The sequence below is a fragment of the Mustela lutreola genome, chromosome 3 (assembly GCF_030435805.1).
Source record: "Mustela lutreola isolate mMusLut2 chromosome 3, mMusLut2.pri, whole genome shotgun sequence".
NCBI lineage: Eukaryota > Metazoa > Chordata > Mammalia > Carnivora > Mustelidae > Mustela > Mustela lutreola.
This window is the reverse complement of record NC_081292.1, coordinates 206,172,178-206,244,266: the sequence shown is the minus strand read 5'-3', so window position 1 is coordinate 206,244,266 and position 72,089 is coordinate 206,172,178.

Below are 72,089 nucleotides of genomic sequence, written 5' to 3'. Positions count from 1 at the left end.
TGGCCCGTTGAGTGACAGTTGTAGGTGCAGGTGCCAAGAAAAGGTCATGAAACTGCTGAAACTGAATTCATCAAGACAACAGGAGGAATACCTTCACCAAAGACGAGGGTCCAAATGAAACTCTAGTTCTTGGTCTGCGGTACTCCTGAGACCCAAATGCTTTTATAACCCAAGCTTCCTGACCTTGCAGGAGTTGCCTCTGGGAGCCGACTCTGTTGTGATACTGACAACAGTTTTATAAGAAGCACATGGAGGAGTATCATTCCTGGTCCATGAAGAGCTATGGTGTCTGCGTTAAGGAATCAGGCTCAGGAGGGCTACCAGTAGCCAAATAAGAGACACAGACTGAGTCCCAGAGGTTTGGTCCTCAGGAGCCCGTCCACCAGCAGCATCACCACGGTATGCTCTCACTAGCAGCGTGGAAGTGCAACCTCTCTTTTGAAGGACCAAGGTTTTTTTGTTTGTTTTTACTGGTTTTGTAGTTCTAGGTCTTCTCTGCTAAGGAGTAATGGTGGTAAAACCTCAGCTTTGGGAACTGTTAGCAGCTGGGGCAGAGGTGATGGATTTCTCCAACTTTTGCTGGCTAGGCCGGAATCGCTGAGAAAGTTCTCTGGGTAATGTACCTTTTTTAGAATATTTTTTCCTCTTTCATTTTCTCCTTTCCTCCCCCACTTCCTCCCTTCTTCCTTTTGGTTCGTGATTTTCTTTGCCTTAAAAAAAAGTCCTCCTAGAGGCCGTGTAATAATTCGATTGTAATGTTTTCATAAATTTGTAACTCTTGTTGCCGATATTTGATCTTTCAACATACAACATTATTTCATGTTTAAAACTTTAAATAATATATTAACAGTGTACTAATGCTTTATCAGCTAACTTATTTCAGTCAATATGTGTTTTTCCTGACATTCCTCAGTGTAAATGTGATTAGATGTAGTGCAGTCATTTTAACTGCCATACTATGTGACTTTCCTACATTATTGGATTGTACTCTTACTGGATTGTATGTCTGTATGACTTTACTATGTTTTTTTTTTTTTTTTGGACAATTTCCTGACCTAGAAACAACAGAATGATTTATTTATTTATTTTTCTCATTATGATAAACGATGCCACTATAAACTTTTTTTTTCTTCACACATTTCCTAATACTCAGTGTTAGGGAGTTTCTCCAAGGGAGATGTGTAGAAATGGAAGTGCTTTGCCGAAGGTAGGGAGTCTTCAAATTTCTAGACATGACTGAACTACTTTTTAATGTGATCTTAGTAATTTTATTTATTTAGTATTTATTTAAAAGATTTTATTTATTTACTTGACAGAAATAGACAGGACAAGTGAGCACAAGCAGGGGGAGCAGGGGAGGGAGAAGCAGGCTCGTCGCTGAGCAGGGAGCCCAATGCAGGGCTCCATGTCAGGACCCCAGGATCGTGACTGAGCCAAAGGCAGACACTCAACCCACTGAACCACCCAGGCACCCGATCTTAGTAATTTGAACTCCCATTTTTTACAAAAAATGTTAAACCATAAATACTGCTAATTTCAGATACCTTAATTGTTTTTAGACTTAGAAATATTTTCTAGTGGTCATTAGTCATTGTTTTCTAGGTTGTCTGTTCATGTCCTTTACTCTTTTTCTAAAATCAGGTTTTGACTTTTTAAAATTTATTCTAAATGTATTTTAGATAGATAAGTAGATGGATAGATGGATAGATGGATAGGTAGAATATATACATTTCAATGCCCCTAACAATGATCCATATCTTCCAATATTCACACTCTTGGGTAGTTTTCTATACTGAATTATCAGATTAGAGCTGATCCTAATTACAAGAGGTTGTTTTGTTTTGTTTTGTTTTAGCTTTCGTATCTCTTGGAGTATACCTCTCGGAGCACACTTTTTGGAGCTCCAACCTGCCATGCAAGACTTTGAACTACACTGAACTGTCATGCTGGAAACAGCATGTAGAGTCTGCATGGAGAGATCCTAAAATTACATCAAGAAAGATGCCCATGGATCACAGAGCAAAATCAAGTCATCCCTGTCAAGTACTCTGCACACTGCAAATTAGTGAACACAATGAATCATTTTTGTTGCCTTAAATCATTTTGTTTTGGGGTGGTTGTGTTGAACGGCGATGTGTAAAGCAAACTGCTTCTCTCTCTTCCTTTCATCTGTTATCTGTGTAGCCGTTCACCTACATAAATTCAGGTATCCTCCATGTTGTAGATGCTAATCTTTTATTATTTGTATGATTGCAAACTTCTTCAATATCATTTTTTCACCTTTTATTTTTCTAAGACTCACATCATGTTGTTATTTTAGATAAATTTGTTATTCTTATCCTTAATGGCTTTTACTTTTCCTGTTTTTTTTTTTTTTTAAATTTTTAATTTATTTTTTATTTTTTAAAATTCCAGTATAAGGGCACCTGGATGGCTCAGACAGTTAAGTGTCTGCCTTTGGCTCAAGTCATGATCCCAGGGTCCTGTGATCAAGCCCCACATGCTCAGTGGGGAACGTGCTTCTCCCTCTGCCTGCTGCTCCCCCTACTTGTCTCTGATAAATAAATAAAATAAAATAAAATAAAATAAAATAAAATAAAATGAATGTTCCAGTGCAGTTAACATACAGTGTTACAATGGCTTCAGAAGCACAATGTATTCAAGCATTCTGTACATCACTCAGGGCTCATCTGGTCGGGGTACTCTTCATCCCCTCACCCGTTTCATCATCTCAGCACCCCGCTCCGGTAACCATCATCTTCTTCTCTATAATTAAGAATTTGTTTCTTGGTTTGTTCCTTCCCTCGCCTTCCCCCGCTTTCTCATTTCTTTCTTAAATTCTGCATATGAGTGAAATCATATGATATTTTCTTCCTCGGACTGGATTATTTCAGGTAGTAGTATTCTCTCTGGATCCATCCGTGTTGTTGTAAATGACAAGATTTCATTCTTTTTATGGCTGAATCATATTCTATTACAAATTCCATAATTCATGTTCTATACATTCTATGCGTGTGTGTGTCTGTACATGTGTCTGTACACACACACACACACACACACACACACCACATCTTCTTTATCCATTTATCAATGGACACTTGGGCTCTGTCCATATTTGACTATTGTAAATAATGCTGCAAAAGACATAGAGGTGCATGTATGCCTTTGGATTCATGTTTTTTGTATTTTGGGGGTAAATAATAGTGTGATTACTGGAGTGTAAAATAGTTGTATTTTTAACTTTAAAAAATCTTATGTATTTATTTATGAGAGAGAGCAAGAGAGAGAGAAAAGGGAGGGAACAAGCAGGGGAGCAACAGGTAAAGGGAGAAGCAGGCGCCGCGCTGCGCAAGGAGCCCAGTGCGGGATTCCGTCCCAGGATCCCAGGATCATCCAGGACCTGAGCCAAAGGCAGATTCCTAAGTAACTGAACCCTCCATGTGTACCAGTATTTTTAACTTTTGGGGGAACCTCCATACTATTTTCCACAGTGGCTGCACCATTTTGCACTCCCACCAACAGTATAGGAGAGTTTCTATTTCTTCACATCTTCACCAATACTTGTTCTCTGTGTTTTTGATTTTAGCCATTCTGACAGGTGTGAGTGATATATCAGTGTTATTTTGATTTGTATTTCCCTGATGACGAGTGAAGTTGAGCATCTCTTCATATGTCTGTCAGCCATCTGTATGTCTTCTCTGGACAATCATGTCTTCTGTCCATTTTTAATCGGATTATTTGTTTTTTGAGTGTTGAGTTATATAAGTTCTTTATATATTTTGGATCCTAACCCTTTATCAGATACATCATTTACAAATGGCTTCTCCTATTTTGTGCTTTGCTTTTTAGTTTTGTTGATTGTTTCCTTTGCTGTGCAGAAGTTTTTATTTTGATGTAATACAATAGTTCACTTTTGCTTTTGTTTCCCTTGCTTCAGGAGACATACCTAGAAATAAGTTCCTATGTCTGATGTCAGAGAACTTACTGCCTGTGCTCTTTTCCAGGATTTTCATGTTTTCCTGTCTCACATTCAGGTCCTTCATCCATTGTGAACTTATCTTCACGTATTGTGCAAGCCAGTGGTCCAGTTTCCTTCTTTTGCATGGAGCTGTCCATTTCTCCCAAAACGATTTGTTGAAGAAGCTTTTCCCCATTGCATATTCTTGCCTCCTTTGTCAGGGAGTAATTGACCATATAAACGTTTGTTTATTTCTGGGCTTTCTAATCTGTTCCTTTGATCTATGTGCCTATTTTTAGGCAAACTATACTGTTTTGATTACTATGCTTTGTAGAATGACTTGAAATCTGGATTTTTTTAGAAGGTGTAGATGCAACAATCTAATTTTCCTCTTTTTCATACAGATAACTAATTTGTCAGTATGTTCATGAATTAATCAATGTTTTTCCCATGTATTATATCATGACCTTTTCTACTGCTACACACATTACATCTAACACTGTTTCTGAATTCCTTGTTTTGTCTGATTGGTTTCTCAAACCACACTGTTGTAAATGTCTTAAGCATTCTGTTAATAGAATCCTTATATCTGGTAATTATCTTCTTAGTTCTTAGTTCTATTAGTTATCTTCCTATATGTTTCTTTTCTTGACTACTTACATAAGCTCCTTTGTTTGTATTGTGAAATTGGACAGTCAGCATCTATAAAACAATAACTGGATTTTTATTAGAATTCCAGTAAACTTATAAATTAATGATGGAGATGGATTACATCAGATGCTGTGTTTTCCAACTTATAAAGATCCTTTGTTTACATGGATCTTGACAACAGAGAATTTTGAAAATACCAAGTTTGGGGGGAAGATTTTCTTTTTTTTCTTGGAGTGGGGGTTTACAGGTTAGACTGAATGACCATCAGGGACAGGTACCATAGAAGGCATCCCAGCATTGAGTGGAAAGTTGAACTACATAACCTTCAAAATCTCTTCTAATTTTAAAGTTCTAGGTAGTAAAACCAGTTATGCAAACTAATGTTTGAATGTTATTTCTGGGCCTTTCTAACTGAAAAGTTTGGGGAAATTGTTGAACTTTCCTAAGCAACTAATTTTTATTATCTGTGAATCGAAGTTGGTCATACTTACTTCAAAGTATGGTTGGAAGGATTAACCAAATATTTGACATAGTATCTCTTTCTCAGCTGATCAAAAATTTAGTTCCCTTTTCTATCTCTGTAATAGTTTGCAGTGTCCTCAGAGATAAAACTGCTCTTTGTAAAGTTATAATGATCACAAAATGATTAGTGTTCAGCTTAAATCATTGTGATGGACAATCAGAACCAGATCTCAAATATTGCTTTAAAATACATATACTTCCTGAAAGAATTAGATTAGTTCAAATTATTGCATAGTCATTCTTTTTGAAGTTGAGGGAACTTATTTCTAAGAATTCCATTTTGGACAACTCTTATAGAGCTCTTGCTAGAAACTTCTGCTATGAAAATTTTATGGGTTTAAAATATGACCTATGGTAAAAGTCTGGAGTGGTTGTTCATTTTTCTATATTCAGCATTATTCTCTATTAATGTATTTATAGTTAGAAGCCAGCAAAACAAATAACTTTACAAGACACCATAATAAACAGTATGAGTCTTTGGCTAAATCCCTGCTTTAAGTACATCAAACTTTTCACCTTTGCCGGAGCCATCTTCTTTACCCTTTTCCTCACACTCTTTTTTTTTTCTCTGTAGCCTTATCTATGTATCTATCTCCTATTTTTTGAGGAAAAGGAGAAAGATTAGTATTCTTACACCAAAATTGCAACACATTCCCCACCCCTCTTCCCCTGTGCAGGTTCCTTTGTTACATTCAATAGTGATTAATGGACGGAGTATTACTGGTAGACGGTCATTTTGCACACATTTTCTGTCATTTCCTTTTCATTCCTAAATTCTCACCTCTTCCTTTTCTTTCTACAACCTCTTTCATTTTTCCTCTAAAAGTTACTTTTTATAAATATCTTATTTATTTATTTGACAGAGAGAGAGAGAGAGAGAGCACAAGCAGAAGGAGAAGCAGGCAGAGGGAGAAGCAGGCTCCTGACTAAGCAAGGGGGGGGGGTTGATGTGAGGCTCCACCCCGGGACCCTGGGACCATGACCTGAGCTGAAGGCAGATGCTTAATGACTGAGCCACCCAGGCGCCCCTAAAAGTTACTTTCTATCCCCAAATTACGTCTCCCTTTGTTCAGACAGGCAGAACCCCTCTCCCCCCTCAAAAAAGCAAGAATGACATAAGTCCCAATTGCAGTTATGTCGGATTTATAGGGAAAACAAATCAGACTTGGTCCTTTTACAGATGAGCTCACACTCTTCCATTTTCCCCATTGGAAATAAAAAGAAAAGTCAGGGAAGAAATCCAAATCAGAACCTTTATCTCAATGCCAATAATTTAATTCCAACTTTCCTGTTTCTCCAAAGAATGTCTTCCTCTAAACTTCTCACCATTGCTCTGGGCTCAGAAAACAAAAAAATACACAGAACTAGAAACTCACGAAAAAAAGAACAAAGCTAGGTAGTTTAAACCCTTGACACTGGACAAACGGCTCTCAAAATGTTGAGTTTACGTTCATCCTTCCGTTTTTTATCTCAAATAAAAATAAGGTAAGAGTCATGCCACTTCATGGTACAGAAAAGGTATATAAACTATATAACGATCCCCAATGGCTTCTTATTAAATTTAGAATAGACTCCAAATTCCTTACTATGAACTGAAGACCCTCCAGGTGTAACTGGACGTTTCCCGTTACTTTTCCTGTTATGCTTTTCACATCCAACACAAAAGCTTCTTTTGTTTTCTTGAACAGATGCTGCCCTGTTCCCACCTCAAGGCTGTCACTTCTACTTAGAGCAAAATACCCTCCACATCCCTGGATTTTCATGAGGCTGGCTCCCACATGTATCAGCCCCTTATATGGCCTTGTTATCTGAAAGTTCACTGCCACCAGGCACTGCCACGTTATCCCTTTGTAATTCCTTCAGAATATGTATTGCTACTTTAAAAAATTTAACTTTTTACTTATTTTCCATCTAACTCAGTGGAATTTAAGTTCCATAACAGCAGGATGCTTTTTTTTTTTTTTTTTTTTTTTTTTTGACTTGCAACTAGGTGAGTTCTGTCATTGTATAGGTTCTTGGTAGATATTTTTGGGTACACAACTTACTGAAGATCAGCCTTCACTACAAAGGTGGTATTTATAAAACACACTAATAAATATGATTTCTTGTAGCCAAGTTATCTACTCTAACCTCATATAGGTTTGCTTTAACAATCTGTTCTTCCAGAAGAGATATATTCAGCTATCAGAAATGTGGTGAAATGGAAGAAATTACAGGATCAACTTATTAATTCGATTTTTATTGACTAGATGAGGATGTAGTATTTATTTTTTCCTTATAATTTTCTGTTGTTCGTTTATAGACAGGTAAGGGAAAAGCTTGGCATTATAACAATAATTAAGGCATCATCCGGGGGAGCAGAAGAGGAAAGGGAAAGCTAGAGAAAAATGGAAGCATGGATTCATGATGATGGGGTGATAAGAAAGCTCGTTCTGCCTACCCTAACCGATGGACTTTTACCCCAACTCCTGGTATGTTCCATCAATGCCACTTTCACATTCAATGTCTACATTCTCGAGCTGGTGCTTTGCTAAGGCTTGACTCCCAGGTCAGTGCTTCCTGTTGCCTTCTTAGTATCAAAGGACTGGGCTTCTTCCTCCTTCTGGTGGAAATTTAGGGATTTTGTGGTAAAAATTACAGATCTATACTAACTTACTCATAGGAGATGCTTAAGGCAAGGTGTCTTGTTCCCGGGTTCTTCCACTTAGGGTCACATTTTTAAAAAGTGACCTTCAGCAGATTGTGTTCTGCTGTGACTTATAGACAGATGAATGTCTCTAACGGTGGGAATAAAAAGACAGCTAGAAGGAAGAATTGTTTGTTTGTTTGTTTGTTTGTTTTTTAATCCTAGTGGGATTGGTAAATTAGCATATTTGGAGGCTCCTGGAACCATATGGCTTTCCTTTCAAATGATCTGCTATAGGATGTTTATTTAGTTATCCAGTAATCTACGACCGCCAATCTATCCACTCTTTCTGTGTGTTGTGTAGGAGAAGGGGAAAGTCACTAAGCCTGAGTAGAATCACCCTTTACGTTATGGACCGAGCCATACAAGTCCAGTAACAGTCCTTTATGTTTATCTATTATTTTTTTCCTTCTGTCTTACCTTTGGCTTTCCAGTAGTCACAGTTCAGTAGCCACTTGGTTATCTTGAATCTTTGTTACATACTTTCAAATGGGGAATCTAAACAACTAATATTAGCTCAATTATATCTGATTTTAGTAGGGATATCAAGTTCTTGGAGGTTCCAGAGAATGTTGGCTATCATCCGAGTTTCCCAGTAGATCAACATTTCTAGCATTATCTGATTGTTAGAAAACACTGGGATAGGCAGGGAATCTTGCATATATCACATATAACTTTGTTTTGGTGGTATGACTCTAGGGAAATGGTAAATCCATTAACATTTATAGAGTCTAATGTTGATCTAAAGTTGCATTTTATCACGAAGAAATGAAATTTCTAGTCCCATCTATTTTTAATATATACTGCATACAAATTGGTTATGTAGGCATATAAGTGAAAGCATAAATGCCTAGTCAAAGAGTACTTATGTTCCCTGCAGTATTTTAAAGAAAAGATTTAGAAGATGGGTTTGAAAGAGAGCTTTCAGACTTGTAAGGCAGCTTAGTAGAAAACCTTGTTGGAAGAAAGGGCACAGTGCGTGTGGAAATGAGCAAGCCAGTTAGCCTGGAGAAGCCCGGAGCAGGTAGAGCAGGGAGGGACCTGGCTGGGAAGAGCTAGGGGGAGGGGTGCTGGGGGGACGGGAGGGGGGAGCCTATAAATATGACAGATAGAGATCCTTGAAGACCAGTGTGTGAAGAAAATGTCGTTTGTCCTGCCTGGGGCAGGAGAAGGCCCACAACCTGAAACAGGTCATTTGGTTAACAGGACTCCAGAGAAAGCCCAAGTCAACCTTCTGAGTGCCAAGCAGACGAAGCTAATTAAAAATATATCATTTAGTAACAAGTGGGCTCGCAACAGCAAATACAAAGGAAACCAAGTTATACATAATTGAATATGTAGTTTTATCTACCAGTCTGCTTACTCCTAAAAAGAATGATGTAGTTACATGCAAGATGCAGTGAAAATACTGAATATAAATCGGTATTAAAAATTGATGCGTCTGGTATATACAGAGGTTAACTTTTTTTCCCCTCTGTAACAAGGAAGAATGTCTGTGCATCTCACATGCAGCCCAGCTTACTTTTCCCAGACAACTGCAAACCCGACCGTTCCAAGGTGCTTGATTTCCAGCTCATCGATCCTAATTATTTCTCTTCCCCACTCAGGGTTAAATATACTTTAATGGATCTTAAATCTGCCCGACAAAGAGGCTGACTTAGAGACTCATCTTACCCATGACATACAATTATTAATTAATGAGGGTCAGCTGCGTAAGGGGATTGCAGCTGATACGTTTAATAAGGGTGAGCACTGGGGGCTGAATTATGCACTGTAGAACAGGAAAGAGTACATTTTATTAGAATCATCAAAATTTCCTGTTTCCAGACTAATTAGATTAACTCTTTCTGTAGTTTAAATAAATTGTGTTTATGTCTTTCAGGTTACTGCAATTTTCTTCTGGCAAATAAAATGCCTGTGTCTTTTCATTAAGAGCAATAAGCTTCCTTCCTACAACAGTTAAATTTTCTTCTGGCATCACACTTTTTCCTATCGGGTGGGGTCAAGTAGAGTGTGCATTGTTCATCTTTGAGGCTTTAGTCAGTGTTGGCAGCCCACTGTGGCTGAGTCTAACACACAGAGAGAAGCCTCTACGGGCTCCCAGTCCCCTTTCCCAACTGAAGAAGAATGCTTTGGACAGGAGTGACAATTAGCTTAAACCTGCATTTTCCCTTTTGGGACATTCTTTCCATCTGAACGTACTCAAGTTATCTAATATTATCTAAGACTTTATTTGAGAATGTTCATCTCATGGGAGTATTCTTTTGAAGTTTGAGATCTTATTAAAACAAAGGATGTCTGATGACCTTAGCTTCAACCAACTGAACATATCACAGACCAGATGTGCAGAATCTCTCAGAAAAAAGATCTGTTTGAAAAACAAAACAAAACGAAAATCACAATGCTTCAAGCTGAATATATTGATTCGTTTCCACTAGGGATACCGCATTTGTTGGAATGCATTCTTAATATAAATTTACAACATTGGCCTCCTGTCCAACTACTCACTAGCCAGATACACTGATTAAGATCTCACACTTGCTTTCCCTTTAGAGGTAACTAGAGTAACCCAGATTTACCTAGCCTCTCCTGAATCCTTTGGTTTCCAGCCAACAAAGGAATGGAGACAGGGAGCACCTTTACAGACCACATATTCATTGACCCTATGGTGTTTTGTTAATTTATTGTCCATTAAAATGTAAAATCATAAAGGCCAGAAATTTTCTCCTTCATTCGTTTTGTATGGCAGCTTCTTCATATGCTGTGCATGTTAGAAAAATTTAAAAATTACTTGTCGCTAATTTCTTTTTTTTTTAAAGATTTTTATTCATTTATTTATTTGACACAGAGAGATCATGAGTAGGCAGAGCGGCAGGCAGAGAGAGAGGGGAAAGCAGGCTCCCCGCTGAGCAGCGAGCCCCATGGGGGGCTGGATCCCAGGACCCTGAGATCATGACCTGAGCCAAACCCACTGAGCCACCCAGGCGCCCCTTGTTGCTAATCTCATATAAAATGAAGAAACATCAGTAAATTTCCTGCCCAAAGAACTATGCCCCTATAAGTTAAAATAAATTTTAGTATGTTAAGGAAACGTTTAACACCTTATGTTTAATAGGATTGTCATTTTTGTTGGCTTCTAGAATTCACTCTTTTTCAGTTTAATTACTTGAAAATCTCATCTGTGACAGCTCTGTCCTCCTGCCCTTTGGCCCATTATTCCAAATAATGGAGTAACGTTCCAGATAACGTTTTTCTGTGAGGCCTGCTCCCTTATCAACTGTTGCCAGTTGCCCCGTGCATGGCTCCTGTTTCCTCTCCTCCACGCCGACAGCTGGCAGGGCCACTCTCTGTCCCTTAGGCAGGGGCGGAATCTTCCCGTGACTGGGCCACTGCACGCTTGTCTTCCTTAGCGCTCTCCACGCATTCGCTCTTCCGGCTCGCTCTCTTCCTTTTCAACAGAGGGACCCAGATGTCCGCTTTCTTTCTTTCTTTCTTTCTTTCTTTCCTTTTAAGATTTATTTATTTATTTTAGAGAAAGAGAGAAAGAACATGAGTGGAGAGAGAGAGAGAGACAGAGATCTCAAGCAGACTCTGCGTCGAGCGCGGAGCCTGACCGTAGGCTCCATCTCATGGCCCTGAGACCATGACCTGAGCTGACATCAAGAGTCAGACTGCACGACCCAGGTGCCCCCAGATGTCTGATTTATTAATAATACAATCGCAATGGGTGTGACTTGAAATTGAGTTAGAGAATTGTTCCCAGTTTGAAATCTAAAAACCTACCATCCTGAAATCACTGTGTAAGTTCATGTCATTAGTTACCAATCGGTTTGAAGATTTTGAGTTACATAATACACACTTGTGAGGTACAAGGTTCTTTTTTGCCAAGCATACATTTTATTCATAGCATTTTGAAAAGAGCTCAGGCAGACTTATTTACTAAATAAAGATCGTAATTAGAAATGTGGACTATGAAAACCATAAGATACTTTTAAAAATAATCTCAAAAATCTGTGACTGCTCAGTCCTAGATAAACAGCCTTCTTCAAAGTACCTTTATTTTTTCTCTCTTCTCCCAGATGGTTTGATGTCAAGAGCCAACGTTCACATACTTCGCTGATTCAGCATCAAAGTTTCAGGATTCCACGTCTGTAGCTTTCACACAAGTTAACCTTAATGCCGTTCCGCTGATTAGAGTAAATGTCAAATGCAAATTATTTTTTGGACACTCTACAAAATGGAATACAAAGTTGGTGCTAGTTCTTTAGAAAACCAGATATATTTCTGCAAGGCTGGCCCATGACTCATTGGTGAAATTTGGTGTAGTTTTAACTTCTCTCTTTTCATGACTTTCTCTGGTTTACTCTCATCATAACCCGAGTCTAGTCCATGGAACTCGTAAGCTATTTCCTGGGTGGAAGACAACTTTCTCTTGACGGAGTCTGGGTATATCTAGGGCAGACTCCCTCCGCTCATGCCCTGAGTTACATCTCCACATACATCGATTTGAAGACTGATTTCCAGAAACCAACGTAAAGCCAGAGCCCTTAATTTCTCTACTTTGCATTCTCAGATACTGGAGAGAGAATGTAGCTTCTGGGCGGGAATAAAAGGCAGCCCCTATTTCAGTGCAGTGTTTGAGTTTGGAACCAGAGATGATCTTATTTCATAATCAGTTAACTCAGCATTTGTTCCTTTCTGCATTTGGACATTATGCAATTTCATAGTTTTCCTCTCCATATAAGTGATACTATGTGTAAAGCCTGACTCTGTTTTAGAGTAACACACAGAGCCTGCTTCAGTGTTTTTGCATATAGGGGGCATTTAAAAAAAAAAAAAAAGCAAAAATAAAACAAAACCTCCTTTGGTTGTTATCAATGAATAACAACAATGATGTATTAACTTTCTCAGAAAACGTGTGCTTTTTAAAAGAGGTTTGTCCCATCTAACCACAAACAAATGGCTTTGGTGAGTATTTCAGACATCCTGCAGGTTTCTTGAAGAGATAGCTTTAGACAAAGGGTGATTTGGTTCATCTCAATTCACAGAACAGAGAGGTAAGTGTTTTTAAAATTAAGAATGCTAATAAGCTATGTTTAAGCAAATGGGCATTTAACTTTAGGAGCAAACTTATTTGAAAAAGGTAAAGAATATACACATAACACAATATTTGTATCAATGTGGACATATTATCTGAATAATTAATTCTAACAATTACTTAATTCCTAGTATGAGAAGTTATGTTACTCTCTATGCTCCCCTTAACTTTGTTTTTATATACATCAGGTCTTTAGTCAGTAAGTCCTAGAGTATTACTGAAATCTCTTGGAAAAATATCTACACTTATTGCTTAATTATTGCTGTGCTGATTGTGGTAGGTGTGAAGAAATTACACGGGAGAGCAGGAGAAACTTATCACCCTAATCCTAAGGGGCCTTCATAAAAATGCTTCTGTCTTTGCTCATGTTAATTAGATGTGTTGGTAGAATTAACTGAGGCAAAATGCTACACATAATTTTCCTTAGTTCTTTCATTTTTTTTTTCTTTTTTTTGCTCAAACATAGCAAGACAATTTGGCTACTGGGCATATATGATTGAAGATTTTTAGATACATCACCTGGTACACGAATGTGCTATGGGCCAATGGGTTTAAGCAACAGGTTGGTTATTTATGACAACGTGTATCAATTACTCACAACACGCTGAGCCCGAGCATTGTCGGGTTGTTAGTAACATGGTACCTTGTGCAATTCTTTGACTTATCTTAGTTGACCCCGTTAATAGGATTTCGGTGGTCAAAAACATTCATTAGTTCAGAAGGTGTTTCTTGAGTTCCTACCACGTGGCTGACACTTTTCTAGGTACTATAAGTACAGGAGTGTCCAAGCTTAAGGCAAGCAAAAGGAAAGCAAGAACACAGAAGGGCCAGAAAGAGGGACTTAAGTGAGCTATAGTATATTCACCAGAATACTCTCTTAATATGGGATCCTTTTACACAATCTAGATATTGACACTAACACACAAATATGAAACACCTCACACTTAAAAAATATGCTAAACATAACTCACGTTACATGTAGGTCATTGAATTAGCTGACAGTGTAAATGTGTAAGACATGGCACATTGTTTTGGGAAAGGAGTAAGCACATTACATTCTCATCAGTGTAACTGTGCTTTGAATTAGAAATCGTAATAAGTGTAAAATCCTAGTAAATTATAAATTAAACAATGTGAGTTAAGCTGTTATAGAAATTCATACAAGCTGTTCCTAGCTTCGTAAATCACTACTTTGGAATTATGAATGGAATGACTGAATCGTGCATATTGATTTAAAATCTGGACCTTTTTTTGTAAGTTTGATTTCAACATATAAGTTAAAGATCATGAAAGATAAAAAGCTGTTTGCTAAAAATAAGAAACTTCTTTAAGCAGTGTCTGTGAGGTCAGGATTGCTCCTGGTGCAAAAACCCTTTCCCTAGGGATTCCTGGGTGTCCCCTCACCCCTGGCCCCAGACATGCTCTGTCTCATGCAATATCTATTTGCTTGATCTGGAAATGCCTAATTAGCACTTGTTTCCCATCTTTTCAATGACAACAACAGGGCACGTGCGCAAGAGCGCGCACACACACAAAACATCTTTTATTCTGAAGATACCTAGAGTTTCACTTACATTGCTCATTGAAACAATTTCAACTCTATTTCCTCGACACCACCTATTTTCATAGATATTGAAATTATCATATATGAAAAAGGAAAGGGACATAAAGAAAGACACAAGGTGACAGAGATACAGAGAAAGAGGAAGTGTGCACAATTACAAGAATTTTGAAGAAAGTGCTCATGGACTCATTCAACATTCTGTACTACCTGGAGGTCAGGTGAGTAGGAGACCCAACGATGGCTTAACTGTGAGTTCTCCCTACTCTGCTCCTGCGGGGAAGATGGCCTGGCCCGGTAGTGCCCCCTGTCAGATAGATCAAGGGCAGTTCCCACTTACCTCTAACAAGTTTCAGTTCACTTGCCAACTGGCAGAATTATTCAAACAAATCAACGATATCCTCCCATAGGAACCATGGGCAGTGGCCTTTCGATATCGCAAAGCCTGCCTTCCACAGCCTCTGGTTTTTCACTCTGTTTCCACGTGCCTCTCTGTGGCTCTGTATGGCACATGGTGTCCTCCTCTCCTGGTCTGTGCGGGTCTGAACTTCTGCTCTCAGTCTATTCTGCCTGCTCCTGCATGTGCTTTGTGCAGCCCCATAACTCCACAGTGAGAATCCCTCCTTCACTTGTGGAGTGAACAGATAAATACGAATAATGAAACATGACTGTACCGTGATATACATAAGAATTTTATATATGATAAAAAATGTCTCTAAAAACCTGGGCATGTATATTTGGAAATAATCCACTTAATTTTTTAAGATTTTATTTATTCACTTGACAGAGAGAGCACAAGCAGGGGATGCAGCAGGCAGAGACCGAGGAAGAAACAGACTCCCCGCTGAGCCGGGAGTCTGATATGGGACTCAATTCCAGGACTCTTGAGATTATGAACTGAGCCAAAAGCAGATGCTTAGCCAACTGAACCACGCAGATGCCCTAAAAATCCACTTAAATTCTTAAATCACACACAAAACATATTTAAGGATTACATAAGGGAAAAAGACAAGTATAACATTAGCAGAAAATAGTTGCAAATACTTTTAAATTTCTTAACAGGAAAGATTTTTAAAGTGGGTGTGACGAGAGAAAAAAAGATGCAATTTAAACATTTTTATATATCAAAAAACATCAAAAAAGCAAAATGATAGAAGCAATAAAAGAGAAAACATCACTTAAATTTTCATGTATCAGAATCATTATAAAAGGAATAAATTAGTTAAACATTGGAAAATTTTGGAAACTATTTAACAGCATATGATAGGTAGATATAAAGATCGCTTGTGAATCAATAAGAGAAAGATAAATGACATATAGGCAAAGCAGATTGTCGATATGTAAATCACAATAAAAGAAATATAATTATTTCATAAATATATAACTTTCTGTTTCATGAGTAATTAAGTCTACATTTTCTCTAACATGAAGATTTCATTCTGCCTGCCTGATTAGCAATGATCTTAAATGTGAATATATTCATTACTAGTGAGTCTAATGAGATAGATCATTTCCTAGTGAGAGTTTGTTGCCAAATCATTATAAAAAATATTTTTATATATTAGAGTTAAATATGTTCACACCTTTTGATTGATTAATAAGAAACAAGAACAGAAATTACATAGAGATGGTTCTCACAGTGTAATTTATGACAATGAAACAATGGAAACAGTCTCATTTGCAACAACAAGGAACTGTCTGACACCACATTGAGAAACATACAAATGATGGAAAACCATGAAGCCAATTAAGTTATGTTTCATGAGTAATTGTGTAATGTAGTGACAGGTTATGATATGTTGTAAAAATAAATCCATAAATAATCTTCCTATAAACAACATATTTTGCTATGATGGTAAAATATAATCCTAGATGGAACATTTTAAGAAATTATCAAAATTCTGACAGTTGTCTTTAGATGTTACATTTGAGATGCTTTTCATTACAGTAAATGTTTTGCATGTTGTAGTTTCTCCAGTGAACATGTGCCATTATTATAAAAAAATCAATTTGATAGCGAATATCTTCCTTTGAAATTAGGAAAAAAAATATAGGTTTGGGTCAAATGCTTCAGTAATTATCAAGTGATGGAAGAGGCGAGATATGACATTTACTTTGCCAAGATAAATTCATTTGTTACATAAGAACTGTGCGAAAGAAGTCAGTGAGCATAAACTATTCCAGGAACTTTCTAAGTAAAGATAAATGGATTTTTTTGGATTGTTTTCTTAACTTGTCCTTTGCTTTTTGTCTTCCTTTGTTTTTGTTTTAATTTTTGAACTCTAAGGAGTTGAGTAAGTTTCTAGGCTATGCTAAGGAGCCCATAGTAGAGAAGGAATTTAAGGTATTTCATAAAACATGACTTTGAAAGAGGCAGAAGAATGCTGTTCAGAACAAATGCTCAAGTCTAGGTTAAACTGAAGTGGAAAAATGATTTTTTTTTTCTTTAAGAAAAGGACAAAAGATGGGGTTCCAGGGTGGTTCAGTTTGTTCAGCATCCAACTCTTGATTTTCGTTCAGGTCATGATTTCAGATTTTGAGATTGAACCCCACATCGTGCTCTGTCCCAGCATGGAGTCTGCTTAAGATTCTCTCTCTCCTTCTGGCCCTCCCCGACTACCCTCCCCCTCCACATGTTCTTTCTTTCTCAAAAAAAAAAAAAAAAAAAAAAAAAAAGGACAAAGACAGGGGATGACAAATGAACGAGGATAGAGCTGAAATTTTATTTGGAGAGTAAGGATGAATGAACTGTGAATGAAGCCCTCTGCTTACTGGCAAAGCCTTCACCCTTGTTATTGTAGGCCACCATCCGTGAGTGAGTGAGGTCGGGGTGGGTGAGAGCCTACGATGGGGCTAGGATTTGAACAGGTGCTGCTGGGAATGGAATGAGAGCTGCTTCCTGGCTCCCGAAGGGGTAGCTGGGCAGTTCTGAAGACCCACCTGACCCTGGAATGAATGAACACAAAGGTGCCTTGGGATCAATTTTTTCATCAGCACTAGCTCTAAAAATGATTAAAATGCATACAGATGGTGTTTTTAGGGTTTGAGGATTTTTAAAATTTTAAGGGCTGATAAATTTGAGGGAGTTGGTGAGAATTCATTTAAAATGATACATTTGAGATAAGGCTAGGTACATAGAAAAGTAAATCTAAAAGGAATTCAATAACCTGGATATTGGAAAAGGCATCCGAGGGATGGGGACCACGAAACAAATGAAGAATCCTTGGGAGAGCGTGAGAGTGAGTACACGCAGGATCCAGCAGAGGGGGTCTTGTAGTTCTTCCTTTATCACGAGTTGCCTAAGGAAGCAGAACCAGAACCCGCTGTCTTTTGGACGCTAGCACATTTACCCAAATCTGATCTCCTGCCTTAGATCATCTCTGAGTTTCTGTGAATGACTTTAGAATGATCTAAAAATATAATTTTATCATGGCAAAGGCCAGGTTTGGATTTCGATGCCAAATTTGTATCCATAAGGAAGAACTTTTCACTAATATACTAATTAAAATACTATTTAAGGCTCTAGTTCCACAATAAACAATTTCTTAATGCAAAACCCAAGTCTTGTGGAGAGGATGAGAAAATACAGCTTGAGTCTGGGCATCCGCTAGAAAATCTGACTCCGCAGTTCTGATCCCAGTAAATTCTTACATATTGTTTCCTGCTGATATTGGTACTAGTAAACAATTCTAAAATAATTAGTCCCAATTAACCCAAATCATTACTGTTAGTATGGAAATCAGGATGCAAAGTACGCACACTTACTTTGAGACACCTGAATGGGGATGTTCAGAATGGTGTAGGTATGCGGGTATTTGTACTGGTGTGCATTTCTTTCGTAGAGATGTTGTTGATATTTGCTTAAACTATTATTCACTCTGACTGTCAAACCAATATTTCTTGAGTGTTAGCGACTCCATTGACACTGTGACTAGTTAAAGCAAATTCCATTTCACTTTATTTGTTTAATCTGAGGCTGCATATAACTGAGTATTGAGATTAATAACTCACTTATTTATGATCTTTATAACTTAGAAATAATGTTTATATTGGATTCCTATGTGACAACCCTTTAAGTAACTTCAACCAATTTGAAATTGGGGAGCTCAACAAAACACACTGCGTATGTAACGAATCACGGTGTAGAATGAATCACAGTGCAGGATGAAAGGTTGCTTTTCTTTCTTTCACTCTTTCTTCCTTTTCCTTCTTTCCATCCGTCCATCCTTCCTTCCTTCCGTCCTTTCTTTTTTCATGGAGGCCCCATGCCCAGCATGGAGCCCAATGTGGGGCCTGAACTTGAACATACCCCCCTGAGATCAGGACCTGAGATGAGCTGAGTGGAGATCAAGTTGGCACTTAACCAACTGTGACATCCCCTGAAAACTAATTTTAAAACTTTTTAAAAAAGTTTTACTTTGGGGTGCCTGGGTGACTCAGTGTGTTAAAGCCTCTGACTTCTGCTCAGGTCATGATCCCGCGGTCCTGGGATCGAGTTCGGCAGGGAGCCTGCTTCCTCCTCTCTCTCTGCCTGCCTCTCTGCCTACTTGTGATCTCTGCCTGTCAAATAAATCAATAAAATCTTAAAAAAAAAAAAAAAGTTTTACTTTGATTTCTATAAAACTTTAGAAAAACTCATTTCATAGCCCAAGGTAATACTTAATAAAAATGTGTTCCTGTGTTCCCTGTGGTTTCCTTCCTCACATCTGGAGCCTCTTTCCTTAGTCCCCAGATCTTATTAGAAAGGTTGCTTCCCTGCCTATGCTTCCCTCCTGTCCACGTGCTTCTACCCAGTCTTTTCATTAAGCTCCGTAAGGTATGCTCTTACAACTGACGACGTTTTCTTTGGATTGGGTAAGGGAGAAAAAAAAAAAAGGGAGAATCTGAGTGGCGAAGACAAACCAAATCTGCCTTCATTTCAAGAGGAAGGTTATAGAATTCGAGGAGCTGGAAGGAAGTGAGCATTCACAGGAAGTGAAAAGTCAGAAAATGCAATATCTTTTATATAAACCCCATTATGAGCGGAGACCCAGAGAGCAAACCTAAAGCTAAATCCCAGATTACAAGACACATGCATGCCATGAATGGTTTTATATTCTAAAGATTAGCTTAAGAGTTTTACAAAGACTATATGCACTTAGGTCTGGATAGACATAATGATTGAGACAGACAAATGTGGAATGTCTAGAGAAATGGAGTCAGGGGGATTATTAGCCTGTTTTGAGTATGGCCTAAGCTCCTCTACCACTTGTACCTTTTCATAAAAATAATAACTATCTGATAAGATAATTATCTGATAAGAATTATTGAGTGTCTACCAGGAACTAGACATGGCAAACTATTCATGGTTAGTCTTTCAGAATTACAAAAACAGTTTTAAAATATGCTTGCTGATACGAATTAATACCTATATGCTGTGTCCAACAAAATGAGATAAGATATTGGTAGATAACACAAGCAAATATATATATATATATATATATATATATATATATATATATATAATTATTTTTGGGAGCCTGAGGCTTCTGGAAACATCTGACTTGGCCAATGAACTGATGACTTGAAAAATGTCAGATTCCGAATGTAGCAAACTGAAGCCTCATTTGTGGTGTCATACCTGTTCTGGGACACAGGCTTCCTTATGCTCTGAATTCAAAAAATCCTCAAATAGGGCAGTCAAGTACACCACAGTTCATTCCTTGGAGTGCCTGGTGCACGCCCAGGGGGGGTTCATGCAGAAAGTCTTGGCATCACAAAATGTTACTAGGCCAACATGAGGATTGGGCTGGCAGCCCAGTATCACTAGGAACCAGGAGACAGGAAAGGGGAACAGCTGGCAGCTGTTACGTCCACACGCATCAACCACCCCCTCCTTGGCTCTTGAAGGATGAAAACAGTCTTCCTACATCTGGGACGGGAGTTGCCGTCACAGCTGGTATAGCCCTGTCAGGGGCTACATCTGGGAGAATATATGTCTCAGCAGGGGTTTTCTTTCAGAGACAGCTCAAAGCTGTCAGGCAAAAGCTGAAGGGAAGCACACAAGTGTGCAAGGGACCAAGCAAGCATGTTTCTGGATCCTCTCCATTTTTGTCATCAGGTGGTGAAGCTTGAGAAACTTCTGTTCCACCATAGGACCTGATCATAAACATGGTACGTTGGAAATTTGACTCAGACACGGATCTTTTATTCTTTTACTTCTCCAGCCTTAATATGATACTTAATCTGAAGAAATGAATCATTTTATATAGATTTATTTTAATATCATTTTAAATAGATTTATTTTAATATCCTTTGCCTCCATATGCTAATATTACTGCAGAATATTTTAGAACAAGTTAAGTTATGTAAAAGCCAAACACTTTCATGGCCATCTGAAAAGAGGGACTATACCTAATTACATTAGAGTTTAATGTATTAAGATAAGCAACACATGCTCTAAACCTTTAGCTCAGTCCTTGAAAACAACAGTCACTAATCGTTTTATCTTTAAAATGCCCATTTTTTAAGTATTCTGATAGATCTTGACCTATAGCTATCATTTTTCGTATTTTTTTACTTCTTTCTTTTCTATTATTTTTCTTTTAAATAGGTTTTGATACACGGGACTTATCCCCCAAATACTAAAACAAGTTCTCTTGGTATAGGTCCAGGGAATCTGCATTAAAAAAAAATGTTCTTAGCCTTTCTCAACTTCTGAGCTAAAGATGTACCATTAGTATGTGGGCATCTCTCAACTACTCACATTTTGCTTTCTATACTTTTATATTAACTATGGAAGATTTATACCTTCTTTTTTATTTTTTTTATTTTTTATTTTTTTAAAGATTTTATTTATTTATTTATTTGACAGAGAGAGATTACAGGTAGGTAGAGAGGTTGGCAGAGAGATAGAGAGAGAGAGAGAGAGAAGGAAGCAGGCTCCCCGCCGAGCAGAGAGCCCGATGTGGGACTCGATCCCAGGACCCTGAGATCATGACCTGAGCCGAAGGCAGCGGCTTAACCCACTGAGCCACCCAGGTGCCCCTATACCTTCTTTTTTAAACAAAGCAATCACAAACTTCTTAATCATTCAGGCGTACAATCTTGGATGCATAATCATCATTTATTGCTGGCTCATTCCCACCACCCAAATTAATGGTTACATCCAGATTTTATCTCTGTGATGCCTGTCAACACTCTATAGATCATAACATATGTGTACCAGTAAGAATAGTCTTAATTTCAAATAATAGAAAAAACAACCCAAACTGGCTTAGAAATAAAATGATTTATTGGATATGCATTTCCAACTTTCAGAAGAAAGGAACATACTAGGGGTAGTTAGATTAATGTTCTTGCTCCATTACTCTATGATTCTCTTGGCTTTGGCTATTCCTTCTGTTGCAGATTTGTTTGGTTTTGGGTTTTCGTTTGCTTGTTTGTTTTTGTTTTGTTTTGTTTACTTAAGCTGGCTTCTCCTATAGCAGTAAAATGGGTCTAGCAATTCCAGTGTCATATGCATAAACCATAGTACTTAGAAGGTGAGAAAACTCAAGTTTTCACAGTGATCACATCAATGTATTATTCTTCATTGCAATTAGACTAGTTTCCGTCATGTACCTATCTTCGGACAAGTCACTGTGACTGGGTGAATGTAATACACTGATGGCTAAAATCTGGGTTCTGGATCCCTTCCATTAGTGTTCTACTTGTCCTAGACAAAGTTCCAGATCTTTATCTGGGTACGGAAAAATTTCATCCATCTCTACAATACAAATAAATAAAGTTGTCTCAATGCCCACAGGCCAAAGACCTTCAGGGACACATCTGTAGTCAAACAAAGTTACGTGTATTTTTGCCACAGGGAGATTGCTCACTGAGAAGGATGGTGAGATGTCTGGGCAAAAGATTATTGGGAAGAAAGTATTGTAGGAGATGAGATCGTGTTTGGTGAATTTGATAAAATATCAAACCAGTAGGGTTTCCTCTGCATTGAGTACTGATGTAAAGCAAGGGAATTTTAGTGATTTTATCTAGTAATGGAGGTGATTGAAGCTCCTTATATCTTTTTTAAGTGAAATGCTTTCCAAAAGGACAACTACAAAATTTAGATTATTATACACATTTTATAAGGATCTGAGCACATTTTACTAATTGTCTAAGTCACTTCAACAACATTTAAAAATTGCTACATATGTAGTGGGTGTTCAATTCATATTTATTGCCTTACATTGAAAATTATTCTTTAGATCAATCAAGTGACCTTTGGAATTGTATGTGATTTACTTAAGATTTAGCCTGAAGATGAAAATATCTATTATTTATAAAGTGTTAATTTTGACATGAAGTATTTTAGGGACTTTATATGTCTTATAACATTTAGTTCCCAAATAAAACTAATATATCTGTTTTGTTATTCTCATTTGGTGAATGAGAAAGCAAGGTCAAATGAAGTCTAATACCTTAGTCAATGTTATGCAAATAGCATATGACCATATCTGTGTTTTTACACTAGGTACCATTGTTTCTTTAGAAAAACATAGACTTAAATATGGACTACTGGATTTCCGGACAGTCTGGTTTTGCAGAAGTTTTAGCAGCAGAACACAAAGCATATGATTTTCTAGCCAACAACATTCGACTTCAGTGTAATGCTGGAAACTCTATGCAAATCAGACTATATGTGTTTGATGTGATGGGAAATACTAATCTACTAGTCAATATCCAGCTTCTCTACCTTTGATGGATCATAATGGAGACAAAGCCTATTTCATTATAAATGAAAAAATAAACAAGCAGAACAAATGGGATATTTTCTTTGGTTACTCAATATCATAAGCTATCACATTTTTCCTGACTGTAGTCTGAATATTAATCTCTGAAGGTGTTTTATGTTTAATTTACAGTGTTTATTCCTTTGATTAAATCCATTTTCCTACAGTGCAAACGTCATGCATCAGGTTTTGACCATGCTCTCATAATTTTTTTCATTGATTTTGATTTAGTCTTTGTGAATAAGTTCTCATGACTGTGAAATTCCCATCTGAGCTTTGCTGAACAAATACATACAAATGCACCAAAATCTTGGGAAATGGAGGTGTTCCAAAATGTACAGATTTTAAATAAAAGAGTTAAGTTTCCAATCAAGTCATAAAATTGTAGAGCCAATTTTGATTTGCCAGAGATTGAGAAGTATAAGCAAAGAAGGATTGAATAACTCAGAGATAATGATGACCAAAGACTTTTTTTTGTCCCATGTTATTTTTTGCTGAAATTTCATGTTAACATATTCATTCTCCTATTATGACCAAGAAATTGACTACAATTAGTATGGAAAATTGTAGTTTAAGAAAACAAAAGCTGTATAGTACCTGCTAAGTCATGGAATATATAGCCTATAAATAGATAAATCTTACCTTCTTTTTAACTTTTGAGAAACTCCTTTTCATAGTTCAGATTTTCTTTTCACAAATCTAATTTCAAGTACTACTTCTTTAATCTTCAGTGGCTTTTCATGTTATGTCAGAGAATAATAAATGTAAATGTAACATTTAAACTATCAGTAATTCATTCTGTAAGAGTAGTTCAAAAGGAACACTACCTTGAAGCTATTGATTGAGATAAGAATTACCAAAGCATTACACACAACTTTAACTTCTTTGTACTTTAACAGAAATTTGTATGGACATAATCATCAAGCAGTGTAACTAGATAGGACCTGATTATTTACAATTTAAGTATTACAATTTACCTGGTAGAAGGAAATTGTTCTGAAAAAAAATTTTTTTTTTTACATGCAGGGTTAAAAGTATTTCTTATACTATTCACTCAATATAACCAGATAACACACATATCTGAACAATGGTCTATATTCTGATCTACTTGCCTATTGAGAGAGAACCATTCATAAGCCTAACTATCGAAACAATTGAGTTTCCTTTAATATATATGACAAAAGAGGTAATAATATATGGTTTTAATTATAACATTGTAAAAATAAGCTTCCTTCGTGACATTAACAGCTGTTCATAAAAAAAAAAAAATGAAACAAGTGTGTTTCATCCATTACTGACAAAGAAAAGGATGTTTATAGAAACATTTTAATCATTTATATTGTTGATGTAGTTTGATGGCACACTGTCTCTCTAAAACATATGTTTTTCATTGTCTGAATCATATTTTTCCATCTCAGCAGGGAATTAACTTGAGCTGATATTACCATAATAACAGAAAGATTTACTGATACTTGTTTCTCAATAAACAGATGTTGACTTCTATAGAGGTGAAAGTAGAAAGTACCTGAAAGGTAAATTGCCTGTTATCTCTGCTAATAGCTATAAGATACTAAACAATTAACGTAATCCAGACCTATTCTTTCATTAGAAAAATTCCCACTTTCCCTTTCTTACACATAGAATAACTCATGCCAAGTTTTTTACGGTTGTAATTGTCATGTTTGTCTAATCTTTAACTTATTTCATTGCTTGAAAATGTATGATAAATATACACTGTTTTATGGACAGAGATTCATTCCCCAAAACTTAGACACAGCCATTTTAAAATTACTGTAAAAGGAGAAAATTGTTTTCCTTGAACTCTTTTTCCAATGCCGCATACAAAGCTTACTGTGAAAAATGGCACACATCTTGGCATTGCCTAAAATAATGTTTGGATCCTTTTATGATCAAAAGCATTTATGAATAATCTTCACGTGTGTAGCACTTGGCAACCTACTGTACAAAGTGATTCAACAGAAAAGCTGCTCTCTGCTCGAAGTAGGCTATCTGGAATTAATGTCACCTCTGAGCTATGCTGATGATCAAATGGAAACCAGTTATGAAGGCCTGGAGAGTAACAGCTAAAACAGAAGTCATCTGGTTCCTACCCAACTGCTAGGCTAAAGCACAGGCAGCAAAGATGACCATGTAGGAGAAGGAGTACCTATTTCAAATTATACAGTGCAGTAGTTGATTACTAGAAGGCATGAGTAGAGTCAAATCTCCATCCCATAGCACTCTGAAAAGACAAACCTTTCCTACTCAAGGAGTATTTGTATACCCTAAGGAATATCCATGTGAGAACCTGGATGAAGAAAAGGAGTGCCCAGAGTCTTCCAAATAGATATGACAGAAGTAAAAACCTGAAATGAGCAGATATGCTTGGTATTTACAAGGAACATTTAAAAGAGTGATCTGCATGAACCTGTGAAGACCAAAAGGAAGAAAGTAAAAAGTTGATGTGGGATAAGATGATGATTACGGGGAGTTAGGCAAGGAGTTAGAACATTAATTTAGACCTTTGGACAAATTTGCAGATGTCTCAAATTTAACTTGCCTAAAACTGAACTTTTCAGTCTTTGTCCATTTCGTAAGAGGAACTCTCGCTCAAGTCAAAGCTTCACAGTCTTTCTTGAAACCTCCCTCAACCTCCCTTCAGCAAAATACTTATCCTAATTCTTTTAATGAAACTTTCAAAATACATCTTTCTATTATTCTCCTTTTATAATTTCAAGACTGTAGTTCAAGCTAGAATATTTTCTAGAGTGATCACAACAACAGCTTCCCAATTAATCACCCTGTTTGATCACTTGCCAACCCTCCTATCTATTCTCCATGCAGAGCAGGAAATTAAAAAAAAAAGTATACACACATACACACACACACACGAACAAGCTGATTCTCACATTAAAACCCTTCAATGGCCTCCACCTTCTTAGAATAAAATCGAAGGGGTGCCTGGGTGGCTCAGTTGGTTAAGTGACTGCCTTCAGCTCAGGTCATGATCCTGGAGTCCCAGGATCGAGTCCCATATCAGGCTCCCAGCTCCATGGGGAGTCTGCTTCTCCCTCTGACCTTCTCCCCTCTCATGCTCTCTCACTCAAATAAATAAATGAAATCATTAAAAAAAAGAATAAAATTCAAAAATTGAAATGCTTTATCATGGTCCATGAGGTTTTGTATAATCTTGAACTGTCAGCCTCTCCACTAGTACCTTCTTCTTATTCACATGATGAAGTCACTCTGGTCTTCTTTTTGTTATTGGTAAAACCCGTGTTAGTTTCTGTCTCAGGACCTTTGCACATGTTATTTTCTCTGCTTGGCCTTATACTTCTTTATTATTTTTTTTTTCTTGCCTGATTGATTTCCTTTCATTCTTACTCTCAATTTAGAATTCAGAATTTCAGAAAAGCAGTCACTGTTCACCTAAGGAAAGTTATTTCCATTAGTTTTGTTATTCTAGTCCATACTTATTTAATTTGAGCTGCAGTTTGAAAGACACATTTTTTTTGTGTGCTTATGTAATTAGTGTCATTCTTTTCTCAATATATTTTAATTTTAGTGAGTATAAGTTTCATACCTATTGTGCTCACTGCGTTGTACCTAGGTCTAAGCCCCATACCTGAAGAGATCAGGTTTTTAAGATATGTTTAGGCAATAAAATAAGTCTGACCTTTGAGATCTCTTATTTCTCAAGTGAGAAAAATGACATTAGTGGTAATTAACTTTATAAAAATGTATAGTGAGTGACTACTGGAAACAGCATTCCTTGTTCTCAACTAATTATTGGTTTTATTCACTTTATTATACTTATTTGCTCTATTAGGTAATAGAAAACCATTGTGGGTTTTTGCCAAGGTGGTTAGTGGAGGAGAGACAAAGGATCAGATGGTGGTAGAGAAGTGTATATATGGCACAATATTAATTTTGGAAGATACTGCATATTCAGTAAAGATCTTTCTTTCTTTCTTTCTTTCTTTCTTTCTTTCTTTCTTTCTTATAAAACCTGTTGCATGAGTGAATTCAGCCTCTGCTTGAATATTTCCAGTGTAAGGGTTTCCATTTTTGTTTTGTTTTGTTTGTAAAGCAGTTTACCACTTTGTGAGAGTTTTACCATTATAGAGCACTTATTTAATGGTGAGCTAAAATCCATATCATTGTATTTGATCCTAGTTCTGTCCTCTGCAATAAAAGGGCCCTTGATCACATGGGTCATATTGAATGAAACACACATATTAAAGACACAGTTTTGAGCTTGGTAAATTGATACATGCTAGATCTCATCAGACAGACATTTATACAGAAACTATTTGAATAAATACATATCTATTTATCAATCTATTTAGCATCTAGGAGGATGAATAATCCCATAAAAATAGTTTTATAAGGACCTTTTTTATTAGAAGGAATTGAGATAGATCCATGTAATCAGCAAACAAAGATTTTCAACATCATATCTATGAGAAAGAGAAAGAAAACGGGAATCTATTATCATACATCATCAGAGCTAAAAAATACTTTCTTTATAGTAGTATAATTTATAAAGTTAAGCTTTATCTGAATAAACTCTATTTACAACTTAGCAAAGGACAAATGGATGTGATGTATAAATATATTTAAAAATTCCTATATTGTATTTAAGTCCTGAAAATGGATAAAATACATCTATATTCAACTTCAGAAGCCTGTTGGTTAGTTACGCTTCAATGAGAATGAAAATCAGTTGTTGATAAGGCTTGCTCTCAGGCATACTGTGAAGGAAAAAGATGGGAAAAGATACCTGAAACTTCTTAGAACTGAAGTTTAAAATAAAAAGAAAACCTGCAACTTAGTGAAGCAGTTTGACTTTGAAGAATTAATTCTACAAAACTTATTTGAAGATTGAGAACTGCTTCATAGCTGTTGTTTATCATGACACTTTGATGTCACAGAAAATAATTATCTTGCAAATGTTTTATGTAATAAGTTATACTTGATGTGTAGTAAAATCTTTCTAGTGAACGATGAAGAAGGAAAAGTTAATGCATCTGCAACTGTCCCGTAGAAGGATGCAAAAATGAATTAATTTCATGCAGGATTTTCCTAATTGTGTTTTTAAAATCTATAATAACTTTACTAATTTTTGTGTTTCCTAAATCTCTCAGTTACCAAGGATAAATTACCATCCTCCGTTTTGTGATTAAAATTTCTTTATTTGCCTCTGTGAGGACTTGCTAGAAACATTATAAAACTACAATAGCATGGAGGACAAGGAGAGATGGAGAGGAGAAGGGAGTTGGGGGAAATTGGAAGGGGAGGTGAACCGTGAGAGACTATGGACTCTGAAAAACAATCTGAGGTTTTGCAAGGATGGGGGGTTGGAGGTTGGGGTACCAGATGGTGGGTATTAGAGAGGGCACGGATTGCCTGGAGCACTGGGTGTGGTGCAAAAATAATGAATACTGTTATGCTGAAAATAAATTTAAAAAAATTAAAAAAAATCTACATCAATAGATGACTACTATTCTTAAATGTTATACCTTCTAAATTATGTTTTTGCACTTCTCTTTTATGCTTCTTGTTTTTGCTTAATTTATTTTTTCCAATATTAATATACTACTCCAGTTATATTCTGGCTAACGCATCCTTGAAATATCTATACCCTATGGCTCATTTTTAATTATTCTATGCTCTTAATATGCATATACCTCTTATGAATAACTTACAGTTGGAGTCTCATAATCAGACTGAGTAGTGTTTATTTTTTAATTAAACAGCAATTTCATATTGATTGTGATTACTCTTTTATGTGAATTCATTTCTATTCTCAACTTGAAAAACATTTAAGTGATTTTTTAAAATTAATTTTCTTTTCCAATATTCCTGCGCCGGAATTCTCCATTTTCTTGTAGAAATCAAATTAGAATTCTTCTTCTACTGTCTTTGTTTTTTTAATTTTATGTTTTCTATTTTTCATCCATCTCTGCTGCATTTGGTATAAATATATGAAGCTATCTTCTTAGCTCTGTGCAATCACTTTATGTTCCATTTTCTTGTTATATGTTTTATTTTTCTATCTTGAATTCAAATGTGTATGTCTTTTTTTTTTTTCTTTCTCCAAATTTTTATTTAAATTCTAGTTAGTTGACATATAGTGTGATATTACTTTTTGGTGTAGAATTTAGTGATTTATCAATTATGTTCAACTTAATATTCTGTTTTAGACAACAGGTTATTGGTAGATAAAAAGACAATTTGTTTTATCCTCCATCATCTTTGTCAAAGCTTTTGTCACTAAACCTTACTCATTGAGTCAAGAAACTGGTCTTTTATGGGTCTGGTAGCATTAAAACAGAATTACAGAAAAAACATGTTAAAATATAATTCAAAGTTTTTCCAGCTTTATCATGCAGTTTTGGAAAGTACTTCAGTGCTAGAGTCAATATAAGTTATCTTCTAGAAATAACTTTATAATGAATATAATATAACTTGAAACAAATTCAGTAACCAAGTAAGTGATATTCAGTCGAAAAACAGAAATTAAATGAACTAAGCATAACTGTTTAGAAAAGCAATAATTTATGACACCAGGTGTTCAGAACTTCATATTATGAATCTTCCAGTGACTAGCCTGATTTTAGAGTTTTTATCTCATAAGTGCTACCTAATGAATCTACTATATGAGCTTAGGATCACAAGAGAAAAAACAACTTCAAAACAAGTCATCTTTGCAGCATATTTTGCATACATTAGACATACATACCACAGTCTCTGGCCATATTTCAAATGTGACGCTGTAAAATTGGGGTGTATGGTGATTCCGCTTTCTGTGGGAAACAATAAAATGTCTTTCCCTGCATATTTTAGATTTGAGGTAAGAAACTGAAACAGGCAATATTTTAACTTTCAACTGCATAGTTCCATCTTATTTTTCACACTATTCCCTAGCAAATATTAAGGGTTTTTGAAGAGATACAGAGGTACAAAGAATTTATCATCTTACAGAGACCATTTAAACAACATAACACACATCTCTAGCCCCGGACTTCATAGCAATTAAAATTTACTTGAGAAGAAAAAGAATTGCTTTTGGAGATTTCCAAATGAAACTATAAATTGTTGACTTTAACCATATGTTTTAATATATATAAAATATATTTTCCTAATTCATTTACCCATATATGTAATTGATTTAATCACTTAAGGGATATTTTATACATGAGTAAGTGAGAGCTAACTGCTAGTGTAAATGGGCTGCATAAACTATGAATACACTCTCAATAAGTGTGGTAACTTCTGTGAAACTTATATTACCTATTGGCAGAGGCAATATTGTTTAAGAGTGCTTCAAAAATGTTTATTGAAGTATAATTGACATACAATGTTATATTAGCCTCAGATGTACAACATAATGATTTGTTATTTGTATATAGTGCTTTCTTAATAAATATTCTCAGTTTTTCTTGGGAGCAAATTTTCACAGAATTTGGCCTTCTGATTTTTTTCCATGTTTATATTTCATGTTTAAAAAGTCAATTAAAATTCTATTGCTAAATGACATATCAGATAAAGGGCTAGTATCCAAAATCTATAAAGAATTTATCAAACTCAACACGCAAAGAACAAATAACCCAATCAAGAAATGAGCTGAGGCCATGAACAGACTTTTCTGCAAAGAAGACATCCAGATGGCCAACAGACACATAAAAAAGTGCTTCAAATCACTCAGCATTAGGGAAATACAAATCAAAACCATAATGAGATACAACCCCACACCAATCAGAATGGCTAAAATTAACCAGTCAGGAAATGACAGATATTGGCAAGACTGCAGAGAATGGGAACCCTCCTACACTGTTGGTAGGAATGCAAGCTGGTGCAGCCACTCTGGAAAACAGCATGGAGGTTCCTCAAAAAGTTGAAAATAGAGCTACCCTATGACCCAACAATCACAGTACTGGGTATTTACTCTCAAGATACAAATGTAGTGATCTGAAGGAGCACGTGCACTTGAATGTTTATAGTAGCAACGTCCACAATAGCCAAACTATGGAAAGAACCTAGATGTCCATCCACAGATGAATGGCTCAAGAAGATGTGGTATATATATATACAATGGAATACTATGCAGCCATCAAAAGAAATGAAATCTTGACATTTGCAACGACGTGGATGGACTAGAAAGTATTATGCTGAGTGAAGTAAGTCAATCAGAGAAAGATAATTATCATATGATCTCCCTGATATGAGGAATTTGAGAGGCAAGGTGGGGGGATTGGGGATAGGGAAGGAAAATATGAAACAAGATGAGATCAGGAGGGAGACAAACCATAAGAGACTTTGAATCTCACAAAACAAGCTGAGGGTTGCTGGGGGAATGGGGATATGGAGAGAGTGGTTGGGTTATGGACATATGTGATATGGTGAGAGCAGTGTGTAAGCCCAACAATTCACAGGCCTGCACCCCTGGGGCAAATAATACACTATATGTTAATACAAATAATTAATAGAAATGAATAAATAACTCTTAAAAAATTCCATTGCTGCTACATAATAATAAAGATTTATAAAACTCTTTATAGTCTTAACTTGTATTTATTTGTGTAATATTTTCTCTTTAAAGGGGACCAGGGGCATCTGGGTGGCCCAGTGGGTTAAAGCCGCTGCCTTCGGCTCAGGTCATGATCCCAGGGTCCTAGGATCAAGCCCCACATCAGGCTCTCTGCTCAGCGGGGAGCCTGCTTCCCTTCCTCTCTCTCTGCCTGCCTCTCTGTCTACTTGTGATCTCTTTCTGTCAAATAAATAAATAAAATCTTGAAGAAAAAAAAATAAAGGGGACCAATATCCTTTTTTGTTTAAAAATCCTTTTCCCCTTAAAGAGAATGAGGAACAGGGTGCCTGGGTGGCTCAGTTGTTAAGCGTCTGCCTCCTGCTCCTGTCATGATCCCAGAGTCCTGGCATTGAGCTCCATATTGAGGCTCACGTTGAGCCCTGTATGGAGCTCCATATAGTAGGAAACATGCTACTCCCTCTCCAGCTCCCCTGCACTTGTGTTCCCTCTCTCTCGCTGTCTCTCTCTGTCACAAATAAATAAAATCCTAAAAAAAAAAAAAAGTGAGAATGAGGAAATTCCATTTGCATTTGAATAATTATCCAAATAATTAAATGCAATGTTTAGATGAGTGCTTTGAATTTATTATTCCAAACCACATACTTCAGAAATAAGAAGACTGAGACAATGTTTAAAAAGAATGATTGGTGAACGTAGAACTCAAAGCCGTACACTAGACACTTCTTAAATATGATCACTGTTTTAATCCTTCTTTTTATTAGTATATATGGCACCAGATATGCAATTGGCTTCAGTTAATATTGAGGGTGTAAATGAAAGCATAAATCAGACTGAATCATATCTGAGGTCATAAGACTTTGACTCTATATTTCATCAGAAACTTCTGATAGGATAGGATAGGAACAAAATGGAAACATTAGGAATAGGAACAAAAATGGAAACATTAAACAAAACTTTTGTGTAAACGTGGCTTTCAGTATTTAACAAATGAAATAATATTCTTGTGTATAGAGAATTCTTCCTTTCTTCTCCCTGGAATGAAATATGATAAAGTTGAAGTATTAGTGTAAAGCTTCATAAGCCTTCTCCAGAAGATAATTCTGTCGAGAGAACCCTACGAAAGTATATGTACCAAGGCACTGGGCTTGGGCTCATCCTTTACCTGTGCTGTGACAGCCCTCCCCTGGAGGCAAGCTCCCAATCCGCAGCTGAGCTAGTTTGGACACACCTTTCTGTTTTTAGTCCACTCAGTGGCTGGCCTTACAAACATCACGATAGTGTTGTCATTCACCTCTGCTCTCATTTTGCTTAAACGCATTTTCTTTTCTCCCCCAAACATTAAGATAGTACAAATATTTAAAATTTTCTATTGGTTCATCATTTATTCCACCATGAAATAAATGTTGGATTTATCTGCCATTCACATTTCCTACAGTATCACTTACAGGAAATGAGAGTGAGTGTTAGATCTTAAAACATCAGACTTGATAATTCTGCAGTAATTATTAAGCATTCTTAAAATTAGGTATGCTTTAAAAAAAAAAAAACACATTCCTGTCATTTATCTGAATGCAATGTTTTCCAAGCTTTCAAATGAAGAAATAATATAAACAATATTTCCGAATTACATATGTATTTTGAATGAAAATTTTCCTCTGGAGGGAGTCACCAAGGTCCTATTAGCAGTCATCATATTAAAAACACATCCTATTGTGTAAACCTGGTGATTCATAGACCTGTACCCCTGGGGATAAAAATATATGTTTATAAAAAATTAAAAACACATCCTAAACCAACTTATATTTTCTGATAACCTTGTTAGAGAAGGTCTTCAAGTCTCTGAATGTCTTCCAAACTACCCAGCCTGAAATGATTCAGGGTATTTGAAACAAGTTCATACTGCCCCACATGGCAAAGTGATTAAAGCATTCCTATCCATACTTACAGTGAGAAAACATGATTTAATACTGCGTTTAGGGCGCCTGGATGGCTCAGTCGGTTAAACATCGGCCTTCCGTTCAGGTCACGATCCCAGGGTTCTAGGATTAGCACCACATTGGCAGTCTGCCTCTCTCTCTCCCTTCCCCTGCTCATGTTCTCTCTCACTTGCTATTGGAACCCTGAGTGAACAGAGGCATATCTTCTCTCCTCTGACTTTGGGAAACTGAATAGAAACTCAAAACCTTCAATTACGTTGTACTTACTAGGTTTTTTTTGTTTTTTGTTTTTTTTGTTTTTTTGTTTTTTTAATAAGTAACTTGAAGTGGAGGCATTTAGTACATTTGTGGAAAAGAAATATTAAATATATAGTTTGAAATCAACTCTAAGCCCTCAGGGGAATTCAAGATTTTTTAAATGTTAACTAGTCCCAGAAGTTGAATTTGTATTTCTTTTAAGAGGCGACCTAATCTTCAACACCTCCTTCTTCAGTCCTCACTCTATTAGTATCTCTTGATCTCTTTTCTGTGTGCATAGCACCTAGACATGTAACTGGTATTTATTTACATGTCTGTTTCCAGAATTAACAGTGAAGTCCTTGATGTGTGTAATAGATCTTAGCATGCTGGAATTTAGCAAAACCTCTCAATTAGCAAATGACAATAATAATAAAATCCACTGCTTATATGGAAAAAGACCAAAAACAAAACAAAACAAAACAAAAAACAAAGCTTAGATTTCCAATTCATCAGTACAGAAGGACTAGGAAAATATTATATAGCATTTGTAAAAATATACTTATGGAAAGCTGTTAACTTGCATAATTCAGACAGGTCTTAGCATATCTTCTAGAGTACGATACAATATGCATATCTTGATGAACTGCAAAGCCGTCCGCGCATTTCTTCCTGGTGTTTCCACCTTTCCCTTTCACACTGGTGTTGCTACTTGGGCTTCCTGTCAAGTAAGTAGTTAAATGTGGACATGCTCATTTATCAGAGCAAACATGAGATACTATCAAAATTAAAACAAAAAGAACACTGTACCTGAATATAACATCTCTTTCTCTCTTTCTCTCTCTAATACACACACACTGCATGTTTGGTAGAACAAAGGAGGAAATAATGAAGATCACAGATAATGAGGCTAGGAGATGGGAGATATCTATTTAGGTATCACAAGAATAATTGATATGTAAGGTTTTTAAAAATTATTTTTCAGAGATAAATATACTATTATTTTCACACTACTTCTGTCCTTTAAATCAGTCTTTCTTATATGTGCCCATAAATTCACTTTTCCAAATCCTCTTAGGGCAAATGTCTTGCAGTGGTTGTGTGTTTCCTTCATTCTGACTATTTTTATCATTACCTGTACCTTTTCTTAAATTATAGATTAACATCCATTTCTAGACTTTTTCAAATGATGTTTTCACTCGGTCTCTCCGGTTTTCACTCTCAACCTTTTCCAATGAATTTGAGTTAGCTCATCCTTCTGACTTGTCATTTTCCAGCTTCTTTAGAGCAGAGATCAGCCAGCATTTCCTGTAAAGAGTCAGATAATAAATGTTTTAGGGTTTGCAAAGTCATAGAGTCTGTCACAGCTACTCAACACTGTATTTTTAAAGTGAAAGCAGCCATCTATGATATGGAAATCAATTGGTATATGAATGTTTCGATAAAATTCTGGCTAAAAATCATGCAAAAGCTTAGTTCTAATTTATTCAGTACGAATTTGATGTATTATGGGCTGGTAACTTACTGGCATTTAGGATACACCCGCGAATACACAGAATTGGTCCTTGTCCATCTAGCTATTATGGTATGAAAGGGAAGTAGGCAGTAAAATAAAATTATAATGGAGTGTGAAAACTGTTATGATGGGAAAGGTGAGGATATCGTGTGAAGAATAACTTGGTCTGATGGGTTTGGGCTGTCAGAAAAACCTCTGAGGAGCAGATGTAACAGCTGGAATTTGAAAGCTAAAAATGGATAGACTGGTTAATTATTTTTTTAATTGAAGGGTGGTTTTAAACTGGTTATTTCTTCATAGGTGTGCAACATTTTGTATTACTCCATAAATTTAAACATCTGCTCATTTCTTTCTTATCACTTTTTTTTTGCCAGCAAAAAATGGGGTATAAATCAGAGTCAGCTAAGTGACGCTGTTAGAACGTACTCACACACAAGAGAGTATGTGTGTATGCAGAACACAAACGCTCTTTCTCGTAGCTCTATATATCACTGTGCTCCTGACTCTGTGGCTCACATTATTTTTACGTCCCCCCTAACCTCAGGGAGCCTAACGAGGTTTCTCATCATACACCTGGAAGGTGGATTCCAAAACTACTCTGTGAGAAGCATTGGTGATTAACACACTATCTGGTTTGTAATTTTTTGAGGATCCTTTTCTTAGCACAATCACATTTCTTATATTACTGAGAGCATGCCCATTTGAGAGTTCAAAACATTCTCAAAAATAATTTAGACAGTTTTACTTGGGAGTCCGCGGCAAATATAATCTTAAAAAAAATCTGAGGCTATAACAGGCAACAGATTCACTTAGAGGGTAGTTTTATCATAGTAAAAATTGTAGGATCATAGGATTTTGTAGCCATTGACATCACAGGACTATCATTAAACATATGTTTTAATAATTTTTCAGCAGATCAGTAAATAAATGCTTACCTTATAAAAACATTAAAAGTATGAAACAATATTTAGTACACACAGTATGTGGTTTATTTTAAAATCTATATCATCTGTTGGATATTTGAACACATATGCAAAGAATAAGGTTTGCATGAGAATTCTTACATTTTAAACACTATGGAAAAGCTACATACTGTGTAAAACTGGATTAAGGAAACACAAGTCACTCAGGCCTCCATATGTAAACATGGGAACCATTCATATTTTGACAAATTGCCAGTATTTTTTGTATTTATTCATATATTTTTAAAATTTTACTATTTTTTTAGAGGGGGAGGAGGGTCAGAGGAAGAGAGAGAGATAATTCTAAGTAAGCTCCATACCCCACATGGAGACTGATCCGGGGCTCAATCTCAAGACCCTGATATTATGACCTGAGCTGAAATCAAGAGTCAGAGGCTTAACCAACTGAGTCACCCATTGGTATATTTTTAAGTAAAAATTGCATGTAATTAAGGTATACAACATGATGTTCCTGGGTCTTTAGGCTCTGGCCTGGAGGCTGGGTCTGTGGGGAGACTGGCGTAGCCCTAGCATAGACCTGGTGCTGGGGTCCAGGATAAAGTTGGGTGTCCACTTCTCTTCCTTGTGGTAGAAGATGTCTCCTTGCCCTGGGCTGCCAGGACTTGGGTGAAGGGGGTTAGGGTAATGCAAAACTGTCTTCAATGTGTCTTTTCTTATGCCTTTCTCATTTTTTTTTCTTTCCTTTTTTTTTGCTTCACCCAGGTTCCATAATTTCTCACAGGAAATCTTTAGATCTTGTGAAGGTATTTTTGTACAGGATAGTTGTTCAAATTGATGTTTCTGTGAGAGAACAAACACTGCAAACTTCTATACTGACATCTTGCTGATGTCACTCACTCCTGTTTTCTTGTATTTTTTTTTAAACTATTGCTATATGGCCAACATTTATAGCATCTTAATGACATGCAGTAAGCATTTATTTTTCTCATGGGTGTTCAATTTGTTTGAAGATTCATGACTAGGAATTCCTACCCCAAAGTGTTTGTTTCCAGAACCCCAGCTGAGGTGGCCTCATGTTTCCACAAGGTCTTCTCCTGGTGACGGCAGTCACACATGACAAGAGATCCTGACAACGTGGAGTATTTCAAATCTTTGTCCCTTGTCTGCTAACATGGCATTGGCTAATATATTGAATTCAAAATCAAAGGACAGGGAAGCATAAGCCTCCCATGAAGGTGAAGAGGTGAAACACAATGAATATTTTTCAATGATAATGTAATCCAGCACAGTCTTCATAAATATTCATGTCCATTGCATGTGAAAACAAAAACAAAAACAAAACAAAAAAACAACATTCCAATCCCAAGATCCCCCTACATCCAGCCCATGCTGGTTCTAACTTGAATTCTAGAATCTTTTATTTCTATCAACTCTGAGTGGCTTTTTGATCTGGAGAACTGTGAACCTAAAAAAAAAGTTATCTGTCCAATGGGATCTCCCACATACTCAACCTAAGATGGTACAACATGCCTAGAATAAGAGAAAAATGAGAAAATTAGAAAATCTGGAGGTACAAAGAAGAGAAAGGTTTGTGGATTCTGAAATCACATTAGGCACACATTGCTAGGTCTTTCTATCCTTGTTCTGTTCTGTGGGAGTGACCCAATAGTCCATTATTCTCCATGGCTCTTGGTTTTGTCCCCTGAAAACTCTTTTTTTTATCTTCCTCCTTGGCCACTTCTTAAAAAATGCACTTAAAATTTACTTTTTATTTATGATGCTAAGCAGTTTTCTAAGCCTGCTTCATTCCCGTAGAAAGTTGTAGGCCTAGAAGTCTTTTCCTATCACAAATACATGTCATTCTGATTTACTGCAGTCTGACAAGACTTTTCTTAATGCAGCTTTGTCAAAGCTATGCGGGATCTTCAATATATGAATTCCTATCAAGTCCATGTGCCATACATTATGTTACTGATTATTTTGGAGATATGATGTGCCCCTTTCTTTTATGGATATTTCTTTATAGGTGTCCTTTTGCATAGCTGAAAAGGTCCACTAGATACAGACTTTTTACTTCTAGCTCTTCATAAAGAATCCATGCTTTTGAATTTTTTTTTTTAACTTTGAGGTCATGTTTTATTGATAGCATCCTGGATATAGTCTGTCCCTAGACTTTGTCCCTTTGCCTTTAATTTGAGAATCTTTTACAAGTTCAAGAAACATGAGATGAGAAACTTTTATTTTCCAACTTAAAAAATATATAGAATATATGGACTTAACTATATTTATACTCAATTCTGCTAGTAATACTTTAGGCACTACCTTATCAAAATGTAGATAATAAGAGTCAACACACATTTTCTAATATTCTGCCTGTAAATCTTTGTGTCCAAGTCTCAAGTTCAAAAGGTACATTTCCCATATCACAAGGTGCACTAGGCTATAATTTGCCAAATATTTCACCATTATATTACAATTCAGGTCATAAGTTTTCTTGATAATTTCCTTGCCATTTTTTTTCTGCTTCCCTTGGAAGTGTCCTTATCATTCCCTGGTCAGCTTCAAAACCAAAGCCATATATTTTGTTTTTGTTGCAGCAGCACCCCCGTCTATGTTCCAAATTAATTACAAATATCCACATAAGGTTTTAGTAGCATAAAATACAAGGATTTGTTTATACTGAAGGCTGTGGACCTGTTGGTATGATTCTGCTTCAAGATGTGATGCCACATTGACAGTGCTTTGTGCTGCAGGATGTGCCCTCCACGTTTTCATTGTGGGGTGCAGACTGAGGTATCAACAGCTAACTAAGGAAGTAGCTCCTCGTGATTAATGACAGAGATACTTGAGAGGAAATTCATTGCACAAATACATTTCAAGTGTTTGCTTGGTTCACATCTTCTAACATCGAGTTGGCTTAGAGAGATCACATTGTTGACCCAAAGTGAAAGAATGGGGAAGTCTACACCTTCCCAGGAAATAGGGAATTGGGAAGAAACTTTTGAAAATTTGCCTAATCGACTATTTACATTAGCAGGTTTTTTTCTTTATAATTTTGTTAATTTTAAGAATTGGTCACAATGTAATTTCTATTAGAAATTTACTGTTTATAATGAATTAAAATTAAAGAATCTGTTATGGTAATAACTATCTATTTCTTATGCTAGCATTTCAGAACATCTGGATGTAGTATAAAAAATATTTTCTTTTAGTTGAGATGGTTACTCTAGTCCTGAGAAGGTAGAAGTGTCACCATTCCTTTTATTAAGTTGAAATTGTCCATTCTTAAGAATATATTAGAGTGAAAATGCATTTTAGAAAAAAAAAAACAACTAGTGACAAAACTATTCATGGACAGAGAAATCTATGTAAGCCAATTTGTGAAGTTATTAATGTTGCAACTGGTATCATCAATCTGAAAATGAATTCTATATTTGTATTCTAAATGAGATCACACTGTAAGATTGCCTCCACCCTTTTCTTTTGAAAACTAATTCAAATCATTCTGGCTTAACATTTATCTTTCCACTGAAAAATTCCATTATTATAAATAATATACTGAAATTAAAACTTCATTCTTAAAAGTATCAACATTGAAAATCTAGGAAATTTGCAATTAGTCCTTTGCAAAAGTCATTTATTAACTATGGAATAATTATGTATTGTCCATGGAGAAACCGAAATGTATATACTATTTAAAACATAAGGAGGGGTGCCTGGGTGGCTCACTGGGGTAAAGCCTCTGCCTTCGGCTCAGGTCATGATTCCAGGGTCCTGGGATCAAGCCCCACATCAGGCTTTCTGCTCAGTAGGAAACCTGCTTCTTCCTCTCTCTCTGCCTGCCTCTCTGCCTACTTGTGATCTCTGTCAAATAAATAAATAAAATCTTAAAAAAAAAATAAGGAAACATAGAGAGTCATAAGATATACATGCAGAAATGTTGGGCTGTATGTACATTTTTGGTTCAAATAATATTTTAACAGATTTTAACTAGAAAATCAAACAGCATAGTCGTTTTTATAGATGATACTAGCAAGAATTCACAAAATCATGAAGGTGAAAATAGGGAATATGACCTATTAACTGACAAGAGAAAGCGGAAACTTAAGCCTGCAGGAAGGAAAGCCAATGGACTTACAATGTAAGACCTACCCAATGGCTTGGAAAGAAACCTCCAAAAGTGGGAGTTAGGGTAGGGCCAAACCATAAAAATTTGTTCAAAATTTTATTGATCTGTGGAATGTAAGATCCTTATCTGTTACTTTTATTGCTCTGTCTTAGTTATCTCAATTAGTTATAATTAGTTTGACATATAATCAGAATTATGAATATGTGAATATGTGTTAAGTAAATAGAAGTCCTTCCAAACTGCACACAGCAGGATACTGCTAACCCCTTAATGGAAGCTGGGGTCTGAAGAGATTTGCACACCCAAAGTGCTTGTGAGATGACACTGTAAACAAATCTTCAAAATAAGAAGGTCTACATGTTCATCAGTGAGACTGACTCTGCACCTCAGTAGATCCCAGAATGCTGGCATGGAGATTCATGGCCATCCCCCACCATGCAGAAGATTATAGTATCCATGGGTGGAAACGTTAGCCAGTTGTTCATGGAGAAATCTGGCCCACTGTCTTATTGACTTGCTTTAAAGCTTAACCCTCAACAAACTCCATCCAAGTACTAAAAGCTTTCAATTAAATTCTTAGTTCCTCCTTCTTAAAAGTAAATGAAAAAATATGATAAAAACTCTGTTAAGGAAAGTTTCCCTGTATTTAGGGAATATAGAAATGAAAACAGCAAAATAAAAATTATTTTAGAAGAAACAAAAGCAGCACAGAAATCAGGAGAACAATGTTAAAGAAACAATTATAATCAATATCTCCTAGGAGATAGGAGACAGCAATGAATTATGAATTTATAGTACTACAAATACAGCACTTGGATATAAAAATACTTTTGGAAATCTAAAATATGACAGTAGCATAAAAAGTGCTTTAGCAGTTTACATGGTAAATTCCAGAAAAACTCTCAGAAAATATATGGCTAAAAACAAAGGAATAAAAGGATGAGTCTGAGAAATGAATAGTAGAGGTATGAAAAAGTGCTCAACTTCACTCAGCTTCAGGGAAATACAAATCAAAACAGCAGTGAGATACCACCTCATACCAGTCAGAATGGCTAAAATTAATCAGTCAGGAAACGACACGTATTGTCAAGGATGTGGAGAAAGGGGAACCCTCCTACACTGTTGGTGAGAATGAAAGCTGGTGTGGCCACTCTGGAAAACAGCATGGAGGTTCCTCAAAAAGCTGAAAATAGAGCTACCCTAAAACCCAGCAATTGCAACTGGGTATTTACCCTAAAGATAGAAATATACTGATCTGAAGGGCGCATGCACCCCAATGTTTATAGCAGAATTGTCCACAATAGCCAAACTATGAAGAGCCTAGATGTCCATCCACAGATGAATGGATAAAGAAGATGTGGTATATATATATACAACGGAATACTATGCAGCCATCAAAAAACCAAAATCTTGCCATTTGCAAGATGTGGTTGGAACTGGAGGGTATTATGTTAAGCGAAATAAGTCAATCAGAGAAACACAATTATCCTATGATCTCACTGATATAAGGAATTTGAGAAACAAGACAAAGGATCATAAGGGAAGGGAGGGAAAAATGAAACGAGAGAGGGAGATATACCATAAGAGGCTCTTAATCTCAGGAGATAAACTGAGGGTTGCTGGAGGGGAGGGGGTGAGGAGGGATGGGGTGGCTGGGTGATGGACACTGGGTAGGGTATGTGCAATGGTGAGTGCTGTGAAATGTATAAGACTGATGAATCACAGATCTGTACCCCTGAAACAAATAATACATTGCATATTAATAACTAACTAAATAAAAAGTTTACTAAAGAGAGACTAGAAGAAAATTATAAAAGAACTAATAAAGCTGTTTAAAAAATAAAAGCATTTTCTGCATCCTTACACAATGATTTAAAAGGACTTATCCACGGGCACCTGGGTGGCTCACTTAATGGCTCGAGCCATGGACCCAGGGTCCTGAGATCAAGTCCCACATTGGGGTCCCTGCTCCTTGGGGAGGTTGCTTCTCCCTCTGCCTATTACTCTCTCTCTCTCTCATGAATAAATAAATAAAATCTTTAAAAAGAAAGACTTATCCATGAAATTTCATACAATAGAGACTAAAATGTTAAATTCTTACAGAACTAAGAAATGAAGAGTAATACATATAGGATTTAGGTCTTGAATGGGATTAATTTCTTGACAGCAACATCAGAAGTTAGAAGAAAATAAGGAATGTGTTAAAAGTTCTGAAATACATGATTTTGAGCCTACCATTCTATTGTTAAACTATTACTTAAATATAAAGACATGATAATTTTGGAAAGTCATGACGGCTTCCTGTATATGAGCAAATTTAATAGAGATGGATAATTATTCTTTAGTGTCTGAGAATGAATTAGTGACTAGCACATAGAAAACTAAAAAAAAAAAAAAGTAAAAATAAAGGAACATGAAAATGATGAAGCAAAACAGGTATAATTTTATCATCCTGTATAGCTCATGTGTACATTCCATAATTAGAATTATATAAACAAGAACTGAAATAACCCAACAGTATATAACTACATTGGTAAATTGGAGGTAAATTTTTGGAAAATGAACCAAGAATACTGTCACAGATGACTTGAAAGCAGACATCAGGATGGTTTTGGGAGTGTAAGAAGTGAAAGGAAGGAGAAATTAGGATTGGGAAGAAGGCAAAAATCTAACCCCCACAGGCTCACTCAACTCTGTCAGACTATCTGAAGCATGCATGTCTATTAGAATTGTCCCATATATAGTACACACACCTGGCAGCTTTTTGCCTTCTTCCCTTAGCCACTGCCTGGGGCCTCCATGGTGAGGGTGTGTTCTCTAAGGAGGCAAGCTCTCTGCAGCTAACTCACATCCTGACCCAACTGACAAGTAGAAGCTGCCTGGTTGGTTATAGGATTCCACAGATGGGCAGCCAACTTTTCCTTAGTGGAAGGTCTGGACATTGTGTCTATCTAAGATGTTTATAGATGCTTCAGGTCTATGATAATATACTCCATATAACTTTTAATCATTGTGAAACCCAGAGAATAATTCCATACAAGTTGGGAATGTAACTGAACCAATAGAAATACATTTCTTAAAATTCCTTCAAGCTAAATTAAATTAAAAGGACATGAATACAATTAAAAAAGGAGGTCAAAATAAGACTAAATGATACATTTTCAACTTACAGAAACATAATGAAGACAAAATTTATACACTTTCAGAATTAATAAATAAGTCAGAAGCTGTGACTTAAAGAAAGAAAACATATTTGATAAAGATGACAGAAAAATAACTGGAAAAAATCTAAAAAAAAAAACAAAGACAATAAAGTACAAGGAAATTTGGCATTCTGATGGATAGAATACAAAATAAAAGAAGTAATATTATAGTTTATCACATATTAATAAGAAAATCTACAAGTAAAAGGAAATAATCAGGCTGTTTGTTTTCTTACCATTGAATTCAGAGAGTTTCTAAAATGTATTCTGTATACAAGTTCTTTGTCAGATATGTGATTTGCAAATATTTTCTCCCAATGTGGATTTTCTTTCATTCTTTGATGGGGTCTTAATTTTGGTCAAGTCTCATTTATCTATTTATCTTTTTTTCCCATGAATTTCCTGTTGCTGTTTCATTTTTACTTATTGAAAAGTCTATTTTTTTCATTATTGCTTTTGTGCCTTTGTCAAAAATTAGTTATCTATAATCATATGTGCCCAGTTCTGGATTCTCTTTTCTGCTTTGTTGATCTAATTATCCACCTGACAGCATCACACTGGCTTGATTACTTGAGGTATATAAATACACAAATCAGGCAGTAAGAGACCTTCAACTTTATCCTTTTTCAAAGTTGTTTTCATTCTCTTAATTTCCTTGCCTTCCCATATAGTTTTAGAAACTACTTGCCTATACCTAGATAGATTCCCACTAGAATTTTGATAGGAGTCAATACAGATCAATTAGGGTAGAACTAATGTCATGATTGGAAGAGTCAATATTGTTAAGACATTAGTTCTCCCCAAATTGATCTAGATTGATGCAGTCTGCATCAAAATTTTAGTGTTTTTTTTTTGTTTGTTTGCTTGTTTAAGCAACTAGAAAACTGTCTTTAATATTATTTGTAAAGGCCAAAACACTAAAATAGCCAAAATGATTTTGAAAAAGACCAAAGTTGGGGAACTACTTGATTTTAAATTTACTATAGTCTTACTATCCTATAAAGCTACAATAATCAAGGTAGTGTAGTATTAGAGAAAGGACAGACACATGTATTAAGAAACATAACACAAACTTCAAAAGTAAATGCAAATATATACAACTGATTTTTGACCAATATACTACAAGAATTCAAGGGAAAATGGATAGTCTTTTCAAGAAATTGTGCTGGAAATATTGGGTTTCCCTTTGCAAATAAATGAATCTTGGCTCATGACATATACCATCTATAGACATTACTTGAATTGCATTATAACTCTAAATATTAAATCTAAAGCTATAAGCTTCTTGGAGAAACCATAGGAAGACATCTTGTGATTTGGGGTTAGGCAAAGGTATCTTAAGATACAAAATGAAGACTTTAAGAGAAAAAGTAATAATTTAAAAGTCATAAAAAGTCAAACGTCTGTTCTTCTTAAGGCACAATTGAGAAAAAAAGATAAGTCAAATAGTAGGACATAATAGTTGCAAAATATTTATCTGATAAGGGACTGGTATCTAGAATGTAGAAAAAAATTTTCTTAGCTCAATATAAAAAATGGGCAAAAATTCTGAATAGACATCTCACTTAAAATAGAACTGTTGTATAAAAATATGGCAGCATGTTCTACATCATTAGTCATTAGGGAAATACAAAACAAAACTATAATTAGATATAATTGCATATATGTTAGAAGGGATTAGAAAAAAATAAGCAAATAAAATGTAATGATATCAAGTGCTAATGAAAATGCAGAATAAGTGGGACTCTCATGCACTGTTAGTAGTACAGTCATACTGAAGACAGCTTGGCAGTTTCTTATGAGATTAAACATGCTTACAGTACAAAAAAAGGATCTCCTATGTATGTATTTACTTAACAAATAAAAACAAAGTTCAGGTAAAAATTTATAAGTAGATGTTTATAAGATTTTTTCATTATTATCCCAAACTAAAAATAACCCAAATGCTCACTGGTAAATGGATAAACATATTGTTTTACATCCATGCAATAGAATACTACTTAGTGATAAAAACAAATTAACTTCTTTTTTTTTTTTATAAACATATATTTTTATCCCCAGGGGTACAGGTCTGTGAATCACCAGGTTTACACACTTCACAGCACTCACCAAAGCACATACCCTCCCCAATGTCCATAATCCCACCCACTTCTCCCAAATCCCCTCCCCCCAGCAACCCTCAGTTTGTTTTGTGAGATTAAGAGTCACTTATGGTTTGTCTCCCTTCCAATCCCATCTTGTTTCATTGATTCTTCTCGTACCCACTTAAACCCCCATGTTGCATCACCACTTCTTCATATCAGGGAGATCATATAATAGTTGTCTTTCTCTGCTTGACTTATTTCGCTGAGCATGATACGCTCTAGTTCCATCCATGTTGTCGCAAATGGCAAGATTTCATTTCTTTTGATGGCTGCATAGTATTCCATTGTGTATATATACCACATCTTCTTGATCCATTCATCTGTTGATGGACATCTAGGTTCTTTCCATAGCTTGGCTATTGTGGACATTGCTGCTATAAACATTTGGGTGCACGTGCCCCTTTGGATCACTATGTTTGTATCTTTAGGGTAAATACCCAATATTGCAATTGCTGGGTCATAGGGCAGTTCTATTTTCAACATTTTGAGGAACCTCCATGCTGTTTTCCAGAGTGGCTGCACCAGCTTGCATTCCCACCAACAGTGTAGGAGGGTTCCCCTTTCTCCGCATCCTCGCCAGCATCTGTCATTTCCTGACTTGTTGATTTTAGCCATTCTGACTGGTGTGAGGTGATATCTCATTGTGGTTTTGATTTGTATTTCCCTGATGCCGAGTGAGATGGAGCACTTTTTCATGTGTCTGTTGGCCATCTGGATGTCTTCTTTGCAGAAATGTCTGTTCATGTCCTCTGCCCATTTCTTGATTGGATTATTTGTTCTTTGGGTGTTGAGTTTGCTAAGTTCTTTATAGATTCTGGACACTAGTCCTTTATCTGATATGTCGTTTGCAAATATCTTCTCCCATTCTGTCAGTTGTCTTTTGATTGTGTTAACTGTTTCCTTTGCTGTGCAAAAGCTTTTGATCTTGATGAAATCCCAATAGTTCATTTTTGCCCTTGCTTCCCTTGCCTTTGGCGTTGTTCCTAGGAAGATGTTGCTGCGGCTGAGGTCGAAGAGGTTGCTGCCTGTGTTCTCCTCAAGGATTTTGATGGATTCCTTTCACACATTGAGGTCCTTCATCCATTTTGAGTCTATTTTCATGTGTGGTGTAAGGAAATGGTCCAATTTCATTTTTCTGCATGTGGCTGTCCAATTTTCCCAGCACCATTTATTGAAGAGGCTGTCTTTTTTCCATTGGACATTCTTTCCTGCTTTGTCGAAGATTAGTTGACCATAGAGTTGAGGGTCTATTTCTGGGCTCTCTATTCTGTTCCATTGATCTATGTGTCTGTTTTTGTGCCAGTACCATGCTGTCTTGATGATGACAGCTTTGTAATAGAGCTTGAAGTCCAGAATTGTGATGCCACCAACGTTGGCTTTCTTTTTCAATATCCCTTTGGCTATTCGAGGTCTTTTCTGGTTCCATATAAATTTTAGAATTATTTGTTCCATTTCTTTGAAAAAGATGGATGGTACTTTGATAGGAATTGCATTAAATGTGTAGATTGCTTTAGGTAGCATAGACATTTTCACAATATTGGAAAACCCAAAAGACTCCACTCCAAAACTGCTAGAACTTATACAGGAATTCAGTAAAGTGTCAGGATATAAAATCAATGCACAGAAATCAGTTGCATTTCTCTACACCAACAGCAAGACAGAAGAAAGGGAAATTAAGGAGTCAATCCCATTTACAATTGCACCCAAAATCATAAGATACCTAGGAATAAACCTAACCAAAGAGACACAGAATCTATACTCAGAAAACTATAAAGTACTCATGAAAGAAATTGAGGATGACACAAAGAAATGGAAAAATGTTCCATGCTCCTGGATTGGAAAACAAATTGACTTCTGATACATGCAAAACCTTGCATAAATTTCAAGCCTATAATGCTAACAGAAAGAGGCTGTGATTAAAAGCTATAAAGTGTTAGTTCTATTTACATAGAGGACTATATTTCAAAGGAGATCTTAGGTTACTCATCGCTCTGTGGATGCTTGATAAAATCCACTTTCAGTTTTGAGGTGTGAACCATCAACAAATAATATTAGGTTAGGGGTCCTAATGGGGGTCTCTAATAAATCTGAGTGAGATATAGAAAGTTTCCTAATCAAGATATGACAATTACAGTATTCGTCTTCCAAGATATAGAATCTTGCAGTGATGAGTAGTAATGTGAAAAGAGAGAATAAGAGAATCTCATAAGAAGGTAATTAATTATCTGAATGTATTGTTACGTTCTCAGTAAGTAATAGTCTGTACTTCATGAGAAACTATGAGATTAAGTGTAGAGCCTAAAACTAGCTCAGTGGAGCATGAACAAGTTTTCCAGTAGCAGCAATTGTCCTAAACTGAGGAGATACACCTTGGCAACCAGGTCAAGGCAGAGACTGTAGAAAGCAAAGGGTTTTTGGTGGTCCCTGAAAGGTGAGTTAAACCCCAAGTGTGTGCCAAGATCACTTAAGAACAAATTGATGAAATGATTTCTTGTAGTTAGAAGTTCATATTGGAAGAGATGAAATGATTTCTTGTAGTTAGAAGTTCATATTGGAAGAGGTTGTTGAAGACACTTCTTCAAGTTACAGAAAGCCTGTTCCTACTTGGGCTCCCAAAGTGGAGGTTCTCTTACTGAGAACTTAGCTTGTAAAGAGGAATTGCAGTCTTAGAAATCTTTGTCGCTATTGCCTATATATACACTTAAAGCCAGAAATCCTCTCAATTATCATTTTGTGAGGAATCTAGGAAAAGTTTGGGTACTTTCTATTAGGAGAGAATGTTTTTCCTTCAGTGGATAAGCCATGACCTATATAATGGCTTGAGTCTTGGAAAGATTGTAATTTATCTTTTGAGACTTTCTAGCCCTTTTATGCTACACTGAGAACAATTAAATATTTATTTATCTATTTATTTGACAGACAGAGGTCACAAGTAGGCAGAGAGGCAGGCAGAGAGAGAGGAGGAAGCAGGTTCCCCGCTGAGCAGAGAGCCCGATGTGAGACTCAATCCCAGGACCCTGGGATCATGACCTGAGCCGAAGGCAGAGGCTTTAACTCACTGAGCCACCCAGGCACCCTACACTGAGAACAATTAAATTGAATCTCTTTATAGGCTCCCTTGTTCTCTGAACAAAGTAGGAGATCATCTACATACAATATCAGAACTAGATCACAAGAGGCATTTAGATATTTTTAAGTCTTGTTGTAGATCTGGAGAAAATAGAAGGCACCTTCAGTGAACCCATGAGATACAGCTATTCAGATACATTGTTGTCCTCAAGGTGAAGGTAAAAGATATATATTCTCTTGATTTAGAAACACACTGAAAAGAGTAGAGCAAAGATCCAGTGGAGGGAAGCAAGTGGATTCAGGAGGAATGGATGACAGCATGGTATTTGGGTTACGTACGACCAGAAAGTGAGAAATAACATTTTTGTTGATGACCCTAAGGTCTTGAACAAATCAGTCTCCTTGTTATTTTTTTCCTGACAGTATGGGAGTCTTTCAAGGGCTAATGTAAAATATTAGAAAACCTTTCGTATAGGAGTTTCACCTGTAAGTTCTAGCCATTTGTTTGCTTCTGCTTCAAGATGTATTCAGGAAGTTTGAGTAGTGATTTGGTAAGATCTCTCTGAACATTTATAGGTTCTGCTCCAGTTGTCTTTTCTATGTCAGTGGGATTTTTAGCTCATGGAATGTCAGGTATATTGCCAGTATTCTTATCTGGGATACATATCAAATACAGTGAAGTAGGCAAAGGTATATCCTGAGCAGAAATACTTGATTATAAAGAGGAGAGTCCTTTGGAAACTCTAGTAAAAGTACCTCTGGTGTGAATTTAGTATTACAACTCCACTTACAAAATTGAATTTGCAGGAGTGGTATCACAAAGCGGGAGGGGACAATTTTCAGCCAGCCCAAGAATTACAGTTAAGGGCTAGAAGATAGGGAGAATCTCTGGGAATTTTCAGTATCTACCAGCTGTGTAGTGGGTTTACTCTTTGAGACTGAACAAAGGTCATAGTGTTTAGTGTAGAAAGAGTAGCATCTGTGTCTACCAAGAATGCTGAGGATAATCACCTCGATTGATAGTTATTTCACTTCTAATGTGTAAGAGGAAGGCAAACTATAAGGTGAGCTTCCCTTTCAGGGGGCACCCTCACTAATTTGAATCGAAAGAGTTTTTTTTTTTTTTTTTTTTTTCTGTGTTCATTATTCTTTTGTAAGAATTGGACATTTTATTTCTGGTGTCTCATATTTATAATATTTACAAGTGTTCTTGTCAGTAGATGACTGTTGGAAAGTGGGCCATGTAGCTGTTTGATCAATAAGGCCTCAGTTATTTTAAGACCTGTCTCATTTCGGTCTAAAGCTGTTCTGAAATGTTTTGCAAGTGTTATAGTCAAGATAAAGAGGCTATTTCCCATTCGAATTTCTCTTTACTAATGAAATGTTCAATTTCAGGATTAATTCCATTGACAAAATGGAATGAAAGAGCTGGTATTATATCAGCATTTTCTTTAACTCTCAAATGTTATCAAGAAGTATTTTCCAGTTAATTCCCCACGTTTCTTATAATTTCATCCTTTCTCTGCTATCAAGTATTTCAATCAAGTGTTTTGAATCAGTTTAATCATTTGAATGATGTCCAATTAAATTGTATGAAAAATATTATGGTTTTCAAGAGCTTTACCTTAATTTGGGGGTGTTTTGAGTATGTATGTGTGTGTGTGTGTGTGTGTGTGTGTGTGTGTGCATGCACATGTGCGTGTGTGGAAACAGGGATCCTGAAGGTCCCTTTCTGGGTCAGTTCCATCAGATTTTGCCATCCAGGAGTTAGTCTCTGAAGTTCTGACCAACAAGTGTACGGGTTGATGTAAGTCATCAAAACTTGACTTAGATGCACCCCCCAAAAGTCGAAATTTTTCTGTGAATATTCGCTGGTATTGTTTCACTTCAGGGACATCTTTAGTTATGGCTCATGATTCAACTCAGGTCTCTTAGGGAAGATTTAAGTTCTATAATACCCTGCTAATGTGAGGGTTGGATCTTTAGAGGCAACTGATATTTTGGGGTTTTTGGGAAAAGGTAAGGAGTCTAGAAAGGAGAGGAGGAAGTGGACAAGAAAGGTCCAGAAGAAGAGATATCAGAAAAATAAAAAGGGAAGAAGAAAAGGTAGATATAAAGAAACAATTGGAGGATAAGGAGGGGCAGGAGTCACTAGGAAAATAAATCTAGTTTGTTGTTAAGATGCCCAAGTTGCTAACTTTGGACAAAGACTCATTGAGTGAAGCAAAAATTTTCATTCAGAATTCTATTTAATGTCCTCAGCATATCGATCAAAAATATTGAAGAAATATTCTTCCTTTTTTTTTCCCCCCAAGGAATCTGAAATGAACAATATTATTCAAAGTAAATATTCCTCAGAGTTGCCACTGAAAGCCCAAATAACTTTTGGTGAGTTTATCCCATTCAGGCAGAGAAACATAAGAATTAGGATTGTGGTGAGCATATATGTAAGGGTTTTTTTGTTTTTGTTTCGTTTTCTGGAAGAGGAGAGGTTTTAGACTGGCAGTAGTCAATAGAAATACGGTGCTTCTCAGTATCCCTGACACAGTTGGCCAACTCCGCCTGCACACCTGAATATCTGTGTCTTTTGGTAAATAGAAAACCAAAAAGAATGCTCTCTGTGGCTAAACGTTAAGCTCTCACGACACAAAGTCTAGATAAAGGAAAACCTTTCTGGTTTAGTTGGTGGCCCAGAAAAAAGCTAATGTGAGTGGATGCTAGTCTGGTGAGAATTACAGACTCTGGTGAGAACTACAAACTCACTGGTTTATGAAGTCAGCTTGAACAATAAGGCTTGTATAGTGTATGCATGTGTTCTAGTTTACGATCTCTATCTTATGACAACCAACACTTTAGACTGGACAACACAAAACAGTAACACAAAGACCCCCTACCCCCTCAAAAAAAGATGAAAAGGAAAGGCCTGATTCCACCAGAAATGACAAATGAATAGAAAGCAGTGGCAAAATCCAGATACCGAACTGAGAATAAATAGCCACAGAACTCAAAAGGAAGAAAGCAGAGTTCAGACTCAGTATCACCTTGCAGTGTCAGCATGGACTTGATGTGCTTCAGGTAGCAAGACACCTGGTCTCTGTGGGTACTGCACTTGGTCAAAGGCTGTAGTCTGATGCCACAGTGTCTTTCTTCATGGGCCCTCCAGGTAAAGGCTGGCAATAAATGAGATACCTAAAAGAGAGCGGTAAAGTCTATTTGTTCAGACCTTGCTGTAACAGCGGAATCAGCCCTCAGGAACTGGAGGAGAGTCAGCCAGGAAAGTTGACGATTTGTGCCGTAAAAAAAAAGGTTTTGGGTACTCTGTAGGCTTTGGCATTCAAAAGCTGGGGACGGGGTAACTAATAGCTGAAATCCTATATAATGAGTTAAGGAAACATATTTGGCTTTCTTTGGTTGGCCCTAAGATGAAAGCAGAGGAAAAATTGGGGAAATTAGTAATTACCAATCAAGTACTGGCTATTCTGGATGAATTGCTATAACGGTTGTGGTTTGGCTTCCTGGACAGTTCACTGCAGATGATGGGGTGGGGTTCTATTTTTATATATGGTCTAGTCATTATTAGTTAGTGTATGCTCTTTCCTAAGTGCTTGCCAAGGACTGGAGGTGGGGAAGATGATTGACTACAAAGGGGCAGAAGGGAATTTTTCATCTTTGTGGTGATGGTTGCCACATATATATGTACTTATTAAAATCATAAAAAAGTACCCCTACATAGAATGAATTATATTTTATGTAAGTCAATAAACCTGACTTGGAAAAATAAAATTAGATGTATTTGTTCTATGATTTTCTCTAGCGAGGTTTAACTGCACTTGTGTAAGTGCAGAAGTGTCTAATGAGTTCTAATTAGTGCAAATAAAATGGAAAGAGAGACAGTCAAGGAATTAAAATAATTTGCAAAGGTGGGTATGATACAATACAAGATCAAGGCTGTTGAAAGAGGGCAGTAAATTCAGGAAGTGATGGATGGTATAAAGTAAAGGTGTTGAGGTCAGTGACCATCAGTGAAACTAATCAAGCCAATGAACTAGAAGGAAAGTCAGTAGTAGTCAGGTGGAAGTTTGAATCTATGATTTCATAGATGGTGCAGCTTCCACTCACGGAAAATTCTAGGGTTGACTATAGAGTAGTTTTAGAAAAGTAATTGAAATTAGGAAGTCTGAGTAACTGATCAATCATAGAGAAGGATAGATCATCCATGGGGATTGTAGGGACAGTGTGAATGACATAGTCATTTCAGAGGCACGAGATTCTTTTGCTAAAGAGGAGAGGGTGTCCTCAAGGTTGTAATGATCAGAAACAGATTCCTATGGAAACAGAATGAGAGAAGACAATGGGAAAAGATTACCAAGCCTGAAAGTAAAGACATTTTTCACCTTATTTTTAAAAAAGAGAGGGGTAGAACTTCGGAATGGAAGTTACATTCATTGGAGTATGCACATGGTAGTGCATTCAATTTACTACATAAATGGCACATATATTACATATAATGGAGTATGCAGGGACCATAGTCAATTTACTGTCCAATCCTGATATATCCAGAGTGGTTGAGAATCAACAGCCTCCCCTGGAGAACACACCAGGGACATAGTATCTTTAGGAGACAGTCAACTTTTAGTTGAGGCAAGAAGCTGTGGTCTGGGAAGATTGAGGGTGTGTAGGAATTCTTGGAAAGAGGGGACTTTACTGAGCTTCTCCTATCTTTGTGTATCATTCTTGGTGCTAGTTCTATGACTCTTCATGGTGCTGTGCCTTCTGTCTGTCTAGAATCTATACTCCTCATCTGTTATCTCCGGCTGTCTTGGCTGTGTTTTTAGCTCATCTTCTTTTAACACGCTCAACTCTTCCCCTCTCCTTCTGCCCCCAAAGACATGGGTCTCACTGTTCAGTAAGAGGAAGAGGGATGAGAAGGGAGGACGGAGGACGGAGTGAGGAAAGCGCAGCACAAATGTTTGCTCCCTCATTCTAGATGATCATACTCTTTCCCCTTGCTTCTACCTGCCTTTTGTTCTGTGATTTTTCAACCAGGCAGTAGGAATATTGGTAATTTTCTTTTATTTTCTTTTTAAAAATGTATTCATTTATTTTAGATGGGGGCAGGGATAGAGGGAAAGACTCTCGAGCAGACCCCCCAGCTGAGTGTGGAGCCCCATGCAGGGCTCAATCCAGGACCCTGACATCATGACCTGAGCCGAAATCAGGAGTTGGATGCTTAACTGACGGAGCCACCGTCACCCCAGTAAGTTCTTCTGTTGTTGGTTATATAACATGTGCCAAAATCTACCAATAACACAACATAAAATTTTAAATATGATTCTTAATTATTTATTACTGTTCTAAAAAGATGAAAACAGTGACATGGGGCCTGCATTTTTTATAATAAAATTATGAATTACCTTCCAAAAAATGTTTTTTTTTTCTCTTTCTCAATAGGTTTTAGAGATTTAGGCTTCTCTGTCAAATAACTGAAATGCTTCTGAGCCATTATTTGTGTCTTCTTTCTTCTCCCTCAAGTCCCAGAATGTTAATGCAAAGGTAAATTTTGAATAGGTAAAACAAGGATTAGAAAATATGAACAGAAGTTATATCTAGCTGCTTAGATGACTAGGGATATGATAGCAATTTGGGGCATACTCATTCTACATACATGACCTTTGCAATGCTACAGTAAAATTCTCAATATCACAGTAGCTTATTAGTACACTAATAAGCAGAGAGGTAGAAATCTTCTGATATGGATGAATGTGTATATTTTCAATAATCAGGGTATTAGGAGAGCTTTTCCTCTAGTCTCTGGAAACACAGCTTTCCATATCTTAAATTAATTATATTTCTAGCTTTACCGAGAGCAATGATAATTTTTAGCGACAAACAAAAGTTGCTTTAACTCGACTCAGCTACCCTGACAAAGAAAAGAGCAATGAAACTCACAATGAAACTCACGTTCTCTGTTACTTTCTGTGTGTCTGAGTCCATAATTGATTTCCACAAAAATTATTGTTACAATGCTGTGCCATGGTTTTGTTACTGATCGCCACACCAAAAAGAAGAAAAGAAAGCAGGACAAAAATTAAAAGGAATAAGAAAAGAAGGAAAGAAAACAGATTGGATGTGTAAGCAAGGATATTTTAATATTTTTTAATATTATCTCCATTCCGAAGCTCATGTGTGATGGACTGCCAAAGGAACATCATGAAATCAAGTGACTAATAATTCAAACAATATAGTCTATGTTAAAAAGTATTTATTGTGGCTGTTAAGGAGGGCACGTATTGCATGGAGCACTGGGTATGGTGCATAAACAATGAATTATGGATCGCTGAAAAAATAAAACAAAGTAAAATTTTAAAAACTACTTATCAAGATGGAATTGATCATTGCTGATTCAACACAGCTAAGGCAAAAGTAAAATATTAGCCCTATTGATTCTTTTTTTTGAATAAAAACAAAAACACTAGCATGACTTATATAAACATAAAATCATGTGCATCCCTGGAAGTAATGTATTTGGGTGGTATCATATTTATCATCCTTAGGTACATTCCAAATATGATGACAAGCCAGCAAACTGAAGTGTACTTTATTATTCACACAAAATAATGATTAAAAATACAAGTAGATAGAAAGAACCATTTGGGGTTGTACTTTTTATCCATGGCAATAGATTATCCTGATAGGAAAGTTGTCTGGGGTGATAGTGTGTCTTTTTTTTTTTTTTTTAAACACAGTTCTTACAAATAATTGATTCCAGGGACACCTGGGTGGCTCAATCAGTAAAGCAGCTGTTTTGGCTCAGGTCATGATCCCAGGATCCTGGGATCGAGTCTGGCATGGGTGGGGGCAGGGGGGTGGGGGGTGTCCTTGCTCAGCAGGGAGTCTGCTTCTGTCTCTGCCTCTGCCTGCTTGTCCTGCTTGTGCTCTCTCTCTCTGACAAATAAGTAAATAAAATCTCTAAAAACAACTGGTTCCAGTGTAACATACAGTGTTATATTAGCTTCAGGTGTGCAATAGAGTGAGTCAGCAGTTTTATACCTTACTCAGTGCTCCTCCCTGTGCGTGCACTTTTAATCCTTTAAACTATTTTCCCTGTATTGCAGCCCAGCTTCTCACTGACGACCGTCAGTTTGTTCTTCACATTTAAGAGTCTGGGTTTTGTTTGTCTGTTTCTTTTTGTTTGTTCATTTGTTCTGTTTTTGAAATTCCACATATGAGTGAAGCCACATGGTGTCTGTCTTTCTCTGACTGATTTATCTCATGTCATTTCACCCTCTAGATCCATCCTTGTTATGGCAAGATTTCATTCTTTTTTATAACTGAGTAATATTCTATTATATATATTACATATGCGTTGTGTATAATATATAATTTATACTTCTTTATCCACTCATCTCCCAGTGGACACTTGGGCTGCACCCATCATTTGACTATTGTAAATAATGCTGCGATAGACATAGAGGTGCCTGTATCTTTTTGAATTATCATTTTAGTATTCTTTGGGTAAGTACCCACTAATGGAATTATGGGATCATATGGTAATTTTATTTTTAGCTTTTTGAAGAAAGTCCATACTGTTTTCCACAGTGACTGGGTCAGTTTGAATTTTCACCAACAGTGCAAGAGTCCCTTTTCGTCTATATTCTCACCAACACTTGTTTCTCGTGTTTTTGATTTTAGGCATTCTAACTGCTGTGAGGTGATATCTCATTGTGACTTTAACCTACAGTTCCCTGATGGTAAGTGCTGTTGCACATCTTTTCATGTGTCTGGTGGCCTCCTGTATATCTTTGAAAAAATGTCTATTCATGTCCTTTGTCCAATTTTAATCGCGTTATTTGGGTGGGTTTTTGTTGGTTGTTTGTGTGTTGAGTTGTTTAAGTTCTTTATATATTTTGGACTAACCATTTATTGGATATACCATTTGCAAAGATCTTCTCCCATTCCATATATTGTCTTTTACTTTTGTCAATTGTTTCTCTTGCTGTGCAGAAGCTTTTTATTTTGATGTAATCTCAATAGTTGTTTTGTTCCCCTTGTCTTTGGAGACATCTAGAAAAATGTTGTGATGGCTGATGTCAGAGAAATTATTGCCTATGTTCTTTTCTAGGATTTTTATGGTTTTATGTCTCATGTTTAGGTCTTTAATCTATTAGGAGTTGGTTTTTGTGTGTGGCGTAAGAAAATGATCCACTCTTTCATACATTTCATACATTTCACTCTTTCATACATATCTGTCCAGTTTTTCTAACACCATGTGTTGAAGAAATATTTCTTATAGCATTTAGAAAATTTAAGGTAGTTCTTAACAAAATATTTCTGTTCTCAGAAGAAAATAATAACTTTGGGGGTGCCTGGGTGGCTCAGTGGGTTAAAGCCTCTGCCTTCGGCTCAAGTCATGATCCCAGGGGCCAGGGATCAAGCCCCACATCTGGCTCTCTGCTCATCGAGGAGCCTGCTTCCCTTCCTCTCTCTGTCTACCTCTCTGCCTGCTTATGATCCCTATCAAATAAAAAAAATAAATAACTAAAATAACTTTGTTATCTAGTTTTGCTATTTTTCAGGGGACTGAAAGCTATAGTGAAGTGCTAGCAGCCAATGAACGTCTAATCTGGAAAGCAAGACCTTTAAAATAATAATTTGAAGGGTGCCTGTGTGGCTTAGTTGGCTAAGCAGCTGCCTTCAGCTCCAGTCATGATCCCAGAGCCCTGGGATGGAGTCCTGCATTGGCCTCCCTGCTCAGTGGGGAGTCTGCTTCTTTCTCTCCCTTTGCCTGCTGCTCCACCTACTTGTGCTCTCTCTCTCTGTCTGTCAAATAACTAACTAAATAAATAAATTCTTAAAAAATAATAATTTAAAAATTATGCTTATACAATAAAAATACATTAATAAAAATCACAAAACTGTATTTAATGCAAAATGAATGACAGATGCTCAGTGTCAGCTCCCCAAAATATTAATGCCCTTTTAATTGAACTAGTTTAGAGAGATATATATTTAATTTCTAAATTAACCAGAGCCAACAATAACAATATTATTCTATTTGGCTGTCTAGTGATATCCATTCCCTCCTGTCTTCTCCATCCCTGAACTGTAGCCCCAGGATTCTCCACCCCCCATCAAAGAACAGTCTTGCTTTCAACTGTGCTTCTCAATCTCTTCTCTCATGTTTCAGTCTCCGGTGCTCTTTCTCCTCACTGGCCCTCTCCCAATTGCCAACCTCCCTTCCAAACTCACTCCTTGTGCTCTTATGAACTCACAGTGATTTACAGAAAGAGAATGACTTCTTCACTTCCTTGTCTTGATTCCCAAACACCTGTCTAAAAGAAGTAATTGCATGGAGCACTGGGTGTTATATGCAAACAATGAATCATGGAATGCAACACCAAAGACTAATGATATACTGTATGGTGACCCTTACACATTTTTTTTTTTAAAGTCAGTTATGGTTATCTAATCTCCCTTTTTAAAAAAAAATTATGTTTTTCTTTTTCCCATTAAGTGCAGAATAAATCAAACCTTAACAATGATGTTCAAGGTCATTTTCAACATATATCACCTTCTATTACCAGACACATACTCTCTATAGTCTTTCTTCTGTCAATTGTCTGCAACACTCTGGCCGTCCTATTTATCATTCTCTCAGTAAGCCATAGAACCTAATACCTCTGTGCCTCTGTTTATGTGACTCTCTGAAATATACTTCCTATGATATATCTACCTGTTAGATTCAAATGTGGCTTTCATTCTTTTTCCAATTTTGTTGTCTTTCCTCTGAAATCTAGCTCTCCTAAAGTGATGGGAGGTTTCTGAGAGTAGTAATAAAATATTATTTTTTAACTTCAAATCTCCAAGCCCATGCCTAGAAGTTAATAATCCCTCAGTTAATGTTTACTGAAGTGAATACATTTGAAGTGAAAAAAAAAATTTTTTTTTAAATTTATTTAACAGACAGAGATCACAAGTAGGCGGAGAGGCAGGCAGAGAGAGAAGGGGAAGCAGGCTCCCTGCTCAGCAGAGAGCCTGATGCGGGGCTCGATCCCAGGACCCTGGGACCATGACCTGAGCCGAAGGCAGAGGCTTAACCCACTGAGCCACCCAGGCGCCCCTGAAGTGAAAATTTTAATGCTATTATATGACCATTTATATAATTTGGATGAAACTCATTGATAATGAATGTTTTGATTATATTTTTTCTTGGGATCTCCAGGACAGAGTAGTAGGTACCATAACTTCTGAGCTGTTTTTCTTCTATCAATTGGCCATTAAAAAGACTAATTGTTTCTTGCTGTTTCCAAATTCATGTTTTCAGTTGAATTCCTAAAACAAAAATCCCAATTTTCATTCTGAGAATCTCAATTTCACTGTATTAAGTAAATGCTCCCATTGAATGAGAATTTCACATGTAGACGAGAAATGTGAAACACTGGAAAGTTAGCAGAACACCGGTGTGATATTCTGCTTGTTTCTTGGAAAGCTGTGAGAAATATTTCATGACTAAGAGATAAAAATGCCCTTGGTAATATTGCCTTCAAATACAGAGTTGTCATCAGATCACAATTGACTACAAATGCTTTTAGGGAGCAAAGGGATTTAATTACATTGAAGAATGATATACTGTTAGGATTTGCAATTGTAAATATATTATACATCGTGTATAGGCAAAAAGAAAAAAAATAACTATAAAAATTTATTTTTTAACACAGAATCCTTTTACATTTCTCTTTCTCTATTTGTCCTATAATGCGGACAGATTTCCTTAAATCTATCATTTCTTGTCTTTTCCCTGTAATTGTCAATGACACATGTGAGCCAATTCAGTAGACTTAAAAAGGTGGTCTAATGTGATGAAAAAGGGGGAAACTAATTGGCAATGATGAGTACTGAGAATTTAGCCCAATATCTTATTTGTATCAACCTTGAGTATTCATCATCTATAACAGGTATTTTCCCATGTGATTCAGAACATTCCCATGGGATAAGAATTTCTATAAAACATGAGGTGCCTGGCTGACTCCGTTGGTTATGGGTCCTACTCTTGATTTCAGCTTTGGTCTCATTCTTAGGGCCATGAGTTCAAGCCCCACATTGGGCTTGATATTAGCTGTGGAGCCTATTAAAGAAAGAAAGAAAGAAAGAAAGAAAGAAAGAAAGAAAGAATTTTGTCTAAAAATTAATCTAAAAGCACATAACCATTTGATGTCAGAGTTAGAACTACAATACTTTAACTTTCTTCTATCATTTTCTCCTAATCAGTAGAATTGAATAAAAATAAAAGTAATAATAAATATTGTAACATGTAAAATACAGTAGTATTTTGTTCTAAAAATTATCAAAGATTTCTGTAATAATGAAGACAACATATACAATGTAGCAAAAAACAAAGATTATCAGTGATAAGTTCAACCCATTATATTAATTACAAAATTTAACTGCTTAGAAAAAAATCCAAATTACCCCATGGAAACACATTTTTCTCAATTATTAGTAAGTTATTTTTCTATTTTACGTTTTTATTGTTTTATCTCCTCACATTTGGTACCTTCAACCTGAATCTAAAATAAGGAAAGGAAACTTCTGGTCTGTTTGCAAACGCCAGTTGAGAAACCACTAAGTATCAATCTTCTAAATATGGTATTAAATGCATCACGATGACTGAAACTGAGTTTTGCTTGTTATGTTTAAATGTCAGGGGAAGAGATTTGCCATCTCATTTGTCCAATGTCCCTTGGCTGTGATTGTTTAACCTCCGAATGCACTAGATTGTAATACCAAGGAAAACTTAATAATACTTAGAATGAGAGATGTATTTGCTATTGTAAGCCCCCAAATTAAAAACCCAGTTGTAGATTAAATGTTCAGCTTTCAGCTGTAGATATCATGATTGAAAATGTGAATACATTAATCTTTTAGAAACATTGTTATAAATAATTGTTCACCAAGCCTCCCAAAAATTCATATTTAATCCCTATGAAAAATGGGAAAATATGCTATAATACTTGTATGCATTTAAGGCAAATTGAATTATAAATGTTAACTGGCTCTGATTCTCTGCCCGAGGGAAAGCAGACTTCATGGTAAAAGAATGGAGAGCTAGCTGGATACTTTCTGGAACTTGTAAATCTGAATGTTTTTAGGAGCTTGAGAGGTTTATGTCACTTGCTTTTAGAGTGTATAGTTTAATTTCCAAGCATAAGCTTTTTCTTCTCCCCAAAGATATTTCCGTTTTTACTTATAAAACAAATAGCCTTGACTTGAGAAAATGAAACAAAAAATAAAATAAATCAGGGAATATAGGGAAGGTAGGATCAGTTTAAGGAAGAGAGGGATAGAAAAAGATATTACACAGAAGGACGTGGTTGAATTTATCACAGAAAATGGACAAGAACTAGAAGAAAGGAAAAGGAGAAAGCCATTAACAGAATATCTTCAAGCACATTTGTAAAATTGCCATTGGTGATGCTAATCAAACTTAATGGGTGAAACTCTGGACTCTTTGGTGATGCGGTATTGTAGATCTTCCTTATGGATAATGTCTCTATGACTCAACACTGAGAAGTAGAAACAGTGGATTAGTTCTATCTGTGATCATTCCCAGTGCCCTCCTATAAAGGAGATACATGATAACACACTGCTGGTAATATAATAATAGTCAAAATGGTTCCTACTTTTTTTTTTCAAAAGGGAAATATATTAACTTTAATTTATAGCATTGTCCTCATTAGAAAAGATGCCTGCTACATGCAGAATATTAATCATGGTAATTGGATAAAATTAAAATATTAAAAAATGTTTATTGTCCTTAAGAACTAATTATTGTACTTAGTTAAAATAGAAATAGGATTCATTGCTCTTGCCAGATAGCAAAAATGCCGCCCAGTGTTCATCTACATTGCAGTGTTACTTTGCAGCTCTTCCCCTCAAGGGTTGAAGTCTATTTTCCTATCCCGGGCAGTTTGGCGGGACTCCTGAAATGGCCCGTTGACCCTGCTCAGTTGCCATGTCAACAAGCCCAGATGAGCTTGCTGTAGAGTGAGAGACCGTGGGGAACAGAATCAGCACATTTGTCTCAGCCAAGGCCCCAGAGATATGAGAGAACCCAGCCAAGATCAGCAAACCTTTTTCCTAGCTCAAATGACAGCATATTCATGAGAAAGTACAATCGGGACCTACTGGGCTTGAACTAGAGAAGAGCTGCCAGTTGACCTGCTTGGCCTTTTAAGCCACTAAACTTTGCCGTGATATTTAGTGCAGCATATGTTAATTGATAAAATTGTAGAGAGGGTGGCTGGGCCTGAGACTTACCATCTTCCTCTTTTTCTGAATAGGTTTCTTGCTTAATTGGCCATAAAACTGAACTAAGGCATTTGCAGTCAGAGATAAGTTCAGAAAGAGGGTTCTCTTTTCCCCACACCCTCGCCAACACTTGGTATTTGTCTCTTGGTAATAGCCATTCTAGCAGGTGAAACACTGTGGGTTTTATTTCCCTTTTCCTGATGGTTAGTGCTGTGAAGCATCTCTTCATGGTGATCTGTATGTCTTCTTCAGAAAGATGTGTGTTGAGATTCTCCACCCATTTTTTAAATTGGATTGCTTGATGTTTTGCTATTAAGTAATACGAGTTCTTTGTATATTTTGGCTGTTAATCTCTTATCAGATATATGATTTACAAATGTTTTCTCCTATTCAGCAGGTTGCCTTTTCATTTTGTGGATTGTTTCTTTTGCTGTGCAGAAGCTTTTCATCAAAGACTTCTGTTTCAGTAACGTAATGTGTTTGCCACCAAACCACCAAGGGTCTAACTGTAGTATTGTTCTAATATGACTGCAGTTGATTATACAACTAAACTAAGGACGTTATTGAACTAAATGTGCATATGTGTTCTAGTTTTTTCCCATTAGTACAAACAGTACAATTCCATGCACAAATGTGAAATGGTTTAATAGGTGAATTCAAGGACAGTGACACTTTTAGTCTAGCAGAACTTTGAAAAATAAATCAATGGTTTCCGGTTGTGGAATTTTTCTGACGTAGTGGCTGCCGTGGCTATCGACTTCTCGTTCTCTGCATCTATTTCTGTCCCTGGAGCGTCCTGTCCACTCCTGTGTAATAAGCAGAATCCTATCTATGAAATAGCCATCATGCATTTGTCTTACACCCAGCCGCTTCGACTCTCCTGCTCCAGAAATGTGCAGTTCTGAATGATCAAGTATTCCAACCAAGTATTGGTTTAGTACACCATCATAGCAGATGATAAACATACACTTGAAAAGAGGCATCAAGTTTATTATCAAAAATTATTGGACTAGGATCTTGAATTTCTCATGTTCTGCAAACATGCCATGTAACTTCTGTTCCCCTGCACTCCTTCTCATGTTATGTGTTCTTCATATGATGTTTCCGGTGCCTGTTCTTTCTTTGAAATTCTATTCTTGAATATGCAGATAAACCCCTGACTCCAGGAACGTCTGCATTAAAATCCAAAGGGAAAGGATTTTGTGTGCCAAAATCTTTTATTATTTAAAATTTTAAGAATAAAGACTTGAATTTTACTTCCCCAATAGTGATTAGCACATATATCTGAATTATCTTTTTAAGTTTCCAAAAAATGTATCTGAAAATCAATGATGAACTTTTTCAACTGAGAAGCAGCTTCGGCCCAGCTGCTACAGCCAGTGAGTGCAAAAGGCTCAGGAAATCTGTTTCTCTGAAGCCAAAAAGCTGGTAATGTCAGACTAGGAACTACTTTTCTTGACTTCCGACTCTGGACTCTTTACCAGACTGTCTTACACAGTAATTTCCACATAATGAATGTTCAATAAATGGCTATTCAGCTACTTTTAAAGTTTTGAATAAGTCAAGACAATTCATAATTAGTTCTCACAAAATACGTCAGAATGCAGCTTTGCCTTCTATGAACACACCCATGTCCAGTGTTCACATTTATCTTAAAACTGTGTTCATTTGGGGGCACATTAGATTTGTTTATTGTTTTTTTATTTATTTTAATGTTTTACTCCTGTAACAACTGAAAGCGGATAACCCCAAGACTCACAAACGTATTGTATATCCTTAAAACAAAGAAAAAGAACAAGAATTGGGTAATGAATCAGAAAGCAGCCTAAGACTAACTAGCAGTCTGAATGCAGATCAAAGCTCGGGGCCTCCTCCTATCTGAGGCGTGTAAGAGAATACGCCATGCTAAGTCACCTCATTATTAATTTAGGGGAGTGGATTAGGAAAATACAATGCAATGTTTTCTGATAAAACTGCATGCTGTTTTATTTGATGAATTTTATATACAGGACATTAGACAATTTATTAGAAAGTAACATTAGACAATTTACTGGAAAGTAGCTTCAATAGAAATTTTAGAAAAGATAAGAACCATTTATATTGCTGTTATGAAAGTATCCTCTTAATCAAAGGCAAAGGCATAACATTCTATATATTGTTTTGTGAAGGCAGTTCTAAGTGTAATAAATACATAAAATTCATGTAGCTTTCAGATTATTTTTTTCCAGTTTAAGTTTAAGAGGTTAAGGGGAGCTGTTGGAAAGTATAAGGAGCTAACAATTAGCATGTTTTTCTTTAATTGTCAATTGTATCATTATTTCCTTGGACAGAAACTAGAAGATAAATAATTCCAAATTATGGTTTGGTCCTAGAATACAAATAAAACTCTGTATTATTTATGGGAATTTTTAAATATCAAGAATGCAGTTGGCATACTTGATACTTTGTTTTAGAATTCAAAAAGAACCTGGCATAAATATATGGCCTTTGTTCTTCTCCACTGGAATAAACTGTAAGAATTTCAACATGCAATCCCAGGTTTTTCTCAGGGAACGCCATTTAATCTGCTCAAATACTTACACAGGTCATTTGCCCAGATTCTTCACTATCAAGGTTGAAAGTTATAAGCGTTTGGGGACTTTAAAAATTGGAATTGTATCATTCTAGATTTTAAGGGAAAGATTCAAGGTTCTCTAGATGCCTGCTCCCTTGATGACCTGTCTTGGTACTGTTCATCCAGGGGTGAGTGGGGGAAAAAAATGTAGGACTTGCCTCTGTTCTATTCACCATAAATCCCTGTAGAGTTTCTGATTTTTCAGTTAAAAGAAGCCCCCAAAACTCATCCTATTTGAGAGCAGATAAAGGTTTTCTTTGTTGAGATTCTCTCTGTAGCGTCCAGCTTTATGTGATATTGTGATAAGAATCTGGAGGTATCCTCAGAAGCACTTTTCTACATGTAGTTTTTGCCCATTGACTCAAAAGTCATTGACAGATCAAAAAATATTATGAAATGTCATAAGTTGTTCCTGTCATCTCAATAAGTGAAAGGACAATGTGGCAATTATTACTAAAAATTAATATAATGAGACTAGAACCCTTCAAGGTTTTAGATAAGGAAGCTCATAACGGCAGTTACAGAAAAGGAAAAATAATAAAAATGACAATAATACAAATTATGAGGAATTCTGTAAGAATAAATCCCCAGGTCAAAGGAAAGATTTTAAGAATTGGGTAAAAATGTTCTTCATGGGGCATCTGGGTGGCTTAGTTGTTTAAGCAGCTGACTCTTGTTTTCAGCTCAGGTCATGACCTCAGGGTTCTGAGATGGAGCCCTGTGTAGGGCTCCGCACTCAGTGGAGAGTCTGCTTGAGATTCTCTCCCTCTCCCTCCCCCCTCACTTTCACGCAAGGGAGAGCTCTCTCTCTCTCTCTCTCTCTCTCTCAAAAAAAAAAAAAAAAAGGTCTTAAAAGAAAAAGTCTTTTACACTGAGCCATGAGATAAATGAGTTAAGCCAGTGGAACTGTGGTCTTCTAGCCACAGGAGCAAAACTTGAGGTGATATTATTTAGCCATTCATTGGTAGAAAATTGTACCTCTATAATTCCTCTTTTTAAATTTATGTCACACACAGCTTTGTCTTTAAATAACATTCATTTCTCTAACAAATGACAAATACAATGCCTCCTCTAAGACATTTTTGAACATGATACGGTGATTATAATTAACATATAATGCTTACCTTTTCAATAGCTTCTCAGGTGTTCTGTTTATTTTTGTTATTGTCAATGCTATTTAATTTTGTTTGTTGTTGGTTTTGTTTTGTTCCCCCTCCACACACAAGGGCTCAGCTGACGATGAGAGATGTTTTGAGAGAATTGGGAATTTCAAGCGCTCTCATCTGTGAGTGCACACTCATTACTCACATAGCTATCGTGGACCCTCCAACTATATGATTCAGTTTCTGAGCTTCCCTGGCTGATGACAAAACAAGAACAAAAATAAAACAAACAAAAAGAAGTGAGCTTCTCAAGGAAAGTGGGAACTGCTATGACAGACAAAACCTGGACTACCTTTTGAACATTTTTAAACTGCATAACAGTCTTTCCTGTAGAATTTCTAAACAGCATCAGGCTCGAGCACCCTGTTGCCTGGTAAAGGACGGTGTCTGGAGTGATTGAGGGCTATCCAGGGCTGGTGCAGCCTGCATTGTGCTGACTGACTGCTTCCCTCGGTTCATTCCTTCATTCCGTCCATACGCATCTGCACACACACACCCTTGCAGCCACCGTGCTGGTAAATAATGTTAGAATAAACATGAATATTGAAACCGCACTCTTTGGTAGGTGGGAATGCAAGCTGGTGCAGCCACTCTGGAAAACAGTATGGAGGTTCCTCAAAATGTTGAAAATAGAACTGCCCTATGACCCAGCAATCGCACTATTGGGTATTTACCCTAAAGATACAAACGTAGTGATCCAAAGGGGCACCTGCACCCAAATGTTTATAGCAGCAATGTCCACAATAGCCAAACTGGAAAGAACCTAGATGTCCATCAACAGATGAATGGATCAAGAAGATGTGGTATATATACACAATGGAATACTATGCAGCCATCAAAAGAAATGAAATCTTGCCATTTGCGACAACATGGATGGAACTAGAGCGTATCATGCTTAGCGAAATAAGTCAAGCAGAGAAAGACAACTATCATATGATCTCCCTGATATGAGGAAGTGGTGATGCAACATGGGGGCTTAAGTGGGTAGGAGAAGAATCAATGAAACAAGATGGGATTGGGAGGGAGACAAACCATAAGTGACTCTTAATCCCACAAAACAAACTGAGGGTTGCTGGGGGGAGGGGGTTTGGGAGAAGGGAGTGGGATTATGGACATTGGGGAAGGTATGTGCTTTGGTGAGTGCTGTGAAGTGTGTAAACCTGGTGATTCACAGACCTGTACCCCTGGGGATAAAAATATATGTTTATAAAAAATAAAATTAAAAAAATAAATAAAAAAAAATAAAAAGAAAAAGAAAAAAAAAAAAGAATAAACATGAATAAAACATACCCCGTTGGCCAGATCTTTCTATCCTCTGTTAGGGATAGCACAAACATCTAAAACTATTTGGTTAATTCCTGTTAAATACGGTACTGCAATCTCATTAGTTAGGGCCATTTAGGACCCACTCTAAATGTCAATTTTATTTCCTTTCAGAAACATAATTGAGGTGTCATTATGACACATCTATAGGAGAATTCTGCAGTCCTGTCAGGCTACAAGAGCTATGGCAATGGCTCCACAGAAAAGATCTCTGCTTTGCTGGAACTGCAGTTTAGGTGAATACCGTCTAACACACACCCCTACCCTTGTGCAAATGTCTTCATTTGAATATTGACTTGGTGGAGGACAAACCTCTGAGGAATAATTCACAGTGGGAATCCTACCATGTTTGAGTTTTATAGATTATAAAGAACATGGTACACTTCCTTTTTTTAGGAAATTATATTTTGTTGTTTTTCCAATAGAATAAAGTTTTCTAGAATGTTAATCCCAAGAAGCAAATGGATAATGTCATCAACTTGTCCTTGTTCCCCTCTTTTATTTATTTATTATGAAAGATTTTATTTACCTATTTGACAGATAGAGAGCATAATTAGGCGGAGAGTCAGGGAGGGAGAGAGGAGGAAGCAGGCTCCCTGCTGAGCAGAGAGCCCCATGTGGGACTCGATCCCTGGACTCTGGGGTCATGACCTGAGCTGAAGGCCGAAACTTAACCAGCTGAGCCACCCAGGTGCCCCATCATTACCCTCTTTTAAGCACAATTTTCCCTGTTTCATGAAAATAGGTAATATTGTGTTCCCTATTAATATTTCCCAGGATTTGTGATTTTTTGTCTAATGTTGACTGTCTTCCAGAAAAACAAAAAACAAAAAACTAAATCTTTTTTTTTTTTTATTTTATTTATTCATTTGACAGACAGAGATCACAAGTAGGCAGAGAAGCAGGCAGAAAGGAGGAAGCAGTCTCCCTGCTGAGCAGAGAGCCCAATGCGGGGCTCGATACGGGGCTCGATCCCAGGACTCTGGGATCATGACCCAAACCAAAAACCTAGGCTTTAACCCACTGAGCCACCCAGGCCCCCGACATGAATCTCTTGAGTATCAGCAGAAATTCACAAGATAAGCACTGAACAAGAGAAATATGTAACATCTCAAAATTATCTTTTGATCTCTACACACACACACACACACACACACACACACACACACAAATTAACTATGTTTACTTTGTAAACCCTAAAGGACTTAATGTTGCTACTTTAATTGAGCCAAAACATCTTATAGTTGCAAGAGTTGGATAGCTTTCAAATAGTATGCTATGCAAAATTTGTCAGAATAAATTCTTGGAACTCTCATGGTACACGATATAATCATTCCCAGACCACTTTTCATGTGTAGATTAGAAGCCAAGACTGTTTGCCATAAGGTTTGTTTTATATGGATACAGACAATAAATTTTTACCAACATTTGATAAGCTGAATATTTAATGTAGAAGAATATTTTACATAAATATCTACATTTCAAAATTCCCTTGGTGAATCAGAAGATCTGACTACAATGGACGCATATTTTTGTAATTTAACTATTGCTTCTGTTTAGTAGGAAGGTTATTTTTCCAGTTTCTTTCCACATATCCCTGTTTTGTGGATTCCAAGTCAATTACCACATACCGTTTTATATCTGGCTGGATTCATTCTTAACTCCTTTCTCTGACCTTTTAGACATTTGTGATATGGTCATCACCTAGGGAAAATCACAGGATGTCACCAAGATTTTATTTTGTTTTTCTTTTTTTCAAGGATTTAGATAATAAACTGTCTTCATATATGAATTTTCACATATTCCAATGTTCTTTATTTTTAGTCAAAATGTTGATCTTCTCTCTTGAAATTTTCTAGTTTATTTACATTTGTTCCCTTTAATTTGCACTTACATTTTTATTATACAGACAAGATTCAAACAGAATTTTGTGGAAGATTCTTCCCAATGCCCTGTAATTTCATATGTGGGTTTTAAACAATACCAGAAACTTAATGTTACTAAGAATCTCCTTTCACTGCCAAGAGTTCCATGTTCCAAATAAATTATTCTGATTTCATTTATTTTCTTTACATATGATGAATAAAACCTTCTTTGGGAAGAATTGAGATTTAGTTACTGTTTTGCCAAAGGGTTTTGATGATGAAAAAGATTATTTAGGTCGCCTATTAATGTAAAAGTCACTACAAGAACAAAATCTGCTACATAAAGGTTTTATTCCGTTTTGCCTTCAGGATTTTGTTGCACAGCATATAAATATGTTGATACATTATCTGATAAAATCAGTTTGCAATCATACAAATTAATAGAATAGATTTATTATTTTTATCAAGTAGTAGAAGCAAGTACCCTCCTGGGAAATAGGACTTATCTCTGAATTGAAGCAATTAAAATTATGCCACTGAACCACACAACCTTAGCCTTGTGTGGTTATTTAAAAATTGCTTCTGGTCATATGAAATACATTTTTAATGAGATGCATAGAGAGATGGAAGTACTTAAGGATATAAAGCCTCGATGGTAAACATCATTTTAAATTCCTGTTAAAGTATGTATCACATCAAAAGTAATCTGATCACTCACTTCTGATAGGAAAGCTATACTTCCGCTATTGTCTAGGGTCCTCTAGAATAGGATTTTATGGTTTTCTAAGGAAGGAACTCATTGTGTTTCATGACTTACTGTTGATCTGAATTTCCATTCCTTTATAATTATGTATGAATGAATTTTAATTTATTAATTTTAATTTATGAGTTATATGTACAAGTTGTCTTTATACATTTTTTGTGCCTTTATACAATTTTAGGAGTGTGAGTATTGATAAACTTTATTTATTTATTTACAATTTACTATTTATTATTATTATTGTTATACTTATTATTTATTTATATTATTTTATTATCATATTGATAAACTTTAAGAAAACATTTTATAACTTGTCCAACATCTAAGGATATTAATGATATACCAATTATCCTGTCAGTATTCTACACTGTAAAAATATTTCAATTAAGAAATGTATGTTATTTAAAGCATTCTGAGATGGGTACACTGGATTGTATTTTCCATAAAGACATTAAAATCATATATGCACTTAATGATACTGGTAAAAGTGACACTTATAGGAATTTTACGCAAACATTTTACATCCATGGTAATATAAAATATTTTTGTATTATAGGGAAAATAAGGAAATATAATGCTACTTGTTCCCTCTATTTGAATTATTTTGGGATCATAATATTATATCATACTACATAATCTCAAAAACAGTCTTCTGGGGGTTAGATTGAACAGATCTGAGAAACATGTTAACAAAGGAATAATCATACAGTACATGTGAATCTTACTCCTCGGATTCTTGCCAAGAGATCTTTGGGAAAGTGGGGTGTGATGGGTAGTTTCATATGTCAGTTTTCCGAGTATTTGGCTAAACATCACTTCTGGGCGTGTATGTGATGGTATTTTCAGATGAAATTAGACTTAACAGGTAGACTGAATAAAATGATTTGCCCTCCCCAGTGTGAGTGGACATGATCCAATCTGTGCAGGTTCTGAGTAGAGCAAAGAGGCAGAGAAAGGAAGACTCGACTCTTCCTGCCGGGTGGCTTGAGCTGGGGCATGGGTATTGGCCTGCCTCCACGTTCCCATTCTCAGGACTTTAGACCCAGACTGAAATGTCCACCTCCATCTCCTCTGGTTCTCAGACCTTCAGATCTGAACTAAGTTGTACCAGTCGGCTTTACCCCTTACTTCCAGTCCTTCTCATGTTGTCAGTTTATGATTTAAACATTTGGCTGACCTTCCAAGACAGACAACCGCTCTTTTTCTCTTCTCTTTGGATTTTTGATGTGTTATCATTGTGATCAGTTCCCATTAACTGGACATATTAAGATTAGTATCATAATTATGAAAGCCAGAGTTACATTTAAATTATAAAGACCATCACTGCATTTTGGTCTTTTTGTGATGAAAATAGAAAGCAGTGTTCTGAATTGGTAATCCTATTGGGAAACCATGAATTAAAGATTTAAAACCTTTCCAGAGCCACAGTTTCAAATGATCTTAGCATGCAGAACACTTCTGGTCCAAGCAAAGAATTCCTTAATTGGTACGAATTGGAGTGTACCAATTAAGGAATTCTCTTAGCTTCTTGTAAATTTGGAAAATAATATATGTTCAGAGAAGCCTCAAAAAGAATTCCACGGAGACACTAATGAAGGGTGTCCCTTAAATGGATAAGGGTGACAAAAGGAGGAAGAAAAGAGAAAGCTAGGGGCAAAGAGAGTTTAACAGATTATGGTTTCTTAGGACTTAGCCCTCTGCAATGTGATGGTCACTCTTCTGCCAAGAAGTGGGTCTAACTCTTCTCTGAAGTCTGGACTCGATTATGTGATTTCCTTTGGATAATGAGGCATTTGTGCATACGACACGTGCAGACACATGGGAAATGCTTGCTTATTGGTACATGCTCTTCTTGTTGGTTCTGGAGCACAGCCATCGGTGCACACCCTTTTCTGTTGCTTTTGGAACATGACTGTGACGTGACTAAATCTACAGTAGCCAGTTAGAAGCCAGATACATGTGAGGCAGCTGACCCCCGGCCCGAGTCACCCGCCAGCTGACCTGCCAGCGGACTGGAGCCACACGACTGAGCCCAGAGCGAATTCCCACACTCAGCACCAAGGACCTAATAAAGTTTTATTGCTCCAAACCCGCAGTTCCAAGGTTGTTTAC